The sequence below is a fragment of the Lolium perenne genome, chromosome 4, assembly GCF_019359855.2.
Source record: "Lolium perenne isolate Kyuss_39 chromosome 4, Kyuss_2.0, whole genome shotgun sequence".
NCBI classification, from domain to species: domain Eukaryota; kingdom Viridiplantae; phylum Streptophyta; class Magnoliopsida; order Poales; family Poaceae; genus Lolium; species Lolium perenne.
The window spans coordinates 230113832-230174779 of NC_067247.2; the positions used below are offsets into that span (position 1 = coordinate 230113832).

The window sequence follows — 60948 nt, forward strand, 5'->3', positions numbered from 1 at the left end:
CAGAGCTTATCATGAAATTAACCACAAGATCTCCGAAGATGGATAAGATCCAAATAACAACCAATAAATATGATGCCAATGCCCCATGTGTTTTTTATCCATGGGGCTCCATGCACTTTCAAATGCCATTTTCTCGCATCCGCCTGTTGTTGCGGAAATATGTCCAACGTCTTTGTTCTTTTGGTGTTGCTGCTAGTGGAGGGTCTATTATGGTGCCACGAGGTGCACTGGATAACGAGAAAATATAATTTTCTTTTTAGAGCATTAGAAATTTCACCACATGTGTGCCCCTGAAAAAAGAATTTATATATGTTGTGGCACCTTCTCGCTCCATTACCCCCTTTGCTCCAGCTCTGCTGTTGTTGCTGCACCTACTCTTTTGCGGGGTTGAGGTCTAGGCCACGTAGAATCTCGGGAGCTGATGTGGCGCCAGGATTCCCTAGTGCTCGGGAGGTGTTAGGGAAAGGAATCAATGGAGAGAAAATCTCGCATGGCTGGTTTTGTGAGTGCGGATGTGCAAGGGAAGCGACATCGCAGACGTAATTACGAGATTGGGAAAATTTGGTGCATACATGTGATTCGCGGATGGAAAAGTGTGATGAGCTGTTAAAGACGGAGAAGACCTGAACCTTGGATATATTGGTTAGGCGGTCCGAATCTGTTGGACGAGACATGTGGGTCTTTTCCTGAGCGTGTTCACATGTAAAGGGGGATTTGTCGTTTGAATTCTTTTTCGGGTGCATCAACAAGGAAAAGATCGTGTCCTTTTTTTTCTCCGCGACATGCGGAGAGGATAAATAATGAAAGAACATACGTATAAGCACAACTTAAGATGAGTGCTCTCTCCTCCAACTTCTGTCACCGCATTCCGGCGGCGAGATGGAGATGCATGGAAGCCGGCGACGGTGTCGCCGACGTGGGGGTCCGACCTGAATAAAGGCGGTGGTCCTAGGGTCTCTCTTGCGTGAAGAGGAAGACCTACCGGAGGCCTGGACTCGTGATCTGACCGGAGTGTTGAGTTCCGGAAGGCTCCGCCGGCGAATGTAACAGTGCTTTTTGCCTGGAGTTTGCTGGATCGGTGGTATTCGGTCGTGCGCACCCATGCTTTTATTCCGACCGATTGGTTCTGGAGGGAGCGACGTGAAGTTCTTTTTCTGTGTTGCCATCAAGTGATTATGGATCCGTGATGAAAGTCGGAAGAAGAGAAGTTCATGAAGGCCGGAGGGGAGGACTAGCTAAGGGAGGTTCAAATCTCCACGATGTTGAGGGACTTGCTTGGTGTTCCAGGCTTCACAACAGCGGTATGAAAGTGGGGGTGACAACACAGGTGAAGTTCAGAGTCCTACCTTTCAGGGTGAAAACCCAAGGTCTGGCGTTAACTAGTTGTGTCTAGCAATGACCTTGTTGGAGGCATTGTTTTGAGAGCGGGGACTATCTTCAGGGTGAAAATCTAAGATCGTTGATCGGACGACGACGGTGTTAGAGCACTGTTCCCTTCTTGGAGGCGTCGTTTTTGGAGAGTCTGTATTTCAGGTGTTGTCTTGGCGGTGGATGTATTGTTGTTGTTAGGCCCGAGATACTATAGCGGGACTTTTGTTTCTTAGTTTTTTTTTTCTTTTTTTGGCTGTGTGCATTCGTAGTGCCATTAGGGTGGTGCGTTGTTGCAGAGGCTATGTGTAATTGGTATCTTTGATATTAATATATTACCTTTATCGAAAATGTCTGTTGAGTCCCAGGTATCAGAACTGAGACAACAACGTGTTCTACGCGGATGGAGCGACAGAAGTACATAAATAGCAATGATTCTCCCATGTGGGTGCCTGTAGGGTTATTTGAGGGTAACGATTTCATCGATATTTTTATGTTGAAAATGACATAGTAACCCAACTTCCATTTCGAAGATTATTTTAACTCCATGATGCGGCGCACTGCTACTACTGAGTACTCCCGAGAGAAAGCTCACACATCTTCTGGATTCCCCGTGGTGTGCTAGCCTTGACCAACAAAAGCTGACACTTTGCGATTCAGATCGTGTTCATTACTGATCAGCTCATCATTGACGAAGAGGAAAGGAAGATGGAGTACTACGCTTCTTCCGAGTACACGTTGTCTCGTGGCAACTTCTTCCGAGTACACGTTGTCCCGTGTGATGCCATCGCGCACACATACACGCAAAGCCGCGACAACACAAATAAAAGCAGGCAACCAGCCACGTAAGAAATGACGCCAAGAAGCCGTAGCAGCCAGCTAGCTGAAACGCAAGAATTAAGTAATGGCACCTACCTATGAACCTGGAAGAGGGCAGACGCCTCCAAATAAAGAGCTGTCACTCCGTTTGCGTCAGCTCTGACCGCACCGTTTCTTTCTTGTTGTACTTGCTCGCAGGAAAATCGATCCCCTTGTCATTGCACCTCAGCGGCGTCTCCAAACGGTCCGACGGCATTTCTGAAGTCTAGCCTGTCCGCGCCGTTTGCCATGCGAAAATGTTCGTTTTTATCCGTGTATCTGTTTGAGTTTGGGTTGCCTCCAGCTACTTGACGCATTTTTTTTTCTTGCTTTTTCCTCTTCTCTATTTATAAACACAGTTTCAAACATTACACAAGCTAATACATAATTGGAAACATGATTTTACATAAACTAATACATAGTTTGGAATATAGTTTAAATACATAGTTTGGAACATGGTTTACACAAAACAATACATAGTTAGAACATTGTAAAATGAGGAAATCTAACTAGTGTTGGCTTCGTTGCTTTTGTATGTTTACTGCTAAGAAAGAACACTCTCGGACACACTCAATCACCCAAACTGGAAAATCCAGCTGGTAATAATGATAACCATGTTGTTCCCACCAAGGGAGAACATACGGAAACCGTCACTAGTGGCTTCAATTGGCTTGTGGCCATATTCACTGCAAAGAAAGAACACTCTAATAGTTCTAACTATCGGTGACCGAAACGGACTCATCGGTCTGGTAGTGCCTGCGGCACGATGTGTCGCCGAACACCTTGACGATCATCTCGCTGTCCCCCTCGTAGAGGAAGGTGAGCTGGCAGACGGACTCGAGCGCGAGGTCGCGGGCGAACTTGTCCCACCCGGTGTGCAGGTACATCTTGCACTGCCCGTCGAACAAGACCTCGACAGGCCACCGGCAGAAGTTGCAGCTGGCCTCCCGTAGCAGCAACTGGGCCGGCTCGTCGCCATCAACGAACTCGGCGAACTTGTCCGGGAGCCGCTTGATGCCGAGGGGGTTGTTGTTGATGCGGAGTAGGAACTCGAAGCAGCGCTCCTCCTGTGAAGAGGACAATGGAGGCCGTAGCTGCTCCACCTCGGTGGCCCCGGCCCCAGAGGCGGGCACGCCCGTGGCCTCGACCACCTCGCCGGTCACCTGGACCCGCCATGGACTTCCTCGCTGGGCTGGCTGCGTCGCAAGAAGAGCTAGGCGGCACTACGGTGGAGCTTGTGGCGGCTAGGATTTGTGTGGAGAAGTGGATAAGGAAGAAGAGCGCGCGCCCTCTTTATATAGGCCGGAGGCATGCGACTGGTGCGGCACGCGTGGCATACTATGTTGGCGGAGGTGGGCGCCGGCCGATCAGTAGGTGAGGCATCGCCATTTACGTGGCGCAGACTGCCGAAGCGATGCAGCGGCGCCAATCGCGCGCCTGAGAAGACGCATCGAGCCAGGGTCGCTGCCAAGCGGGCCCGGCGAAACGTCCGCCAGACGCGGACACTTTGCGTGTCCGCGCAGCGTCCGTAGAGACGCATCTGAGGCGCATATTTAGGCCAGGTTTGCATCATCGCGAATGGCCCGGGCACTATGCGTCGCCCCGCTGGAGCAGGGCGCCGACGCATTTTTCGACCACGCGGATGCAAACGGTCGATCATCGTCCGTTTACGTCCCACCGTTGGAGATGCCCTCAACCTTTCTACTGTTATGATAGAGACAAAGATAAGGCAAGCTAATTTCGACTCGGGCATCTCCAACGGGACGACTCAAACGGATGCTGAGCGACCGTTTGCGTCCGTGCGGTCAAAAAATGCGTTTGGGCCCTGTTGTGGGTATACTTCATGGGTGTATCATCGACAATGCAGATCTGGCAAGCCCGGGTGACCCATAGACGATGATGGTGGCATATGACCCATCGGGCAACCCAGTTGTTGTAGATCAAGATGGATGAAGACCAGCCCAAGAGCAAGGAGCCAAATCCACCAACCGACCCTGGAAGTCGGATCCGCCCTGGCCCATCAGGGGCAGCCGGATTTGGTACAGCGTATAAGGGAAGACGGATCCTTGACGTACACGGCAAGATAGCATACCGTAGTTAGGCAACTTGTATTCCGGCTAGGACTCTCCGTGTAAACCCTAGATCTGTGCGCCTTTAAGAGAAAAAGGGTTATCCAGGTTCGGCCCCCAAGAAACATCGTTCAAAAATACCTTACTTCATGTTTGTGGGGTGTGTATTATCTTTGGTATGCACAAGGACGAACCATATGAGGTCTAGATCTCGCATATGGTGGATGTGTGGATGTAGATGATGGATGTGTCTTACTCGGTGAACCCCTAGACCCTTATATACTGGGAGGTCTCGGGTTATAAACACCAAGTCTTTTCTTTCGGCGATGTTGCAATCCTAATAATAGATCGATCTACAATCCGATATGTGGTCGGTTATAAATTATATCAAGTGAAATCCTCTAATTGATATGGCATGTAATCGAAGATGATCGCCGAGTGGTCCCTTTCTGAATACTCACTCTTGGGCTAGGGAACTGTAATATCCAAGGTATTGGGGTTACAAAAATAGAGGAAACAGATGTGTGCATTGCATTCATGCATAGAAAATCTGGGGAATTTTCGCGCTTTAAAGTAAAACAGTCACAGTAACTGAAGTTTCACTTGACCTTGGTGGAATTGAAGTAGCTCATCAAGTCAAGCGCTATAAACCTCAATATGACTTTGCTAAAACCTTGTTTTGGGTAGAGATAATTTGATCTAAGGGGTTAGATCAAATGGAATTAAAATCAACACAAGAACTTATTAATCAAGGATCAACTACTTGATCTTATTAAAGATCACAACATGATATTCTTTGCCATAACATAAGAACATCCATTTAATTGGAAATCAAGTAACAATAATTGGAGAAACTATTCTTCACTTATCTTTTCCATGTCTTAAACTAATCTATGATCCTACCTTGAACCTCATGGTATTCATACTACTCCATTCTTGGAAACATAAAATGATATCAACTCTAGAAATATATATCCTTCTCTATTCCAAATTATTATACATCAAACCTAGAGAGATGAGAATCCTATATTATTTATTAGAGAAGCAATGACAAAACCTTGAGTTAAACCTTGGATATAAATCCATGAATTCAAATCATTATCTTTGAGAGAAATACTAGGATCTTATTCAAGACATTCCCTAGAGAGAGAATCCAATTATGTTAACCATAAATATTGGTGATCACATCATTCTCTATGGAGCCTAACCTTAGGTTAGTATTAAAGTCCTTCCCAAATGAGAGAGACCATTCATACTAATCCTAGCTCTGTCTATTTAAGAATAAAGGACAACCTTTGAACTAAAGTATTAGGTTGTAAATCATTTCCCTTGGAGTGGTGAGATAACCTAATATCACATGGAATAATACCATATCCATGAATTGATAAAGTAAGGAGGAGATTAATTCAACCAAGATAGCCAAGTGGAGTTTTAGACTTGATATCTATTGAGATATTGTGAATACACCCTAAACCCTAGAATAAACCATTCCTTTATAAGAGAGCCCAAGCTATGGTGTTACACTCAAGTAGTTGAGGCAACACTTGAATGTGAGGGAGAGAACTATCCATATACCAGATGATTATATCATCATTGATTAAGTAGAACCCTAACATAATATCTCAGGCATTCTCCTGGGATATAAATTATTGAGGTAACCATAGTAGTCCCATCCTAGAAAGTAAAATATAAGTGATATATCCTAGTTGATCAAGACAACACTTGATCATGGAAGTGAAAACCCATTCCATTAGAAATACTTTAGGAAGCCAAACCTTGATCATTATAAATTGAGTAATGATCATAAACCTTAGAATTTGAGGTAGAAGATATTAAGAATAAGTTGATCATGCTTAAACCATGATCATGCTCTTGAGGTATATGAGGATAAGTTAAAACCTATATGATAAATAGATGTCATTCACCACATGAAGTTATAGGAAGATCATTAGTAAGCAACCCTAGGTTATATCCCAATCATAACTTGTGAATCACTTGGTGATCATAAGTAGAACCCTATCTACATTTCACTTATTCCTCAATTAAAGAAAACAAGAAAACCTTAGAGTTGAACTCTATACTTTATATGGTGAGAAACCATTCATACATATAACCAAAGTTAACTATAAAAAGAACCATAACCACTTTAGTTACTTTAATGATAAATTTAGGATACTAATAGAAATATATTGGGTATAAGATAAAACTAATTCTCAAGTTCTTAGTAACTAAAGGAGAACAACAACTATTAAGCAAGTAACCACCTCATCATGGATAGGGGAGGTTAAACCCTAACCAATGCAATATGGTGTCATCCCATCACTATAACCTAGAATTGCATTCTCATTAATATCTTATGCTTCAATTCTTGAACATAAGAAAACCTTGTGCTACATTTTATAATTAAAACCATATGTGTAGTGATCAACCATTTATCCTTATAACCAAGACCAAACCATGATGAGAGTAGTACCTACTCTAGGTATTTCAAGGTGTTACTAAACTATAATAAAAGTACTAAACTTGGAAGGAGTTCTAGTAGAAGTTCCAATTCATTAGCACATAGTTATGCACATAAGATAATAGGCAAGTGACCACATTCTCGAATAGGAGATCAAGTCCTTAGAAGTATCCAGGTATAGGAAATCATGCCACTAGATCATCTCCTTAACTTATAAAATTTAGGGCACATGAAATCACACTTTTGAAATCCTATTTCAAAATAAGAAACTAAGCCTTAAGATCATAATCCATTAATAAATCCTTGCTAGATAAAGCAAAGTCAATTTATCACCTATTATTAAAAATTGATATAAGTACGATAAAAATATTTGGAATTTTAAAAGAAAGAGAATGGAAGATTATAATTATTAACATACATATTTGAAATATTGTGTATGTTGAACCTATCATTATATTAAAAATCAAAATAGTATGTCTCAAGTAGAAATATTGCTTAAGAGGTAATTGCCAAGTTAAAAGTATTTGCAAATTTTTGCAAACAGAATTGAATTCAAAACTGAATTCAAAATAGAAATTGAAAACAGAAAATAAAACAGAAAAAGAAAAAGAAAAAGAAGGGAAAAACCTTACCTGCCTCACCTGGCCGGACAGCCCACGCTGCAGCCCACCAAGCAGCCCAAAGCCCAGCTCCAAACTGCAGCCCAACTCCAGCCCATACCTCTTCACTCGGATAAGAGCAAGGAGGACGAAGAGGTCTTCGTCTCCTTCAATGGGAGCACGGGAGCTCGCCACCGAGCCAACCATCGCCACGTCCCGCGTCGCCGCCGCAGTTGTTGACCGCCAGCGCACGGCGGAGAAGCTATAAAACGCGCCGACGCCCTCCATTTCCCTCTCCTCTGCTCAATTTTTCCCCAATTCCGAAACCCTAGCGACCCTGCCTCCGACCATCGCCGCCGGTAGAGACCTTCCCAGGCCAAGCCGTGACCACCATCGCAATCACCGTCCTCGACATGCCTAGCATGCAGAAGGAACCGTGCCGCCGTACTCGGAATCGCCGTCGACGACCTCGTCTTCCCCGGTGCCGGCCATCATCGCCGCCGTCGATTCAGACCACCATAGGTCACGCCGTCAAGCCATGCGTACTACTGGTGAGTCGCTGATGCTCATGGCGCTCTCGCTTTGCTTGATTCACCGCCGTAGCTCCACCGCATCGGCTAAACCGTGAGCTCTGCCGCTCGATCCCGCCGCCGGCCAAGCTCCGGCGACCATCTGGTGGCGGCGCGACCACCACTAGAATCCCCTCGTTGTCCTCTCTCCAACGCGCATATGCACATGCTCGCGGAAGCCCTCCAGCGCCGGCGCCGTCCATGACTGGCCGCCGGTGGTGGCCATGGTTGCCACGTCGCAGCCACCGTGGCAGCCAACGTGGCCACAGCCCCACCAGTCAGCCTCTGCGAGTAGGTTAGCCCGGGTGCATTTAGTATTTCGTTTGTTTAATTTCAAATTCATAAATTGCTGCAACTTTAAATAATTATAGAAAATTCATTTGAACTCGAAAAAAATAATATATCAAAATTCTTAGAAAAGCAAACTCTATCCAATAAAAATATAATATGAAATTTTTATTTTTAATAAAAATTCAATTATTTAATACTTGTTAATTAAGCATTTCCCTTTAATTCTTAATACAATTAAAGTTCAGAAATTAGGAAGACTTTTCAAATCAAATAAAAAAAACCAGTAAATAAACAAAGAAAACATTAAAAGTATTTTTTATTATTTTGTTAAATCATTATTAGAGAGAATTAAACCCTAAATAACAATTACCCTAATTATTAATTGTTTAAAAATAATAAAATGCCAAATACAATATTATGTTTAATCTTAAGATATTAATAGGTACAACTTTATAATAAAGTTATTAAACCAAAACCAAGTAGTAATTATGAAACCCTACTGAAAGGATCGTATGCCGCACCTAGAGGGGGGGGGGTGAATAGGTGCTAACCAATTTTTAGTTCTTTTTCAATTTAGGCTTGGCACAAAAGGTAAATTCTCTAGATATGCAACTAAGTGAATTTACCTATATGACAAGGCTAACAACTAAGCAAGATATATCTAAGCAATATAGAGATAGAATAGGATAGAGGTAACCGAGAGTGGAGCACGCGATGACACGGAGATGATTCCCGTAGTTCCCTTCCTTTGCAAGAAGGTACGTCTACGTTTGGAGGAGTGTGGTTGCTACGAAAGCCAAACCAACAGCCACGAAGGCTTCACTCAGATCTCCGGTGAGCAACGCCACGAAGGCCTAGCCCACTTCCACTAAGGGATTTCCTCGAGGCGGAAACCGGGCCTTTACAAGGTTCTTGGGGCACACATCCACAACCAAATTGGAGGCTCCCAAATCTGTTACAACACAACAATCAACAACAATACATCAACACAAATCAACTAGGGAACCAAATAGGAACACTAGCATGAGATCCCTCAAACAAGAGAGGGGGAAATGAAGAACGCTTCGGTGAGGATGTAGATCGGTGTCTTCTCCTTCGAATCTCCAAAGATCAAGAGCTTTGGTTGGGGGAGGAAGGAGATCTTGCAAATCTTGAGTTTCTTGAGGTGGCTCTAATGGAGGTGGCTTGGCAGATTTCTTGTGTAATGATTGAGCAAGCAACCAAGGTAGAAGAAGGGGGGTATTTATACCCCCTCTCAAAAATGAGCCGTTGCAGCTTCCGGGGGGCCGGATATTCCGGCCTAAGTAAGGGCCGGATAATCCGCCCCCCCCCCCCCCGGATAATCCGGCCTACGGGACAAAACAGTGGCTTTATCCGGCCAAATGTCCGGCCCTATGCCAGAGAAGCTTTTCTTCCAGTCCTTAGCCAAAATCGGGGGGGGCGGATATTTCCAAAATATCCGGCCCGGATATTCCGGCCCTGGTACAATACCGGGACAATATCCGGGCAAATGTCCGGCCCCCATACTGCGCAGCTTTTCCCTCGAAGACTTAGCCAAAATCAGGGGGCCGGATATTTCAACAATATCCGGCCCGGATTATCCGGCCTGGCCATCTTTTGCTGTTAACTTTTGACAGACTGACCAAATCCAACACACATAAATATGAATCTATGTAAACCCTGTACCACTTAAACAAACATTAGTGTATCACATATATTGACATCAAACACACAAAACATAATGTGAGAGATGTTCTTTCAATCTCCCCCTTTTTGGTGTTTGATGACAATATACGGATTTGCAAGGGAATCACTATAGAGACAAGCATGATGGAAAAACATAGAGGCACTCCCCCTACATGTGTGAATATAAGTAATTTGCATTTGAATACAAATACACAACACATAGGAGTATGGTGCCTCAACACAAGATATATCCAACATGAGCTCTAACAATAGACATTGACACATATGAAGTTGAGATAGGATGCAAGAAATCATACCCATGTGTAGATATATAATGCGGAGATATAGCATCACACATAATGTAATATCCTTGATCTCAACAAATAGAAATCCGAAAACCATAACAATGTCTCACACCACATAGCACATAGTTTTGAACGGCACACAAACAAACCAAATAGTTCAAATAAGAGGGAACACAAGCAATATAAGAATGATAAACGCATATGCTTGTGCCCAAACCATGCAAATCCCCGAGAATCCTAATAGAACACTTCTCCCCCTTTGGCATCGAGATGCCAAAAAGGGGACAAGCGCGATGCTACACGTCCCATGGGAATCACTCGGAGGTTTCTTCATCATCGTACTGGTATGCCGCTTCCTCTTCTTCCTCATCAGTGTCAGATGCATCCGGAGAGCGGCGAGAGGTGTTGGACCTTTGAAGGCAATCATCAAGATCACTCCATGGAACCTGTGCAGAGTGCCATCCACTGTAACCCTGGTGAGCTGGAGGCTGAGGCGGGGGACCTTGATCACCACTGAGATTGTGTAGAATAACCGCCTGAGTATGCTTAATCTCATAACGCTCTCAGCTAGCTGCATAGTTCTCCTTATGGATCTCAATGTTCATGCAAAGGATGTGACGCTGAAACCAACTAAGCCGGCTCACTTGCTTCCTCATAGCCGGGACATCAGGATGACGAGCAGGAGCAAAACCACTAGAACGAGCATCACCCATGAAAGTGTCAGGTGCAGGTACAGCTGAAGAGACTGGCTTAAGCTTGTAGGCCTTCTTGACATGGTGCTTCACAAAAGGATACCCACTCAAGTCTTCACCACTCACAGCCACAGAGTTGTTGATGAGAAGCTGAATGTAGGGTGCATAGGGTATGGTGGTCCGGGAGACCATGGCATCATGGATCTCATGGAAGATAAAGTCCATGATATCAAGAGAGTAGTCCCGTTCCTCATTAGGCTCACGAGCACACTTATAGCTGAGGTGCATAAGGTCCACAAGGGCTCCCCGGAGAGCATCATTGTTACCACCACTTGGGAAAATGGTTGCCCGAAAGAACCGGAGCAACTGACTGTATATGGGAAGCAGCCCCTTAGTAAAACCAACTTTTCCCGCTGAGGTATAGAGATCCACAAGAGCATTCTTATCTGTCTGTTGTGGTCCATGAAGGTGACGACCCTCATCAACAGGAACTCCAAGAATACCAGCAAATCGGCGCAGAGTGGCACTGCAGTGAGTGGAGCCAGTCATCCATTCCATAGTGCGTTCCTCATCTTTCTTGATTGCCAAAGTGGCAAAGAATTGCTTCACCAAATCTGGGCTATAGTCAGATTGAATCTTCATGATATCATGCAAGCCCAGCCTTCCAGCTACCCAGATTGCATCTTCAAAGTGATTGTTGACCGCCAGAATGTCCACATCGATAGCTTGCATGGGTCTCAGATTCTTCATGGGCTCATAGACATCCTTGTAGATGAACTCCTGCTCCATGCACCAGTATCTCCTGCCCTCTATCTCTTCATCCCTTGGAACATCTTCATACCAGTTCTTCATGCGGATAGCGGGATAAGAGACTGAGTCCATGGCCTTGTAGTTCTCCCTCACTTCCTTGTTCTTCCGCCTTGAAGCGACGGACTTGCGAGGTGCATTGGGTGCATACTCGTCACTGGATCGATCATGCCTTGCGCGTCTCCGACCACCCCGAGAAGCACCACCTGTGAGAAGCAAAGGCGGATAGCAAAGAGAAGGTAATGCTCATAAGTCATGTAAGATACAGTAACATACTCGAGAGACATGCTATAAGTCGGTACAAATCTAGACATGATAGATTGAAGCAAAAACTACAGCGGCGATGAAGCTCCAGGCCGGATAATCCGGGGTCCCCAGGGGGCGGATAATCCGGCCAAGCCGGATAATCCGGCCAGCGCGGGGGCTGGATAATCCGGCCCTGCGAAAGTTGCAGTTTTCCAATCAAAAGCTTATCTAAGACTAGATCGGCCTCATAGCATGCAAGAGGAGTACACTACACGTGATTTGGAACAACTAGACACCAATTCCACCAAGAAAATAGCACATATAAAACACAACATCTAGGGTTAGAGATTGTGAATCATACCCACATCCATTGTGGAAACTGCTTGGAGGAGAAGGTAGCTAGGGAGGAGATGCACCCGATCCACCCAAGAGCTTCGAGAGGGGGCGGACGGAGCGTCTCCGGCGAGGAGGAGGAGGTCCGGCGATCTTGAGAGGAGAAAGAGGAGAGAGAGGCGCGTGGGGGGTGGTGTGAACCATTTGCCCCCCCCCCCCCCGCGGCCTCGACCTCAACCCTTTCAAGATCTGCCCAGGCCGGATAATCCGGCCCTAGCTTAGGGCGGATAATCCGGCCTGGCCGGATTTTCCGGGGTCTCCTGGGGCCGGATTATCCGGGGTTCTGGAAAATTTCAGAATCACCGGGAATCCGTCCCATCTTTCGTTGGTTATTTGCATGACCCATATGTGATGCAATAAAGTATCACGTCACATATAAGGTGCAAATTTACCAATAAGATGGAGCAACCTAGATCATCCGACCGAAAAACCTCAAACTCCAAGTTTTTACCAAACATGACAAATGAGCAAGATGGAAATGGCTTATAGGAGAGAGTAGGCTTAGGTTTTAGAAGATACAAACTGTTAATGGTACATGATCACTCAAGTTTGCAAGATATGAGCAAATAAGGCCAAACTAGAGTGATTTCCTATAAGAACATGGAGTTGTCAAATAAAAGGCGATAAGATCCAAATAACTCCAACTCTTCACAAAGAAGAGTGTGGTGGCCTAGGCCACCATATATGAGTGTTGTGGCATGGCACCGCGAAGATATATCTTGGGTCCAAGCCACTACTCATCATTGAAGCTCACATATCAACATATGATATAAAGAGAATGATTTCTTAATGTTGGCATTATGGGGGGAGGGATAGCTCAATAATTTAAACCGCACTCCCCCTATCTCCATGCCCACATCTAAACCAAATAAAGTTTTGAGACGAAGGTGTGTTTGCAAGATGGTCAAGCTATACTCCTTGAATCAATGATATTTAGCTCATTCCTCAAATAAGTGAACCTTGCTTCATCAAGAGGCTTCGTGAATATATCGGCAAGTTGATCTTTGGTAGGAACATAGATAAGCTCAATATCACCCCGGGCAACATGATCCCTAATGAAATGATTCCGGATCTCAATATGCTTCGTTCTTGAATGTTGCACCGGATTATAGGCAATCTTGATAGCACTTTCATTGTCACATAATAGAGGCACTTTGTCACAAATGACACTGTATTCCTTTAAAGTTTGCCTCATCCATAACAATTGAGTGCATCCACTTGCGGCGGCAACATATTCGGCTTCGGCGGTGGAGAGAGATATACAATTTTGCTTCTTAGATGACCAACACACCAAGGACCTACCAAGAAATTGGCAAGCCCCGGAGGTTGATTTCCTATCATCCTTGTCTCCCGCCCAATCCGCATCGGTGTACCCATTGAGAATAAAACTTGAGCCTTTGGGGTACCAAATACCATATCCTGGGGTATCAACCAAATATCGAAAGATTCTCTTGAGAGCTATCATGTGGCTCTCCTTAGGAGAAGCTTGATACCTTGCACACACACACCAACACTCAACACTATGTCCGGTCTAGATGCACAAAGGTAAAGCAAGGATCCAATCATGGAGCGATATACCTTTTGATCCACCTCTTTACCATTGGGATCAAGTGCAAGATGACATTTGGTAACCATAGGAGTGGCAACACCTTTCATCTCGGTCATCTTGAACCTCTTGAGCATGTCTTGGAGATATTTTGCTTGGTTGATGAAGGTTCCTCCTCTCAATTGCTTGATCTCAAAACCAAGGAAGAACTTCATCTCTCCCATCATAGACATCTCAAACCTATCGGTCATAAGCTTTGAGAATTCATCATTGAAAGCTTTGTTAGTAGAGCCAAAGATAATATCATCAACATATAATTGGCAAACAAAAAGCTCCCCATTGACCCTCTTAGTAAAAAGAGTGGGATCGATTAGCCCAACATCAAACCCACGGTCTACCAATAATTCCTTAAGGTGCTCATACCAAGCTCTAGGAGCTTGTTTGAGACCATAAAGAGCTTTATCGAGCTTGTAGACATGGTTAGGGAAGTTGAGATCCTCGAACCCCGGGGGTTGCTTAACATAAACCTCTTCATGTATAGGACCATTAAGAAATGCACTTTTCACATCCATTTGTTGTAACTTGAAGTTATGATGCTATGCATAAGCAAGAAGGATACGGATGGACTCAAGATGAGCCACGGGAGCATAGGTTTCTCCAAAGTCAATTCCCTCAACTTGAGAGAACCCTTGAGACACCAATCTTGCCTTGTTCCTCACAACATTTCCAAACTCATCTTGCTTGTTCTTGAATATCCATTTAGTGCCAATAACATTGCGGCACCCCTTTGGCTTCTCTACTAATGTCCACACTTTGTTGCGCTTGAAGTTGTTGAGTTCTTCGTGCATAGCTTCCAACCAATCTGAATCTTCAAGGGCTTCAAATACTTTCTTGGGTTCCACTAAGGAGATATAAGCATGATGGTTGCTAAAATTAGCCAATTGCCTTCTTGTGGAAACCTTTGCCCTTATATCACCAAGAACCTTATCATGAGTGTGATCACGAAGCTCAAAGTTCCTTTCTCTTCTTGCTAGACGACGGGCCTCGTTCTCCTCCTTGGTTCTTCTTGGCCTTGGAGGTATCACTTGATCAACTTGATCTTTGGGTCCCCGTCTTGACCTTCAACTTGAGCAACTACAATTTCTTGTGAGTGCTCAACATCATGTGCTTGATCTTGGACATCATTTGGTGCGGAGCAAATATAAAATGGATACTCGTCGGAACAATCATGGATTCTTGGTTGATCTTGACCTTGATCTTGTCCTTGATCTTGCACACTAGAGGGAGGGTTTTGTTCTTGTTCTTGGGTTGGTGCATCATTTGCTTCACTTGATGGGGTTTGTTGATGTTGAGAAGATGAGGGCTCCACCGTGGTAGAGCATAGTTCTTCCCGAGACGCCACACCGTGTCCCTCAATGGGGCGGAAAAATCCCACACCCATTCTTACTATGGCATCTTGAGGTATTTCATCACCTGCACAAACATCAACTTGCCCCACTTGGGAGCCATCATTTTCTTCGAACTTCACACTACAAGATTCAATGATAATCCCGGAGGCTTTATCAAAGATTCTATAAGTGTGAGACTCGGCACCGTAACCAACGAATATACCCTCCAAAGCTTTAGGAGCGAATTTAGATAAACGAACTCCTTTGATTTTGTAGAAACACTTACACCCGAACACCTTGAAGTATGAGATATTAGGCTTGTTCCCGGTGAGTATTTCATATGGAGTCTTGTTCAAGCCCTTGCGGAGATAGAGCCGGTTGGAGGAGTGACAAGCGGTGGAGATGGCTTCGGCCCAAAAGTTATAGCGGGATTTATACTCCGCCATCATAGACCTTGCCATATCCATAAGAGTCCGGTTCTTCCTCTCCGCAACACCATTTTGTTGAGGGGTGTAAGCAGCGGAATATTGATGACGAATCCCCTCATCACTAAGAAAATCATTGAGTGTGTAGTTCTTGAACTCGGAGCCGTTGTCACTTCTTATTGCCATAATGAGGAGGTTGTGTTGGCGTTGCACCTCGGTAGCAAAGTCAATGAATATTTGTTGAGTCTCATCTTTCGTCTTGAGAAAGTAGACCCAAGTGTATCTTGAGTAGTCATCGACAATTACCAAGCAATGTTTCTTCGCACCAAGACTTGCATGAGTAACGGGACCAAAGAGATCCACATGAAGGAGCTCCAAGATCCTCTTGGAAGAGATAATGGTCTTGCTTGGACGCGGAGAGTCATGCATTTTGCCTTCAACACAAGCCCTACAAACACGATCTTTGGCAAAAGACACATTTTCCATTAGTCCCACAATATGGTTCCCCTTGTGAAGACTTTGCAAAGTTCTCATGTTGACATGGGCTAGGCGGCGATGCCACAACCAACCCACGTCCGCCTTTCCGAATAGGCACATCGCACTTGTCGTGGTGGTCCCCGAAAAGTCCACCACATACAAGTTGTGTTCGCGATACCCAACGAATGCGACTTTTAGAGTCTTGCTCCACAAGAGGACCACAATATCTTTATCAATAAAGATGGCGAAACCCATCTTGCCAAGGGCGGAAACGGAAAGCAAATTGTAACCAAGGGTTTTGACAAGCATGACATCCACAAGAGTAATGTTGTGTGCAACCACAACCTTGCCAAAACCCAATACCTCGGATGTAGAATTATCGCCAAAGGAGACGGTGATATTATTTATGTTGGGCCTCAACTCCTTGACGAGGTTCTTGCCGCCGGTCATATGACTTGTACATCCACTATCAAGTACCCATTTTGAACCTCCCATGGCATAGTCCTACATGAGATCAATTCTTGGATTTAGGTACCCATTTTTCAATGGGTCCTCTTTTGTTAGCAACAAGGGTCTTTGGAACCCAAATAGACCAAGCAACATAACCATCATATGGACCAACATATTTAGCACAAAGATCACCATAATAATCTTTAAAGAGAACATAGTGAGGGTTATCTATTCCCGCACCATCATCATTAATGGTGTTGCCCTTTCGGGGTTCACCATTAGCTTTCTCATGTGCGGGCTTGGTCTTTTTCTTGTTTGCCTTTTTATCCTTGGTATTAAAACCAAGTCCCTCCTTCCCATTGTTTGACCTTTGCTTACTCAAAAGATCATCCAAGGAAAGTTTACTTTGGGGAGAGGAGGTCCTAGCAAGTTCATCTTTCAACCTAGCATTTTCCTCAATTATATTTGCATGATCACATGAAGGAGTGGAGGTACTAGGTATGTCATATGAAGCAAGCCTAATTTGAAGTTGCTCATAAGACTCGGAGAGGAGAGAGTATTCACTCTTCAAGGCTTTGTGAGCCTTGTCTAGTTCATCTAGATCCTTCACAAGTTTCTCATGATCAACACCAAATTTGGCCTTTTCCTTTATAAGCACTTTAGTCTTAGCTCTAGCAAGATCTCTAGCTTTAGTGAGCTTGTTAAGTTTATCTTGAGGTTCTTCAAGACTTTCTAGCTTCTCTTCAAGAGATGCTATAGTTTCTTGACATTCCTCAAGAGCATTTTTAAGAGCATGTATTTCTAGAGAGTCCTCTCTCTCTATTTGGCACTTTTTCTCAAGAGTAGCATTTAGTTGAGCCATACGAACCATGAGACTTGAAACATGCTTCTTAGTGTTACCTTGTAGGTTACTAATGAACTCATCAAACTCTAGCATCTCTTGTTTCACTTTTAGACTAGCGGGGTCAACCCCTAGATCATTAGCAATGTTAGGCATAGAGGGGTTAGGAGATGATACCTCGGAAGATTTAGCCATAAGGCAACTTTCTTCCTCCACATGAATGACCTCATTGGGAGATTCGCTTGTTGATGAAGAGTTAGTAGCGAGGGAGGCAATGGCAACCAATCCATTTGAGGTTGCATCTTCTTCATCATCAACATCTTCATCTCCGGTGGTGTACTCTTCTTGAGTTGATAGCACAATTGATGTGTCCAAGGAGGACCTTGCCATGAAGCAATGTGCATTCTTGCATTGAGGGTTCTCATTGGGTGAATCAAAGAGAGAGGAAGAGGGAATGTTGGTGGTGACAATGGCGGCCACTTCTCTTGAGCTTTCCTCTTCATCATCATCACTAGCACTTGCAATCTCATCGGAAGAGTATTCTTCATTAGCCACTAGCACAATTCTTGAGGGCCTCTTGCCCTTCTTGTTCTTGTTGTAGAATTTCTTGTTGAGGGGCTTTGAATATTTGCCCTTTGAGTCTTTGCTCTTGTCCTTGGGAATGAGCCTCCCATTATGAAGCTCTCTATTCTCATAGGGGCATTCGGCAATGAAGTGGCGCTTGTCATCACAATTGTAGCATGATCTTGTCTTTGGACCAAAGCTAGTGAACCCACTTTTGTTGTTCCTCTTGATGTTGTCTTCCTTGGCCTTGGAGGGATCAACCCAAAAGGATTTTGCATGGAAGGCCATGTGATCATGGTAGTGGCATTGCAAATCTTCTGGATAGGACATACTCCAAGATGCCCTATAAGATTCTTGAGGAATCACTTCTTCAACGGAGTTGACCACCAAGGCAAGGTTGGAACCTTTTGCCATCCCAAGAGCACGATTGCGAGAATCATGAGAGGTTTCCTCAAGCACCTTGAGAGCTTGCATCTCGTGCACGACTTGTTGAGAGGTGAGAGAGGAATAGCATTCCCTTCCCACAAGAGTCTTGACATCAATGGGTACAATGGCATCATGCATTCAATGTACTTCTCCTTGATCCAAGAGTCATTGATGTGGGTGGCACCAATAAGCCGGAAGGCATCGGCAACGGTGAGAAGTCTTCCATACATGTCTTCATGATCTTCATCTGGTAGCCTCATTGTCCCTTCGGCTTTATTCTTAAGAGCATTATACTTGTTCCTCCTTGTGCTCTCACTTCCAATGCAACTAGCGGTCAAACCATCCCAAGCTTCCTTGGCGATGGTGTAGTTCCGGACACGATGCAATTCCTTTGTCCCCACACTAGTTTGAATCATGTGCAAGGCGGTGTTGTTGAGTTGACTATCAACTGCTTCTCTTCTAGTCAACTTGTCGGGGTTGTATGGCTTGAAGCCCTCCAAGATGATTCTCCATAATTCATTGGAGGGACTACAAACATGAGAGCGGAACTCAAATTGCCAAGTATCGAAATTATCAATAGAAAACTTAGGTGGGTCGCCCCGAATGTTCAAATGGGGATGGGGAACCGGTATATCGGGAGATAGGAAAGGAGGAGGTACTCGATTGTAGCTCTCACTTCCACTAGTTCCCTTGGGAGATGCAATGGGGGGTTTGTCAGTGTTTGAGTTATCACCATCCATGGGTGTGGTAGCGGAGGGTAATACCGAAGTATCACCCTCTACAACCGCATCTGTGATATTAACCTCTACGGTGGGAGCCATGGGGCGGGGAGGCGTCAAAAGCTCGGAAATCATTTTTCTCATGCTTTTCGTTTGAGCATCCATGTATGACTTCAACGAGTTGATATCATCCATGGTGACCGGCCTAGTCTCCCCTTCCGATGGTCCATCGTCCGGCATACTCTTAGGCGGTTAAGCCCGAAATAAGAGCCGAGGCTCTGATACCAATTGAAAGGATCGTATGCCGCACCTAGAGGGGGGGTGAATAGGTGCTAACCAATTTTTAGTTCTTTTTCAATTTAGGCTTGGCACAAAAGGTAAATTCTCTAGATATGCAACTAAGTGAATTTACCTATATGACAAGGCTAACAACTAAGCAAGATATATCTAAGCAATATAGAGATAGAATAGGATAGAGGTAACCGAGAGTAGAGCACGCGATGACACGGAGATGATTCCCGTAGTTCCCTTCCTTTGCAAGAAGGTACGTCTACATTTGGAGGAGTGTGGTTGCTACGAAAGCCAAACCAACAGCCACGAAGGCTTCACTCAGATATCCGGTGAGCAACGCCACGAAGGCCTAGCCCACTTCCACTAAGGGATTTCCTCGAGGCGGAAACCGGGCCTTTACAAGGTTCTTGGGGCACACATCCACAACCAAATTGGAGGCTCCCAAATCTGTTACAACACAACAATCAACAACAATACATCAACACAAATCAACTAGGGAACCAAATAGGAACACTAGCATGAGATCCCTCAAACAAGAGAGGGGGAAATGAAGAACGCTTCGGTGAGGATGTAGATCGGTGTCTTCTCCTTCGAATCTCCAAAGATCAAGAGCTTTGGTTGGGGGAGGAAGGAGATCTTGCAAATCTTGAGTTTCTTGAGGTGGCTCTAATGGAGGTGGCTTGGCAGATTTCTTGTGTAATGATTGAGCAAGCAACCAAGGTAGAAGAAGGGGGTATTTATACCCCCTCTCAAAAATGAGCCGTTGCAGCTTCCGGGGGGGCGGATATTCCGGCCTAAGTAAGGGCCGGATAATCCGCCCCCCCCCCCCCCGGATAATCCGGCCTACGGGACAAAACAGTGACTTTATCCGGCCAAATGTCCGGCCCTATGCCAGAGAAGCTTTTCTTCCAGTCCTTAGCCAAAATCGGGGGGGGGCCGGATATTTCCAAAATATTCGGCCCGGATATTCCGGCCCTGGTACAATACCGGGACAATATCCGGGCAAATGTCCGGCCCCCATACTGTGCAGCTTTTCCCTCGAAGACTTAGCGAAAATCAGGGGGCCGGATATTTCAACAATATCCGGCCCGGATTATCCGGCCTGGCCATCTTTTGCTGTTAACTTTTGACAGACCGACCAAATCCAACACACATAAATATGAATCTATGTAAACCCTGTACCACTTAAACAAACATTAGTGTATCACATATATTGACATCAAACACACAAAACATAATGTGAGAGATGTTCTTTCACCTACTTCCAATAAAAGTAACATTGTGGTTTCATAATTTCATGTGAAACCCTAAAACCCTAACTCCATTAGGAACCCTAGTTCCATTATTACATTTGAACCCTAAATTGCTTCTAACGTGATCATGGTACCTTCTTTCAAAGCATAGAACCATAGTAGCAATTAAATACTTGTCCTGGCCACATAAAATGTAGAAGTCCTATCACTAATTTATGGGTATCCCATGTGTTCATCTTCATAAGACCTAGATAATCAAGTAGGGTTAACCAAGTGTAAACCCTAGATCCTATTACCAAAAAAATCATCCTTAATTATCCATGCTTAGCATCACACCATCGTGATGAATCCTAATAGCAATCATATCTAATGTTTAGCATTACATACCATACTCCACTAAACCCTACTAGTGTGAGATACTTAGGAACCATCCCAATTAAGAACCAACCATTCTTTACTCAGTGGATCCATGTCAACACCCGGATTTTTAAGTCCAGGTGCCTGTTATGCCATACATCGCAATCCCAGGAATATTGTTGTTGCGAGACATAACAGTTGAATATCATAAGTCATCATCCATTACATACCATAGTCGTCTTACAAATAGAGATCACATGATCCAATATTACACAAATAGTTGATCTATTGATCAACAGACACAAGGTTCATAGTTTCATAGCGGAAGCGTAAGATACAAGGACTCTCTAGTCCACAGGCCAACGTCTGACGTCAGAAGATTCCCTAGTTGTCGTAGGCGTCCTGCTAGTCGTCATCTTGATAGTTCTGCTCCTCTTCATAGTCTGGCCATTTGAATAGCCAGGGACACAGCCGTGAGTACTTTAAAGTACTCGCAAACTAATACTAATGTAAGTGCTAACAATTCGAGTAAGGGGGTGCTCAGCTCTAGTTTATTTTGCATAAAGCTAATTTTAGTTCACAAACTTTTTAGTAAACAACTCTTCATGTACTAACTAACTCAAGAGGGAACATTAATGTCATTCCCACAACTCTGTTGTGATTCGAAGTCAAAGTCACCTTTCCAATTCAAATTCTCAAGTCACCATTCACCATTCATAGTTTTTAGAAAAGTTCTGATGACGGAACAGTATGGCCTTTCCAACTGTCCATGACCGCGGACGCGGCTATTCGAATAGGTTTAACTCTGCAGAGGTTGTACACTTGTGCCACAACAATTGCAATAGTTCGTCAGGGGTAACTGGCCCTGATTTATCGTACGCAGTACGCGAACTACCAATCCTAACCTTTCATTTACATACCCTAGTATAGGCACCTCTCCCCATGAGTTTGGCCTCCCGGTGAAAGCAAACCGCCAACCCGGGAACTGCACAGGGCTTGGCCGTACAATTCACCTCAATTCACGTCATTTCACTTTCAACGGAGGCAGCCTCGGCATAACCCCTATGACGCTTGTTCAGAGGGAACCCATACTATGACACATAAATTTCCAGCTAAGCCTTACCCAGATTCAGGTATTGTGGGGGTACTTGTAAAATTGGAATGGTATCGCATCCGAACCCAACCATCAGTTTTGGTAAAATTCACCAAGTCATTCACAGATCATATTCACCTTCAAAATCTTTCAATAGAATGACTCATCATTCCAAGGTTTTCAAAGTCATTTCATTTCACTAGTTCCCAACTAAGGTAGTCACTTTTAATTTAGCACTAGCATCTAAGTATGAGGGGTGCTAAGTACTTTGCTTTGCTTCTAGGCTAACCTTAATACTCTTGTACTAATCCAATACTAACCAAGTGAATCATGAATCAAAAAGTACTTTGATAAAACAAGGTAAATAAAGCTTGTAAGGTAAAACTGGGAAATAGGATCCTAAGCATAAAGTAAATGGGGTAATGCCTTGCTCATGGTGAGCTTTGCACTTTGCAAGAGTATTATCTTGCTTTGCTTGAGGGAGACTAACTTTACTACTCTAGTAAATTTCTCTACTTTGACCCAAGTTAACTATAAAAGTAACTTCTTGAGAACACAGGTAAAAACTTGTAAGATATAAACTTGGGATAGGCTTATGTAAGAAAAGATAAGATTCATGGTGCCTTGCCCCAAGGGGCTTTGCACTTTGCAAGAATATTAGCTTGCAACATTATAACTTGCAATAGTCTAGCTTGCCTTGGTTGAGGTGGTGGTCAAAGTTCTCTTCTCCTTCCTCTTTGTAGAAGACCTCCTCCTCCTGATAGTCTCCGGTACTAGCGTCTAAAATACGAATACGGGGTACACAATCATCATACCAAACTTACATACTAAACTAAGCACACACAAGATTTACACAACTTAAACTAACATCATACACTACTATCAAGTGGGTGGATGTGTTCCTTTCTTATTTTAAGAAAAATAATTTTCTCTCATACTAACTTAGGTGTTACTTTCAATTACTTAGAGAAATAATTTCCTCTCATTAACTTATTAAGATTTAATTTCTCTCATGAACAATATATGACCTGAGTCTCTACCTCATTTTGAATTGTTCATGAAAAGATTTAAGTGAGAGAAAAACTCCCCTATGATTTATTAATAGTTTTGGACAATATTTTTTACTAGAACTAGCCATATAGTCCTTTAATTAATCTAGGCCATGATCATTCAAAGTAAGCATGGTATATTTTTGCATAAACAATTAGTACAAGTGTAATGTGATTTATAGGAGTTGGAATTAACTTAAAATCATTTGTGGTTGATTTTTAATAATTATTCTAAGGCAGAAAAGTCCCTGTCTTGTTTATTTTGCTACATTAATTCTACAACAGATATGTGTTTGAATCCAATGGCATTGTGTAGAGAAAACTCTAAGCTTTCCAAATATATAAAATTTGTAAAATTTGGCCAAGTAGATTTGGAGTTACTCAATTTCTAACACAGCATCAGTTTGCAATTTATCTAAAAAGAATTAAACGAATTTGAATTCAAACAGGGGGCGGGAAAGAAGTGGGCCGGCCCAGCTGCGGCCTGGGCCACGCATGCATGGTGCATGCATGTCGGGCGCGGGCGACGCACGCAGATCGTCGGATGACGATCCGACGGCGCTGGGCCGTCGTCTTCCTCCCGAACCAGGGATCTTGCGGGGGCCATAACTTTCACCTCGGAGCTCAGATTAAGGCGGGGTTGGTTGCGTTGGAAAGCTCTCTTCAAGGGCTACAAGATGGGGTAGGAGTTGGAGGCTATGGTGACAAAAATCTGGGCAGTTTTGAGGGTGGCCGCCGGGTGCATTCCGGTGATGTTTGGGCCTTGGAGAGGCAAGGAGGGAGGAGGAGAGGCTCAAGGAGGGAGAGGAGGATGCTGCTAGGTGAGGTGGTGTGTCCAAGAGCAGGGGGAAGTGCTCTATTTATAGGTTCAAGGATGGAGAGGAGAGGGGATATGGTGGCATGGGGTGGACATGATGTTGGGGGGGACAAGGTGTTGGAGGGGACAAGGTGTTGGAGGGGACAAGGTGTTGGAGGGGACAAGGTGTTGGAGGGGACCAGATGTTGGAGGGGACAAGGGAACATGGTAGAGTAGTTAGGGGCATTAGGGTTGAGGGTAGAGTCACTATTCCAAATAGTGGCAAATAGTTACATATTGGTAATTTACCATTTTGCCCAAATTTGGTTGAGTTCATATGGTTATAAAATTTGTAAGTGATGAATTGAGTTGAGTGGTAAATGATCAGAGACAACTAGGTGTGGTGGTGGAATTTTAAAATTCAAAGAATAGCAAAATTTGAGAAGGTGAGATTGTTGTTCATATTAAAAAGTCTCGACTTTGCATGAGCATAGTTTTTGATCCAAGATGAATTTGGCACAATGTCTTTACCAAAGTTGTTCACCTTGATGTGCTCTTGGATGACATGCAAAGAATTGGGAAAGTTTAGTTTGAAAAACTTGAAATAGAGAGGCTCAAAGTAGTGACCAGAATATAAAGGGCAGATTTGACCATTATTGTATGTGAGCCAATTTTGAGTTTGGATTTGATTTGAATTGTGTTTCTTTGATTCCACAAGTTGTAATAAGTGTTTAGTAACATTATTCAACTAATGGTGAAGATCAAAATGGTCTAGGGTCAAAATTTATAAAAATGGCATAAGCCATATGTGAGGGTTTTGTGATTTTCTAACTTTTATTCTTTTATTTCTCTTTGCTTCATTTTGACAAGAGTGAGGTTTATTTGGTGTTAGATTGAGTTAGGTGAAAGGTGCAACCCATTTTGAGGTAATGGAGGTGACTAGGTCAAGATTTGATAAATTGGCCCTATGTGTATGTGAGTGAAAATGGAATTATCTCACTATTTGATTTCTCTCCATTTGATTTGACTTTTCTTGACTCTAATGTGATTCTTATTAGTTTAGAAACATTTTCAAACCATTGAAACCATTTCAAATGGTCTTGCTCAAAGATTTGTAAAATTGGCCATAATACATGAGAGGTGATGTGTCAATTTTCATTATTCTTTGTAAATTGTTCATCTTGCTTTACTTGGGCATGGGTTAGGGTCAATTTAGTATTAGATTAGGTTTAGAGATGGTTTCACACCATTTGGTCAAAGTAGAAGTGCATAGGATAAGAATTGGTGAAAATGGCTATGTGTCACATATGCCTCTATGCATATGTGGCATTTGATTTTTAATTTGACTAGGCTTGACCCAATTGATGTTGTTGAGAGCAGAAATGGTATATAGGAGTGATCCCACCATTCACTACAAGTCTTAGGGTCAAGATCCTCAATTTCACAAATTTGATATTTTGCTCTCATATGCCTCTATGGCATTATTACTTTCTTTTCAAAAATATTTTGTTTCACTTTGGATTATGTTTGAGGAGTACTAGATAAGGTTTATGAAGGTTTTCCAATCTTCTAAATAAAGTAGAAAGGCCTAGGGTAAAGTTTTACAGAAATAGCCATAGGCACATATGCCTCTATGCATATGTTTGATTTTATTTTGTTTCACACTTGAATTGGTTGGTAAGTGCTTTGTTGAGTGTGTTGAGGTATTTCAATTCATCTACTCAATGTAGACAAGGCAAAGCTCATCATTTTCAACAAGTATCCATAGGCTTGCATATGCCTTTTTCTTAAATAAGATCTTTCCTTTTTATTTTATTTCTCAAAGATTGGTGACAAGATGGATGAGGTTTAGGGTTTTAGTAAGTTTTGCAAGGGTTCACCACCATTTTAGCAAAGTAAGAAAAGTAGAGTTCAAAACCTCCATATTAGGGCTATAGGCCCACATATGTATTTTTCTTCTATTTTGGTTTCTCAAAATAGATCCAAATGATTTTTGAGGAGGTTAGGGTTTTTCTTATTTGATTTCTTTCTCTTTTAATTTTATTTGGTTTGTGATCTTCACTTGATCACTTTAGGGTTTTAGGGTTTATCACATAAGCATAATAACACTCACCATGGCAAAAACACAAGTAATAGGTAGGAGCACTAAGCATAGCACCCTATATAAGAAAAGTTTTTGTTGGTTCTCATTTTTGGAAAAAGGAAATTTATTTTCTCTTTGTTTTGAAATTTGGGGTGTTACAATCCAATAGCAAACCCTAGTCAACCTCAACTCTAATTGAGATACTTCTTATTACTTAAGAAGTATGTTCTTCAAAAGTTATTCTTTTGAAGTAAATAAAGAATCATCATCAAACCTGCTTATAAGAACCTATAAACCCTAGCTAGCAATCACCAGCAAGATGAAACAACCTTGATAGCAACCATGTATAATTAATTGCTTAGGATGCCTAGGCTTAACTGTCAACACCCGGATTCTTAAGTCCGAATGCCTATTATGTCATACATCGCAATCCCAGGAATATTGTTGTTGCGAGGCATAATAGTTAAGTATCACAGTCATCATTCATTACAAACCATAAGTCTTACAAATTTGGAATCACATGATCCATATTACACGAATAGTTGATCTATTGATCAACGAACAAACACAAGTTCATAGTTCAACATAGCGGAAGCGTAAGATACAAGGACTCTCTAGTCCACAGGCCAACGCTTGACGTCGGAAGGCGCTTAGTTGTTGTAGGCGTCCTGCTGGTCGTCTCCTTGTTCATCTTCATACTCTGGCCATTTGAATAGCCAGGGACAAAGCCGTGAGTACTTTAAGTACTCGCAAACTAATACTAATGTAAGTGCTAGACATTCTAGTATGGTTTGCTAAGCTCTAGTTTATTTGCATAAAGCTAGTTTTAGTTCACAAAGTTTGAGAAAAGCTTGTTCAAGTGCTAACTAACTCAAGTGGGAACATTAGTGTCATTCCCATCATTCAAGTGGTGATTTCAATTCAATTCACCACAAGTCATTTCACCATCACTCTTGCAACATCATTTTCAAAGATATGACATCGGAAACTGTATGGCCTTTCCAACCGTCCGTAACCGTGGACGCGGCTATTCGAATAGGTTTACACTCTGCAGAGGTTGCACACTTGTGCCACAACATTTGATTTCATCCGTCGAGATTACCCCGAATCATCGTAACACAGTACGCGGATCATCAACCATAACCTTTCACTTACAAATCCTAGTATGAGCACCTCTCCCCATGAGCTTGGCCTCCCAGTGAAGACCAACTGTCAACCTGGGAACTGCACAGGGCTTGGCCGTACAATTCACCTCAATTTCACATCATTTCTCGACAACGGAGGCAGCCTCAAGCGTAACCCCTATGACGTGTGTTCAGAGGGAACCCATACTAAGATGCATAAACTTCCAGGTAAGCCCTACCCATAATCAGGTATTGTGGGGGTACTTAATAATTGGAAAGGTATCGCATTCAAACCAACATCATTGTTTATCAAAAATCACCATCTTCTCTTGTTCACATTCACCTTCAAAAATCATTCAATGGAATGCATCTTCATTCCAAGGTTTCAAAACCATTTCAAATTCACATTGTTCCCATCTAGAGTAGTCAAGTTTTATTTCATTAGCACTAGCTCTAAATCATGAGGGGTGCTATCTTGCTTTGCTTGGAAGAGACTAACTCACTACTCTAGTATCCAACTTGTACTTTGACCAAAGTTAACTATAAAAGTAACTCATTTAGAAAACAAGTAAAACTTGTAATGTAAAAACTTGGGATAGGTTCATGTAAGAAAAGATAAGAATCATGGTGCCTTGCCCCAAGGGGCTTTGCACTTTGCAAGAATATTAGCTTGCCTTGGTAGTTCTCAAACTGTTCCTCCTCTTCCTCTTGGTAGCAACCTTCTTCTTCGGCGTACCCTCCGGTGCTACCGTCTAAATTTGAATACGAGTATAATTACTCACTAATTCAATGGCTATTCCATACATCACATATAAACACACAAACTATTCTATGCACACAAAATAATCTACTTAGGTGCATGGGTTGTGTTGTTTGAAAAGAATTCACTTCTTTGTATTTCATATGTAAATGATCGTTTCCATAGGGTTCTTGAGAAATAATTTCCTCTCATTGAAATCTTCTTAAGATTTAATTTCTCCAACAATCATGAATGAACTCATATTGACCTAAGCAAAATGTTCATCATCCTTATTTGGAAAAATGATTTAAATGAGGTAGATCACCTCATACACTTTAATATCACTACATATGATTTAAATCTCAAGTAATTCATATAAGAGATTTTGGAACCAGGGGTCCAAACATCCCATGAATTCATGTGAGATAAGTTTAAATGAAGTGTAAGACTCCACATAATTTACTTTAATAGTTTTGGACAATATCAACTAGTTAAACTAGTCAAATGATCCATTAATTAAACTAGGGCATGATCATGCAAAGTGACCACACCATTTTATTGCATAAACAATTAGTGTAAGTCAAATGTGAGCCATTAGAGTTAGAATTAACTTAATATCTATTTTGGTTGATTTTTAAGAATTATTTGAATAGAGAAAAGTCTCTGTCTTGTTATTTTTCTCACATTAATTCTACAAAGAATCTGGCCATGGGACCAGTGGCATTGGCTAGATAATTCCTCTAGCTTTCCAACCATATAAAGTTCATCAAATTTGGTTTAGCCAATTTGATTCTATTGAAATTCAAAGTGGCAGCAGTATTGAAATTCATTTGTATTAATTAAATCGAGTTTGAAATAAAAGGGCCGGCGGGAAAAGCTAGTTGGGCTCAAAGGTTTAAAAATGGCCCAAGGCCAGCCCAGCCATGGTCCAGTGCCGCGCGGGCTGCCTGACAGAGGGTCCCGCCTGTCAGCGAGTGTTAAACGCCGAAGCGGTATGGGCGAGTCTGAGGCGTTGGATTAGAACGCGATCAAACGGCTGTGGTTCATCGTCCCGCCGGCGAGAGGGGAGTTCACCGGCGGCTCAGGTAGGGGGTCGGAGAGCTCACCGTGGCTCCAGCTAGGGTTGGCAAGGTGCGCGATGACGTTGTGGACGACGGCGAGTCGACTGGTAGCAGTGGCTCGTCCTGGGGTGGCTCCAATCGACGGCGGCGTCCACCAGGTACTGGCGGCTCCGATCTCCAAATTGGAGCAGCTCCGACGACGATCGAGTGAGTGGAGTGGTGGTGGCGAAGCAGTGAGAGGTGGGGAGTGAGCTGGTGTGGTTGGTTTGGTCCAGGGAACCTCCTATTTATAGAATCGCATGAGGGTTGCGGGGTAGTGAGGTGGTCGACATGGGCGCGGCGTCTCCGGCGGCTGGTCGAGCTAGGCGAGGCTATGGCGATGCTCTACGGGTCCAGGCGGTGCTACTGGCAGCGACAGCGTGGTCGGGGAGCGTCGGAATCGCTCGCATTGCTTCCGTGTCTGGCGGTGTCCGCGGCGGAGCAGGGTCTCCTTCTCCGGCGGCGGTGGGCACGGGTCGCGGTCTGGCGGTTGTCTGGCAGCGTCCAGGTGTCGAGTGCGTGCTCAAGGAGTTGAGAGCTGGTCCAGGGCGAGTGCAGGTTGGCGGCGCGGCGCGTGTACTGGGCGTGTCCGCGTCGTGCATGCGCGCGACGTGAGCGGCGTCCAGGGCGTGTGCTGGCGCGCGTCGTCCGGCGTGTGGTCGCCGTTCCTTCGACCATGGCGGTGCTAGGGCGTGCTAGGGGACGCGGTGGCGCACGGTGGCGAGGTGGTCCTGGCAGAGGAGCAAGGGGAGAGAGGGGAGGTCGACGAGCTCGGGGACATGGCCGGCATGGCCATGCCCTAGCTTGCTCTCTCTCTCTCTTAGCCTCACTATGCTCCACTTAAGGTTTAAGGGGACCAGGGAGCACAATGTGATAGGTTAGGGTAGTTTAGGTTAGGTAGTTTCACTATTTGCAACTATTGCAAATAGTGCCCGAATTTGGAAAATTCAAAAATAACCAAATTTGAAATAATTCAAATGGTGAAAGTTTTGGAAATGTGAGTGTTGACATAAGTTGTAAATGACCAGAGAGGTTTTGAGGTGGTGGTGGAAAAATTAGAATTCAAGAATTGGCCAAAATGGCTAAGTGTAGAATGTTGCATATGTGAGAAAGTTGGAACTTTGGATGAGCCTTGCTCATGATCCAAGATGAATTTGGCATGGTGCTCTTCACCAAATTTGTTCACCTTGATGTTGACTTTGAAATGGTGCAAAGATTTAGCAAGAGTTGGTTTGGGAAATTTGAATGGCAAGGGCTCAAAGTGGTGATCAGACTAGAATTGTCAAAATTGACCATTATCATATGTGAGTTGGATTTGTGTTTGAATTCCATTTGAATTGTGAATCTTTGATTCCAAAAGTTGTAGTAAGTGTTTAATAACAATACTCAACTAATGGTGAAGACCAAATAGGTCTAGGATCAAAATTCATAAAAATGCCATAGGCCATATGTGAGGGTTTTTAGGGTTTTGCATTTTATGGAATTTCTTCCTCTTTGATTTATTTGGTTGGTGATCTTCATAAGATCACACTAGGGTTTTAGAGCATTTCAAAAACAAGTAATAACAATCATCATGGCATATCACTCAAATGCACAAGTCCTATGCATGGTACTATATGCAAAAAGAAAAGTTTTTGTTGGTTTGAAATTTTGCTTTCTGGAATTCTCTAACTTTCTTTTTATTGAAATTTGGGTTGTTACAAACCCTTCCCCCTTACAAAAGATCTCGTCCCGAGATCGAAAAGAAAGTTAGGTACTAAAGAGATCTGGGTACTCCTTCTTCATGAAGTCTTCGCGTTCCCATGTGGCTTCATCCTCGGTATGATTGCTCCATTGTATCTTCGGAAACTTGATGCTTCGGGTGCGGGTGGTTCGGTAAGCTTCTTCCAGGATACGAATCGGCACTTCGCGGTAAGTCATATCCTTGTTGATATCCACCGATCGGTGATCGATGTTCTTGAACACTTCGGTCTTCTCCGGGACTTCCAGGCATTTCCGGAGAAGTGAGATGTGAAATACGTCGTGCACCGCCGACATTTCTTCAGGCAACTCCAGTTGATAAGATACTTCACCTCGGCGGCTGAGGACTTTGAAAGGTCCGACATAGCGGGGTGCAAGCTTTCCTTTCAGCTGAAACCTTTGCATTCCTTTCAAGGGGGATACCTTGAGATAGACGAAGTCTCCGATCTCGAAGGTCATCTCCCAACGTCTCTTGTCGGCGTAGCTCTTCTATCTCGATTGCGCCGTCTTGAGGTACTCTCGGATCTTGTGGACTTTCTCTTCGGCCTCACAAAGAACATCTGGGCCAAAAACTTGGCTCTCTCCGACTTCCGACCAGTTCAGGGGGGTACGGCACTTCCTTCCGTACAAGGCTTCAAAGGGGGCCATCTGTAGGCTGGCTTGATAGCTATTGTTGTAAGAGAATTCTGCGTAAGGTAGGCAGTCTTCCCACTTGGATCCGTATTCCAGTACGCATGGTCTAAGCATGTCTTCCAGTATCTGGTTTACTCTCTCAGTCTGTCCGTCGGTCTGAGGGTGATAGGCGGTGCTGAAATTTAGGCGAGTGCCTAGTCCTTCATGCACTTTCTGCCAGAACCTGGAGGTGAACTGTGATCCTCTATCTGATACTATCGATTTGGGGGTTCCGTGCAGAGCGACTATTCTGGAGATGTAAAGTTCAGCTAACTTTGGGCCCTGATAGGTGGTTTTGACGGCGATGAAATGGGCGACTTTGGTCAATCTATCTACCACTACCCATATGGAATCATTGCCTTTGCTGGATTTGGGCAGTCCGGTGATAAAGTCCATTCCTACGGAGTCCCATTTCCATTCCGGGATCTGGAGGGGTTGTAACAGTCCGGCTGGTCGTTGGTGTTCTGCCTTGACTCTCTGACAGATGTCACACTTGGCGATATAGCTATCGATCTCTCTCTTCATTCCGTGCCACCAAAATTGTTCTTTCAGGTCTTGGTACATCTTGGTACCTCCGGGGTGGATTGAATAAAGAGTGTCATGGGCTTCTTGCAGGATGACTTGTTTCAAGTCAGAGTCCGATGGTACGCAGAGACGTTCTTTGTACCAAAGAACTCCGGCTTCGTCTACGGTGAATCCGGGGGCTTTTCATGCGGCTATCTGTTTCTTGATTCCGTCAATGCTAGCGTTGTCCTTCTGGGCTTCCTTGATCTGACCAACCAAGGTGGGTTGCAGTTCTATGCTGGCTAGGAATCCTTCACTAACAAGTTCAAGTCTGAACTGTTCAAACTCTTGATGCAAGCTGGGCTGTTCGGTTGCGAGCATGGAATTCAACTGGCACGGCAGTCGACTCAAAGCATCCGCTACCACATTGGCCTTGCCGGGGTGGTAGTGAATTTCCATGTCGTAATGCTTGATCAATTCGATCCATCGGCGTTGTCTCATGTTTAGCTCCTTCTGGGTGAATATGTATTTGAGGCTTTTGTGGTCGGAGTAGATCTCGCATCGATTACCCATGAGGTAATGACGCCAAACTTTCAAGGCTAAGACCACGGCTACAAGCTCGAGGTCGTGGGTTGGGTAGTTCTGTTCATGTTGCTTGAGTTGTCTTGAAAGGTAGGATACAACCTTGCCTTCTTGCATAAGCACGCATCCAAGTCCAGTCTTGGAGGCGTCGCAATATACGTCAAAGGGCTTTGCGATATCTGGCATGATCAGGATTGGGGCTGTTGTCAGTCTACTCTTGAGCTGTTGAAAGCTCTCTTCGCATTTGTCGGTCCACTCAAACTTTCTGTCCTTTTTCAGCAGTTGGGTCATTGGTCGAGCGATGCTCGAAAAACCTTCTACAAATCTGCGGTAGTATCCGGCTAATCCAAGAAAAGCGCGGACCTCGGTTTGTGTGGTTGGGGCTTGCCATTCCATAACAGTTTTGATTTTGGCGGGATCTACGGCAATTCCTCCTGCAGACAAGATGTGTCCCAGGAATCCAACTTCTTCCAGCCAAAACTCACATTTGCTAAACTTGGCATACAACTTTTGTTGTCTAAGGGTTTCTAGGACAATCTCCAAATGCTGTTCATGTTCCTCTTCGGACTTGGAGTAGACGAGGATGTCGTCGATGAAGACAACGACAAACTTGTCCAAAAAGTTCATGAAGATCTTATTCATGAGATTCATGAAGTAAGCGGGGGCATTGGTCAGTCCAAATGACATGACGTTGTACTCGTACAACCCATATCTGGTGGTAAAGGCAGTTTTTGGAATGTCGGTGGCTCGGATCTTCAGTTGGTGGTATCCAGTTCTAAGATCTATCTTGGAGAAAACTCTGGATCCGGTGAGTTGATCGAACAAGTCTTCTATCTTGGGTAGGGGGTATTTGTTTTTGATGGTGACATCGTTAAGCTTACGATAGTCCGTGCATAAGCGATTTGCACCATCTTTCTTGTCTACAAACAAGACGGGGGATCTCCAGGGGGATGCACTCGGTCTAATCAAACCTTTGGCCAACATGTCGTCTATTTGCTTCTTCAGTTCCACAAGCTCCGTTGCGTTCATGCTGTAGGCTCTCTGAGCTATGGGTCCAGTTCCGGGAATTAACTCGATGATAAACTCGATATCCCGATCCGGGGGCATACCGGGTAGATCATCCGGAAACACATCAGGGTAGCGACAAACGACCCTGATTTGATCCAGAGTTGGCTTGGATACGCTTTGGTTGCAGGTGAATTTTCTGGGTAGTTTTTCAGAGACGTGCTCAACTACGATACCGGTGCTGCTAGTCATGGTTATGGCTTTCTTGGCGCAGTCTATCAATCCATTATGCTTGGACATCCAGTCCATTCCTAGGACAACTTCCAAACCTTTGGTTCCAAGTATGATGAGATTGGCATAGAAGTCTACATCATGGATTTTGATTGGCACATTTTTGCAAAATTTTCTGGCTTTGGTGGTTGATCCGGGGATTTGAACTATCATAACATGCTTCAAACTGAGGGGTTGAATTTTACTTGTTGATGCAAAGTCTTCGGTGACAAAAGAATGAGACGCTCCGGAATCAAACAACACTCTGGCAGGGATGTGGTTGACAGAAAACATACCCAGTACAACATCTGGTGCTTCCTGGGCTTCTTCGGCGTTCATGTGGTAGAGGCGGCCGTTGCGGTTGTTGGGGTTGTTGGGGGCGAACTTATTGCCGGTGGAGACACGGCGTTGCTGCTGAGCAGGTGCAGCGGTGTTGCCGGCGAGCTTGGCAAGACGCTTGGGACACTCGTTGGAGTAGTGCCCCACTACACCACACTCATAACAAGTGATAGTGGTCTTGTCCTGCTTGTTCGCAACGGGAACGGCATTGCTTCCGGTTCTGGGAGCGGTGTTGGTGTTGTTGTTGTTAGGGGCTCGGGGTGGAGCGCGGTTGTAGTTGTTGTTGTTGTTGTTGTTGGTGTAGCCTCCTGGCTTGGAGTTTCCTCCACTCCGGTTCTGATAACCGGGGCGAGAGTTCTGCATCGGGGGTTTGTTGTTTCTCGGAGTGAAACCTCCGCTTGAGCTAGGGCGAAACTTCTAGGGGTGGCTTGATCCACTCTGATTTGCCATGCGGCGCTTGCGGTTCTCATTGGCTTGGTTTAACTTGCCTTCCATCTGGATGGCGGAGTCAACAAGGGCTTCGAGGTCGGCGAAGGGAATGTTGACGAGGACAGTCTGCATCTCATCATGCAGTCCGTTCAGGAATCTCTCCTTCCTCTTCTCAACGGTGTCGGTCTCATCAGGGGCATACCTCGACAGTGTGAGAAACTTGTCGCGGTATTCAACCACCGTCATGCGAGCTTGTTTCAGCTCCCGAAATTCATCCCTCATCTTCTTGATAAGACCCGGGGGTACATGGTACTTGCTGAACTTGAGTTTGAAATCCTCCCAAGTCATGAATTGACCTCCGTTCATGGCACGGGTGCTTGTCCACCAAGCGCGGGCTGGTCCAGCGAGATAGTGAGTGGCGAACAAGACTTTTTCGTTGGCCTCCACTCCGGCTACCTCCAGATTGTTCTCCATAGTCTGGAGCCAATCGTCGGCGTCGAGGGGCTCCTCGGTCTTGCTAAACACCGGAGGGTTGGTGTTTTGGAAGTTCTTGAGCTTGGATCCGGGGTGGTCATGATTTCCATGGCCTTGGTTGGCGATGTTCTGCAAGGCGATGAGGTTGGCTTGGCGTTCGGCTCTTTCGGTTTCCCGGTCTGCAAGCATGGTTTGCATCAGTTGCAGCATCGCGTCGTTGGTGCGATTTGGAGGGGCCATCTGAAGATGTAGAAGGTTATGAGATAAGAGGGAACATTCTAGGGTTCATTTTGGTTAAGTTTGAAAAACATTCGAAAACTTGTAATCTTTTCATGACAAACATAACATTCATTCATTCATGCAACACATAGTACAAACTACACACATACTCCAATGGTTTTAAGAACCATTCTCATGCTACGATACAAGGGACGGGATACAACTCACACCTACTATAAGTGGAACTAGTGCAACTACTCCTCATCATCGACATCGATCGGGACGTAGTCGTCGGGTCCTGCCTCCAGGAACTCGTAGTCCTCCTCCTCGGTGTTCTCGTCCTCCTCAAAGTTGTTGTCGTCGCTCAGGAAGGCGTCTCCTCCCTGAATGTCGATGCCTCCATCGTCATCCTCCAGCTGACGAATCTGATCCTCCTGGGCCTTGACAGTGGCCTCAAGTGACGCGATCCGGGCGCGAAGGCGACGAATCGTAGCGTCCTTCTTGGCACGCTGCTGGCGAAGGCTCTTGCGGTCGTTGTTGAGTAACTTGATCGCCTCACCCTGCTCGGTGATGTGAGCATGGGTCTGGTTCGCGTAAGCGCGAGTGGCGTCGAGGTCCCTCTGAGTCTGGTAGAGCATGAAGTCCAGGTGCTCAGCATGGTGCCTCAACTCCGGGTGCGGCTGCAGCTCCATGGGCACTCCCGCGGCATCACGCCTCACAAGGTGGGCGTAGCGAGAGGTGAGGATGCGCACCACGTTCTGTCCACAGAGGCGCGCAAGTGCCTCCTGAAGGCCACGTGCGAGTCCGTCGAGCCAGTTGCTCTCGCGGAAGGAGAAGAGGATCCTCTCCGAGGTGGGAGGCTCCATCTTGCCCCTCAAGTCGGCAGTGATCACCCACTGCAACTCTCCTCCGGGCGTGTCGTCCAGCTGAACCCCGTGAAACTCGGGGTGCGGGCGCCCAAGGAAGTCAGAGACGGCGTTGAGGTCGTGCTCGAAGATCAAGCTTCCTCCGTTCCCAAGCTGATAAAACTTGGTGTTGATGGGTTCATTCGGCTCCATCTGAAAGAGAATTGGATGAGTAAGTTAGAGAGTGCAAAGTGTGGCAAAATTTTAAGTTGATTCAAATAAGATAGAACATGATTCATCAAATTTTGGCAAAGTCTCAAAGACAAGAGTGTAGGAACTTTTCACAAATATTTTCTTTCATTTGATTTCAAAGTTAAGTTTTTCAGAACGCCCATTCTAACTAAGGTCTTCTAAGGTCAAACAATGGCTCTGATACCAACTTGTCAACACCCGGATTCTTAAGTCCGAATGCCTATTATGTCATACATCGCAATCCCAGGAATATTGTTGTTGCGAGGCATAATAGTTAAGTATCACAGTCATCATTCATTACAAACCATAAGTCTTACAAATTTGGAATCACATGATCCATATTACACGAATAGTTGATCTATTGATCAACGAACAAACACAAGTTCATAGTTCAACATAGCGGAAGCGTAAGATACAAGGACTCTCTAGTCCACAGGCCAACGCTTGACGTCGGAAGGCGCTTAGTTGTTGTAGGCGTCCTGCTGGTCGTCTCCTTGTTCATCTTCATACTCTGGCCATTTGAATAGCCAGGGACAAAGCCGTGAGTACTTTAAGTACTCGCAAACTAATACTAATGTAAGTGCTAGACATTCTAGTATGGTTTGCTAAGCTCTAGTTTATTTGCATAAAGCTAGTTTTAGTTCACAAAGTTTGAGAAAAGCTTGTTCAAGTGCTAACTAACTCAAGTGGGAACATTAGTGTCATTCCCATCATTCAAGTGGTGATTTCAATTCAATTCACCACAAGTCATTTCACCATCACTCTTGCAACATCATTTTCAAAGATATGACATCGGAAACTGTATGGCCTTTCCAACCGTCCGTAACCGTGGACGCGGCTATTCGAATAGGTTTACACTCTGCAGAGGTTGCACACTTGTGCCACAACATTTGATTTCATCCGTCGAGATTACCCCGAATCATCGTAACACAGTACGCGGATCATCAACCATAACCTTTCACTTACAAATCCTAGTATGAGCACCTCTCCCCATGAGCTTGGCCTCCCAGTGAAGACCAACTGTCAACCTGGGAACTGCACAGGGCTTGGCCGTACAATTCACCTCAATTTCACATCATTTCTCGACAACGGAGGCAGCCTCAAGCGTAACCCCTATGACGTGTGTTCAGAGGGAACCCATACTAAGATGCATAAACTTCCAGGTAAGCCCTACCCATAATCAGGTATTGTGGGGGTACTTAATAATTGGAAAGGTATCGCATTCAAACCAACATCATTGTTTATCAAAAATCACCATCTTCTCTTGTTCACATTCACCTTCAAAAATCATTCAATGGAATGCATCTTCATTCCAAGGTTTCAAAACCATTTCAAATTCACATTGTTCCCATCTAGAGTAGTCAAGTTTTATTTCATTAGCACTAGCTCTAAATCATGAGGGGTGCTATCTTGCTTTGCTTGGAAGAGACTAACTCACTACTCTAGTATCCAACTTGTACTTTGGCCAAAGTTAACTATAAAAGTAACTCATTTAGAAAACAAGTAAAACTTGTAATGTAAAAACTTGGGATAGGTTCATGTAAGAAAAGATAAGAATCATGGTGCCTTGCCCCAAGGGGCTTTGCACTTTGCAAGAATATTAGCTTGCCTTGGTAGTTCTCAAACTGTTCCTCCTCTTCCTCTTGGTAGCAACCTTCTTCTTTGGCGTACCCTCCGGTGCTACCGTCTAAATTTGAATATGAGTATAATTACTCACTAATTCAATGGCTATTCCATACATCACATATAAACACACAAACTATTCTATGCACACAAAATAATCTACTTAGGTGCATGGGTTGTGTTGTTTGAAAAGAATTCACTTCTTTGTATTTCATATGTAAATGATCGTTTCCATAGGGTTCTTGAGAAATAATTTCCTCTCATTGAAATCTTCTTAAGATTTAATTTCTCCAACAATCATGAATGAACTCATATTGACCTAAGCCAAATGTTCATCATCCTTATTTGGAAAAATGATTTAAATGAGGTAGATCACCTCATACACTTTAATATCACTACATATGATTTAAATCTCAAGTAATTCATATAAGAGATTTTGGAACCAGGGGTCCAAACATCCCATGAATTCATGTGAGATAAGTTTAAATGAAGTGTAAGACTCCACATAATTTACTTTAATAGTTTTGGACAATATCAACTAGTTAAACTAGTCAAATGATCCATTAATTAAACTAGGGCATGATCATGCAAAGTGACCACACCATTTTATTGCATAAAAAATTAGCGTAAGTCAAATGTGAGCTATTAGAGTTGGAATTAACTTAATATCTATTTTGGTTGATTTTTAAGAATTATTTGAATAGAGAAAAGTCCATGTCTTGTTATTTTTCTCACATTAATTCTACAAAGAATCTGGCCATGGGACCAGTGGCATTGGCTAGATAATTCCTCTAGCTTTCCAACCATATAAAGTTCATCAAATTTGGTTTAGCCAATTTGATTCTATTGAAATTCAAAGTGGCAACAGTATTGAAATTCATTTGTATTAATTAAATCGAGTTTGAAATAAAAGGGCCGGCGGGAAAAGCTAGTTGGGCTCAAAGGTTTAAAAACAGCCCAAGGCCAGCCCAGCCACGGTCCAGTGCCGCGCGGGCTGCCTGACAGAGGGTCCCGCCTGTCAGCGAGTGTTAAACGCCGAAGCGGTATGGGCGAGTCTGAGGCGTTGGATTAGAACGCGATCAAACGGCTGTGGTTCATCGTCCCGCCGGCGAGAGGGGAGTTCACCGGCGGCTCAGGTAGGGGGTCGGAGAGCTCACCGTGGCTCCAGCTAGGGTTGGCAAGGTGCGCGATGACGTTGTGGACGACGGCGAGTCGACTGGTAGCAGTGGCTCGTCCTGGGGTGGCTCCAATCGACGGCGGCGTCCACTGTGCACCGGCGGCTCCGATCTCCAAATTGGAGCAGCTCCGACGACGATCGAGTGAGTGGAGTGGTGGTGGCGAAGCAGTGAGAGGTGGGGAGTGAGCTGGTGTGGTTGGTTTGGTCCAGGGAACCTCCTATTTATAGAATCGCATGAGGGTTGCGGGGTAGTGAGGTGGTCGACATGGGCGCGGCGTCTCCGGCGGCTGGTCGAGCTAGGCGAGGCTATGGCGATGCTCTACGGGTCCAGGCGGTGCTACTGGCAGCGACAGCGTGGTCGGGGAGCGTCGGAATCGCTCGCATTGCTTCCGTGTCTGGCGGTGTCCGCGGCGGAGCAGGGTCTCCTTCTCCGGCGGCGGTGGGCACAGGTCGCGGTCTGGCGGTTGTCTAGCGGCGTCCAGGTGTCGAGTGCGTGCTCAAGGAGTTGAGAGCTGGCCCAGGGCGAGTGCAGGTTGGCGGCGCGGCGCGTGTACTGGGCGTGTCCGCGTCGTGCATGCGCGCGATGTGAGCGGCGTCCAGGGCGTGTGCTGGCGCGCGTCGTCCGGCGTGTGGTCGCCGTTCCTTCGACCATGGCGGTGCTAGGGCGTGCTAGGGGACGCGGTGGCGCACGGTGGCGAGGTGGTCCTGGCAGAGGAGCAAGGGGAGAGAGGGGAGGTCGACGAGCTCGGGGACATGGCCGGCATGGCCATGCCCTAGCTTGCTCTCTCTCTCTCTTAGCCTCACTATGCTCCACTTAAGGTTTAAGGGGACCAGGGAGCACAATGTGATAGGTTAGGGTAGTTTAGGTTAGGTAGTTTCACTATTTGCAACTATTGCAAATAGTGCCCGAATTTGGAAAATTCAAAAATAACCAAATTTGAAATAATTCAAATGGTGAAAGTTTTGGAAATGTGAGTGTTGACATAAGTTGTAAATGACCAGAGAGGTTTTGAGGTGGTGGTGGAAAAATTAGAATTCAAGAATTGGCCAAAATGGCTAAGTGTAGAATGTTGCATATGTGAGAAAGTTGGAACTTTGGATGAGCCTTGCTCATGATCCAAGATGAATTTGGCATGGTGCTCTTCACCAAATTTGTTCACCTTGATGTTGACTTTGAAATGGTGCAAAGAGTTAGCAAGAGTTGGTTTGGGAAATTTGAATGGCAAGGGCTCAAAGTGGTGATCAGACTAGAATTGTCAAAATTGACCATTATCATATGTGAGTTGGATTTGTGTTTGAATTCCATTTGAATTGTGAATCTTTGATTCCAAAAGTTGTAGTAAGTGTTTAATAACAATACTCAACTAATGGTGAAGACCAAATAGGTCTAGGATCAAAATTCATAAAAATGCCATAGGGCATATGTGAGGGTTTTTAGGGTTTTGCATTTTATGGAATTTCTTCCTCTTTGATTTATTTGGTTGGTGATCTTCATAAGATCACACTAGGGTTTTAGAGCATTTCAAAAACAAGTAATAACAATCATCATGGCATATCACTCAAATGCACAAGTCCTATGCATGGTACTATATGCAAAAAGAAAAGTTTTTGTTGGTTTGAAATTTTGCTTTCTGGAATTCTCTAACTTTCTTTTTATTGAAATTTGGGGTGTTACATTAACTCAATCTTACCAAAACCTAGGTGTCGATGAATCCAACATTGTTGTGATCCATATAATACTTACTCCAGAAACTAGATGAAACCATAGTCAACCATAGAACCCCACAACCTTAATTATCATACTTGTTCTTTATTAAAGAACCCGTTCTTCAAAAGTTATTCTTTTAAAGTATATGACCAGCAATCATTAACCATGCCATATAGTGCTGAAACCAACCACTATTCATTACATGTTAGGATTATACCAAATGTTATTGTTATGTGCTATTAGTGTTATTATTATTTATTACAGCACCTGTTTATGATAACAAGCAACCAAACCCTTAATAAGAACCTTGTTTGTGAATCACTCTAAAAGTGTAACACACCCTAAAACCAATCATATCAACTCACTAATCTTAAATCATCGGGGTTAGGTTACGCTTAGAGCGAATGCATCTCATACTTATGCATTATTGCATCCTTGCCAATCTTTTAAACATCGTCCTTACCGGACGATGATGCTATTTTAGAATTTGGAGTTATTGCGTATCGAAGACCTTGCCTGCATAATCTTGCAGTCAAGAAAGGCAAGTTCATCACTTGCTCATGTCATTTGAGTATTTTTACCAAATTACTTGCAAAGTACTATGTTTATCACTATTGCATAAAAAACAAAACCACTATTTTCATAACTATGAATATGACTATGTGGTGGGCAATGGAACCATGGATTGTGTTGATATGGTGGAGGTTCCATTGCAAGGGTTTATATCCATCTAGGATTAAACAACCAGTGATTCTTGTGCCGTAATACCCGTGTTAACCATAAGATCTGGAGTGGGACGGAATAGTCGATCGTATTTCCACCTCTTGTACATCAACGGATGCGCTTACTGTAGCGGTTGTATCTTGCGGAGCAATTGGAGGGTGGGGAGCCTCTTCTAATTCCCCACGGTATTGCAATGCTTACCGTAGCGGTTGCTGCTTGCGGAACAACTGGAGGGTGGGGATCCCCTTCTAATTCCCCACGGTAATGTGGTCTATGATGGGTTGCAGCTACCGGCGAAGGAGTTTGGTTAACGAGTCCCAGACTATCGTCGTGGTCGGGGTCCATCCTTAATTGGTGTAAGAGGACCGGCGAGGACCCAGGGTCGGGGTATGCAACAAAGGGTGGGTGTGCGAGGTAGCGGAGGAATATGATTGGCTATGACCTTATACCGGGCCTCACACCAAAGGAAGTGTGGACGGGTAACGTGCTCGGTTGGCACCAAGGTTAAGATCTCTTATGGGTAAAGCAACTCACCTCTGCAGAGTGTAATGAATCGTGACCTGTCACTCCCTGTTCCGGGATTTGGAACTGCGAACGCTGCCGGAAAGGAGCTCCATGAAGTTCTAGTAAACCGGTGAAGGCTGACGGACATAGTTCTTCTGAATAAAAGCAACCTTTTGAAGAAATGGTTATGAAAACTTGCAATGGTATTAGACTTTCTGGTCTAATGCTGTAGCTAGTGCATTAAACACCTCTTTCCTATAATGAACTTGTTGAGTACGCTCGTACTCATCCCACTCTTAAATCCCCTGCTTAGATATGGAGGCATCGAAGGAGGATCTACAGTGCAACTCGAAGGCCGAGGAGTCAACAACTACTTCAAGAGACAGGACCCTGTCAGAAGAGTCAAATACCACATCCAACAAGGAGAAAACCTAGATTAGCCATAGAAGGGAACTAACTTCCTAAACCTAGCTCCTATTTAGCTAGAATCTATTCATAGCCTCTATAGCTAGTTGAATACTCTACAAATAGAGTTCGTGATAAGACTAGACTACGAGTCGTTCTTCTGGAGTTATTTGCAGTTTTACCTCATTGTAAAGTAGGAGGCTGTGATGATCTTATGTAACGGAGTCAATGCTGAATTCTATAGACATACCTTGGACCCGCATATGTTTCTGTTGTACCACTCTGAGCGATATAATACTAGTGGAACGGTGTTTCATTGGTGTTATATCAGACTTGCATACTACACCATGCAGTGGTATGCCGAGTCACCAAAGGAACCTGAGCTGGCCTCCTTTTCGCCTAGTGGGCCCACCCATGGCCCATGATGTAGTCACTTCTATTTATAAATCTCAGTTTGGTAACAACCCACTTGGCCCTCCTTCGATGTATTGACCGGCCTAACTGTTTTGCTCAAGCCGCTATTGCCATACAACAAAGTGTGCTATGACGAAAGATGGTCAAATGATGTATAATACGGCTGGACTCATCACTTAAGTCTTCGTACATATCATCAAGAATAATGGTTTGAACTTTGGGACGTGCAACCCTTAACTAAATTGGAATCCATATGCACCTTGCTTGTATGTGTAAAGAGTTAATGAGCTGAAAAATCAAATCCAAGTAGCCATTCCACATTTGTGTGTTATCTAAGATCACGTGACATGAAGCACAATGGTGAATATACAAAAATTGTCAAATACACCATAGTTTGCAAGATGAGGAGGTGGTTGTTAAATATTTAGGTGGGTGCGGGTGTCAAATCCGAGGACCGATGACCTCATTGTTGAACATGGTACCAAATACGCAGCATAACAGTGCAGCGAGTAACCACTTTAACATTGTTGATTCGACGGGAGGAGGTATGGATATTGATTAGTAGTGCAAGAGGTTTCATAATAGGAGAAGGCAGAGGATGATTAGGTGGAGTGACTAGGGAGAGGATGTTACCAAGAGGAATGTTTGACCTGGTAGCTGCTGAAGTGGGCGTTAAGTTGGTGGAGAGAAAGGCAATATGGAAGTAGAGTGATTGTAGCGGTGCGCATCACGAGTTGTGATGGTCGAGATGATAGGAGCAAGACGACAAGGAAGATAACTCGGTGGATGATATAGACAACTATGAATTGAATGCTGAGCTCCATCAAGATTAATTAGTATTTTTACATAAAAGGCATTTTATGCATGGCTTTAAATTAATAAATCCCTGAGAGGTTTATGGGTAGGCACAAAGAGTATGTTTGGGTACCATCTTAAGAGTATAGTCCAGAGTTTTGGCTAAAAGTTTGAGACAACAATGAAAACTAAACATGAACCAGAGGGGCGAATCAATAGTTCTTAGAAACGGGCATCGCCGTTAAAAATGGGCATAGTTTTGAAGATGCAACAATGGGTTGCATGGGAAATATTGCTTCCATAGTAAAAATTATGTCTATTATTCCAAAGATCCCAACACATGGTTGCAATAGGAATCCACACTAGTTTTCTAGGTCTCCATAATATATATAGTTGAATTTAGCAAGTGCACAAGAAAAACATATGCGGTCAATTTCTTCACGTTGATGACGCGGATAGCTCGAACCATTGATGAGCCGTGTCTTTGATAAATTTGATTCTTAGAGGGCAGGCAGCGTCCGACGAGTTGCTAGGTGAAATTCTTGATCATCAGAGGGTTCTTTCCTTACGAAAATGTCCTTGGCATAGGAATGATTATCGCCGTAAAGACAGATCATGGTAAAGGGAAGATATCGAGAAGATGCAAGAGGGTTCTAAATCCATGAGAGACTAGACACCATGATGCACCTCACCAGGGCTGATGGCTTCAATCTCCTTCCAAAGGAGATTAGTTACTAACTAGGAATTTATTTAATGAATAATATTTAACAAGATTGGAGTATATCATGGTACTTCCAAAATACAGGTTTGGGGCTATATGGTATCTAAGAGCTAAATTTGGAAACTAACAACTAGAAAACTTGCCAACCACGTAATTTTTGAATTAAGTAGTCCTTAGTTTCTGTCTGCAAAAGAGATCTGGAATAAATGTTGCGATGTTGCGCCATGTAAGAAGGGATGTGCAAAGCCTTTTGGAACTCGGGTGCTAGGTAGCCCTTTATTTGAAAATTTGGAGTCTATATTGTGGAAATTTAAAATTCAAAAACGAATATTAAGAAGTACATATGTGTTCCTACTATTTATGTACTAAGTCGTTTATATACTAAGATACACAAATGCGAGAAGCTGAAATGAGTTTTTTTCCTTTTATAGGGGTGATTTAATGTTTTCTTGTAGACAAAGCGTTAACGTTCTCTTCAACCAGACTTTGCAGATGTGTTAAGTTCACATGTATGTTTGTGCAAGATTTTTTGCAAAAAAATTAAACATAAATATGGTACAAACTTTTAAAAAACAAATATGTAGCTGACGCCCGCATGGCCGCGCTCAAACATTCATCTCTTTCACAGGAGAAACTCTATATATGGTGATGACAGAAGTCAGAAACACTTTAATTTTGATCATGAGCACATGTTTACGGGATCTAGTCCGCGCCTGTCTTTCAAGAAAAACTGAAAACTGAAGATTATTTTACAGTTTTTACGAGGTTACGCCTAGCATTGCTCTTATAATTGATGACACAAAACCAAAAACACTTTAGTCTTTTTTTTGAAAGCAAAAACACTTTAGTCTTGATCATTAGCGTGCCGCCAGAAACAAGCGACAAGCCTAGCGTTTCGGCCGCTAGCCAATAGTCAGAGCAATAACCAAACTGCACACGTCTGGACCCAAACAAAACCTGCAGGAAAGATCATATACATGTCACAAAAGCTAGCAGCCACAACTCAATCCTAATTTTCCCCGGTGGCCGTCGCAAGTTTATATAGCCCACACACGCCGCTGAGCAACTCCTCTGTATCTCCGCTGCCACTGCCACAGGGGTTGGGATCGAGAGAGGAACACGTACACACAGCGCCATGGGTAGCCCGCTGGAGAGCAACGGCAAGCAGCTGGAGAGCCCGCTGCTGACCTCGCTGCAGCCGGCGTCGGCCGGCAGCGGCAGCGACGACGGGCACGGGCACGGGGCGGCCAAGCAGCTGGAGAGCATCCTGAACGACGAGTCGGTGCCCTGGGGCCGGAGGATGAGCGCGGCCACGGTGGTGGAGATGCGGATGCTGCTGCGCCTCGCGGCGCCCGCCGTGCTGGTGTACATGATCAACTACCTCATGTCCATGTCCACGCAGATCTTCTCCGGCCACCTCGGCACGCTCGAGCTCGCCGCCGCCTCCCTCGGCAACACCGGCATCCAGGTCTTCGCATACGGCCTCATGGTAAGCTCTTAATAATAATCACACCCAAATTAGTGATGCTAACCTTGATCAGTTCTTGCTTGTACCTCGCTGAATATGTAGTATCCTAGCTACTCCTCCGTTTCATAATTCTTATTTTGTTTGTTTAAGTTCAATAAGTAGAGAGACTTAGTTTACACCTTAGCAGGATGATTAGCCCCCAACATGTGGCGTTTGCTCGTTTGGTGCACAATTCACAAATGTCGCATTGTGAGCTACTGATAGTAGATTAGATTCGACTTGTGCGAGCTATTGTTAAGCTATCGCTTAAGATTCGTCCACTTGCGCTGCCTTCCAAACCCAACCGAATAGACGTGGTCGTAGCTAGTGCACAAGATCAAGATGGCTTTTGGCACTCGGGTAGCATGAAGTAGGTAACAGGATAATTCCCATTTCGTCCATTCAATCCCGTGTAAGGCTGCGTTCGTTTAATCCTGCGAAGGCAGGGATCGGTCTGGATTAGGGGCCCCAATCCCGGCCACCCACCCCGGCGATGAAAATTTTCCAGCCTAATGAATTTGTAGTCTTCGGTTAGGCCTTGGGGGGATTTTCGTCCAACCAATCCCGTATGGTTTCTTCTATCTTGGTCTGGAAAAACTTTCTCTTCACTTGACGTCTGGAAGGATTTCCACCACCTGAGAACAAGGATTGCGATCTTGACGGCGCCCTGTGTGGCTTAACAGAATGAACATGTATTTGAGGATTTGACAGGGATTAATCTGAACTTGGATTGGGTGAAGCGACGGGATCAACCCAATCCCTTGCTGGATCAGTTCCATACTTGGATTCCATCCCTACAAAACGAACAAGGCCTAAAGGCTAAAGGTGATTCGCCAAAAACATCTCCGTACAAAGGTGATTAGTTGTGCATGTCGCCGCCTATTTATTTCGTCGTGTCCTCTGGCCATCCCTCGTAATGATGGATACAGGGGCCTCCTGTGTCTGAGTGATACGTAGTACTTATTGAACTTAAACGTGATACGTAAGTATGTATCTTGACTGTTGACATGTGCGACTTCGTTCATTTCTTGAAACAAAAACGTGCAATTGACGCTTGACGGGACACCAATCGCTCATGTACAGTACCACTACAGTCGAGATTGCTGTCAAAACAACTACTCACTCCGTCCATAAATAGGTGGCATATACAAAATATTTTAAAATTTGGCTTAAAAAATAAATATGAAGATCTGTATTATCAAATTAATATGCATAGTTGTTGATATTTTCTTCAATATATTTAGTCAAAGTTTGAAAACATTTATTTTTTAATTAAATTTATTTATATGCCACCTCTTATGGGACAGAGGGAGTACTACGGTCAAGATGTAAGCACATTTCTTAAAGATCCGTAAAAGTCGTTATTGTGAAAAGATACACCGCAAAACGTTATCGGTATGATCATGGTGTGCCAAAATAGATTCTGAAAAAGTTTTAAGCATACACAAAAACTCGGGGACCAACATATCAACAAGTTTTTTTTCCTACATGTCCCTTCTTCCTCCTCTTGTCTACCCGTGATCACACGCCCCATCCGAAATTCAGGCGGCGCTGCCCCGGCCATTGGCGCATCTAGGAGTGATGCCATGGAAAATTTGCAAAATAGTTTATGTCATTTAGATGACGCTAGTTATCAAGCTGTGTGCATTGATTGATGCAGAGGATGGGAACTCCCCATTTCGAAAAAATTCTAATAGAATAGTTTAAAGCATACTTGAACACTATTTGTTTTAATTGGTGTGGTACTTGGATCAAAATAAACTATTTGTAGTGCAATTTCACAAAATTTGAACACATATATAAAGTCGTGTTGTTCATGCAAACTCTGGCGCCCAATAGTATGAACCTAGTTCCGCGACCCAACAGACACTGAAATTTCTAGTAGTAACGTAATCTCTGTATTACAACCCAATTCGTGAGCTTTCACTGAAATCATCCCTGTATTACAACACAATTATATTGATCGGATTAATCCGCATTCAGCAGCGAGTAGTAATGAGTTAACGAACTCTGCAATGCGATGCAGCTTGGCATGGGAAGCGCGGTGGAGACCCTGTGCGGGCAGGCGTACGGCGCCAACAAGTTCGACATGCTGGGCGTCTACATGCAGCGCTCCACCGTCCTGCTCATGGCCACCGGCGTCCCGCTGGCCGTCCTCTACGTCTTCTCTCGGCCCCTCCTCATCCTCCTCGGCGAATCGCCGGAGATCGCCCGAGCCGCGGCCATCTTCGTCTACGGCCTCATCCCGCAGATCTTCGCCTACGCGGCCAACTTCCCCATCCAGAAGTTCCTGCAGTCGCAGAGCATCATGGCGCCCAGCGCCTACATCTCCGCCGCCACGCTCGCCGTCCACCTCGTCCTCAGCTATCTCGTCGTCTACAAGTTCGGGCTGGGACTCTTGGGTGCCTCGCTCATGCTCAGCGTCAGCTGGTGGATCATCGTCATCGCGCAGTTCATCTACATCGTCACCAGCAGCCGGTGCCGCCTCACGTGGACCGGCTTCTCCCTGCAGGCCTTCTCCGGCCTGCCAGAGTTCTTCAAGCTCTCCCTTGCCTCCGCGGTCATGCTCTGCCTCGAGACCTGGTACTTTCAGATACTAGTGCTCATTGCTGGCCTCCTCAAGGACCCCGAAATGGCCCTCGCCTCCCTCTCAGTCTGGTAACTAATTCTACTGAAAGCTTGTCTTTAACTACAATTATTGATTGCATGGTCTGTTGATATTATGACTCAATCAATCAATCAACCTGATGGGTTTGTGTGTCTGCAGCATGACCATTTCAGGGTGGGTGTTCATGATTTCGGTTGGATTCAACGCAGCTGCCAGGTAACTAAAGATGATCGTTGCTAATTCCAAATATTGCAACACTGCAACAGATGAAACTAACTGAACTTCGTATTGGTAATACAGCGTGCGGGTGAGCAATGAGCTTGGCGCCGGAAACCCCAAGTCCGCGGCCTTCTCCGTGGTGGTAGTGACGTTGCTGTCCTTCGCCCTGTCGGTGGTGATCTCGGTGGTCATTCTGCTCTGCCGTGACTACATCAGCTACATCTACACCGGCGGCGAGGACGTGGCGGCGGCGGTGTCCAAGCTCACGCCGCTGCTGGCGCTCACACTCATCCTCAACGGCATCCAGCCGGTTCTGTCAGGTACTAAACATCGTCAGACACACAGCACAGAGAAAACAAACTGAAGCAAGCACGCGCTGATTCGGATGCTATAACCAGGGGTGGCCGTGGGCTGTGGATGGCAAGCGTTCGTCGCCTACGTCAACGTCGGCTGCTACTACGTCGTTGGCATCCCGCTTGGCTGCCTCCTCGGCTTCTACTTCGACCTTGGCGCCGCCGTAAGGCCTCCCCGTACATGACTACTTGTAAGTTGTAACTTTACCCTGATCAATGTATAACAGTGGATGACACATAATGCAGGGCATATGGAGCGGGATGATTGGAGGTACCTTGATGCAGACTCTGATCCTGCTGTGGGTTACCTTCAGAACAGACTGGAACAAAGAGGTAAATATGGGATTCAGCTCGATCGTTAAGTGTTGAAAGAACAGTACCACTATGACTCGATAGCCTGCAATGACTTTCTGTGAAGCTGAAACTTATACAGTGGCTTGAATACCATGAATGGAATAAGAGTATTGAACCAACATTAAGAAAATAATATTAATAAGGGTATTAATAATTGAAGTTACATGTTGCAGGAGTAGATTATTTCTTAATGGGCACTGTATTACTATAGAAAGTCGCCTCGTTGAGAAACACACTGAAATTTACTTTCTCATTTTATTGCAGGTGGCCCAATCTATGAAACGATTGAACAAGTGGGAAGGCAAGAAACCTCTGTTGGCAGGCCAGGAATGAAACAAGGATAAGAATGGTAGCAGGTCGATCTTCCTAAAATGTGTAAAATGCGATGTTGATCGCAATTCAATATTGAAATCCCGTATTCTGTATTATTGAGAAACATTTTTTTCTCGACAACAGTGGCTCACGGCCTATTATTCAGTTGGATTCAGTAGTAGGCAGTAGTGGGCTGCAAGACCAACCCAACATGCCGCCGTCTGTATGCCGTTTTTGTCCTTGCTCGCATAGCATGATGCAGAGATTAATTTTTGTACTATACTGAAAGACGATGCAGAGTCTCACTTGTCCGAAAATAGATTAATGCAGAGTCTTCACTTATCTCAAAATTGTTTGATTTGTTTCCATGAACGCCCATCTTTCAAGTTACTTTGTTCACCAACGGATTTTGACAAAATCAAAGCAGTATACATGTCAACACATGCTTGTGTATCTTCCGATAGAAAATACATATGATCATGCCTCATAATTATGCATGTTGTTTCAATCACTGAAATTTATTTTAAAAGCACGGATATTTTTGAGCGGATTTTAAAAACACGAATAATCCACCTACGCAGTACGCAGAGATTTCTGGTAACACACTCGACGTACTTTTAGGGCTTTCCCGTAGGCCGCAGCCTCGCCTCCCACCTGGGCTGGTTTGCTCACCCGGGCTTAGTACTCCCTCCTTCAGGCCCTTTGGTCACCCAATGTCTCAAGTGTCTTCCTGTTTCCTCTAGGGGATCTCCAAGGGGGCGCGACGAAGATCGGACACTTCGGTCGTGAGGATTCGTTTGCGTCGATCCTCGATCCGCAATGAAAGTGATCATTTTTTACGGTGCATCCATTTGCGTCTGGGAGGTGCCCCAAGCGGCCCGATGCATAATATATTTTCCTAATTTTTTTCTTTCTTCATTTAACCACAGATAGAAATCCCCGCAGTTAGAAACATTACACAAAACTACTACATAATTTGAAACATGGTTCAAAAATTATAAAATTAGGAAATCTAACGAGTGTTGGCCTAGCGGGTTTCGTGTTTTCGTTGCCACGAAAGAACACTCTCATACACCTAGTCGCTCGAACTAGAAAATCCAGCTAGATTCTATGTGCCTTATATTATTAGATGCGCAAAAAGAACATACAGAAACCTACACTAGTGGCTTCAATTGGCCAGTGGTCATCTTCGCTGCAAAGAAAGAACACTCTAATAGTACTAGATGTCCGTGTCCATGTCGGACTCGTCCGTGTGGTAGTGCCTACGGGGTCTTGTTGAACATCTTGACGATCATCTCGCCATCGCTTTCGTAGAGGAAGGTGAGCAGACATCCGGCCTCGAGGTTGTGGGCCCGGGCGAACTTGTCCCATCCGATGTGCATGTACATCTTGCGCTGTCCGTCGAACAAGACCTTGACAGACCACCGACAAAAGCCGCATCTAGCCACCCGCAGTTGCAACTTGGCCGGCTCGGCGCCGTCGACGATCTCGGTAAACTTGTCCCACCAGGTGTGCAAGTACATATTGCGCTGCCCGTCGAACAAGACCTCGGCAGGCCACCGACAAAAGCCGCATTTGGCCTCCCGCAGCTGCAACTTGGCTGGCTCGGCACCATCGACAAACTCGGTGAACTTGTCTGGTAGCCGCTTGATGGCAATGGGTTCCTCGTCAGTGCGAAGGATGATCTCGAAGGAGCTCGCCTCCTGTGAATGTAAGGGTATTTTACCTTAACCATTATTTTGGCTAACAATGACACCGGAGCTATTGTGTGGACTAATGGTTTCTCTAAGTGTATACACATGTTTAGTCCACATGTGAGATTGCAAGGTGGTGTGAGACCCCCCCATTTGATGCCCACAAGAAGCGACGGTATTTTTGCTTTTTTCTGTATTGCTTTATTCTTGAGTCAATAGGAAACACCGCACTAATAAGAGGAGTGGTCTCGATGAGCTCATTGTGGATGTTGCCTCAACCATACATACACATCCTACCACCATATTGATGAAGGAGATATGCCCTAGAGGCAATAATAAAGTGGTTATTATTTATATCTCTATGTTTATGATAAATGTTTATATGTCATGCTATAATTGTATTAACCGAAACATTAGTACATGTGTGATATGTAAACAACAAAGAGTCCCTAGTATGTCTCTTAACTAGCTTGTTGATTAATGGATGATTAGTTTCATAATCATGAACATTGGATGTTATTAATAACAAGGTTATATCATTATATGAATGATGTAATGGACACACCCAATTAAGCGTAGCATAAGATCTCGTCATTAAGTTATTTGCTATAAGCTTTCGATACATAGTTACCTAGTCCTTATGACCATGAGATCATGTAAATCACTTATACCGGAAAGGTACTTTGATTACACCAAACGCCACTGCGTAAATGGGTGGTTATAAAGGTGGGATTAAGTATCCGGAAAGTATGAGTTGAGGCATATGGATCAACAGTGGGATTCGTCCATCCCGATGACGGATAGATATACTCTGGGCCCTCTCGGTGGAATGTCGTCTAATGTCTTGCAAGCATATGAATAAGTTCATAAGAGACCACATACCACGGTACGAGTAAAGAATACTTGTCAGGAGACGAGGTTGAACAAGGTATAGAGTGATACCGAAGATCAAACCTCGGACAAGTAAAATATCGCATGACAAAGGGAATTGGTATCGTATGTGAATGGTTCATTCGATCACTAAAGTCATTGTTGAATATGTGGGAGCCATTATGGATCTCCAGATCCCGCTATTGGTTATTGGTCGGAGTGAGTACTCAACCATGTCCGCATAGTTCACGAACCGTAGGGTGACACACTTAAAGTTGGATGTTGAAATGGTAGAACTTGAATATGGAATGGAGTTCGAATATTTGTTCGGGGTCCCGGATGAGATCCCGGACATCACGAGGAGTTCCGGAATGGTCCGGAGAATAAGATTCATATATAGGATGTCATTTTATGTGATTTAAAATGATGCGGAAGGTTCTATGGAAGGTTCTAGAAGGTTCTAGAAAAGTCCGGAAGAAACCACCAAGGAAGGCGGAGTCCCGGTGGGACTCCACCTCCCATGGCCGGCCAACCCTAAGGGGGAGGAGTCCCAAGTGGACTCCCCAAGGGGGGCCGGCCACCCCCTCCCAAGGAAGGTGGAACTCCCACCTCTAGTGGGAGTCCTAGCTTGGGTAGGTTTCATGAGTTATGGAAGGTTTTGGTTTGGGGTCTTATTCGAAGACTTGTAGACCAACTCTTGGGTGTTCCACCTATATAATGAGGGCCAAGGGGAGGGGGCCGGCCACCCCAAGACCACAACCTGGCCGCCCCCTTGAGTGGCCGGCCACCCCCTCCCAAACCCTAGCCGCCCCCCTCTCCTCCATAAGCTCCCGCACGCTTAGCGAAGCTCCGCCGGAGTTCTCCACCGCCACCGACACCACGCCGTCGTGCTGTCGGATTCAAGAGGAGCTACTACTTCCGCTGCCCGCTGGAACGGGAGGTGGACGTCGTCTTCATCAACAACCGAACGTGTGACCGAGTACGGAGGTGCTGTCCGTTCGTGGCGCCGGTGATCAAGATCTTCTACGCGCTTTTGCAAGCGGCAAGTGAACTTCTACCGCAGCAACAAGAGCCTCATCTTGTAGGCTTTGGAATCTCTTCAAGGGTGAGACTCGATAAACCCCTCGTTGCTACCGTCTTCTAGATTGCATCTTGGCTTGGATTGCGTGTTCGCGGTAGGAAATTTTTTGTTTTCTATGCAACGTTATCCTTCAATTGATCCATCACACTTCTCGGAGAAGTTCAGTTTTTAGTGAAATCACCGTTTGAAAAGAATCCGGCGAGGTCTGGCGCAGGTTCCGGCGGCACCGGCTCTACCGCCGGAAATATTTCGGTCTGCCGGAAACGTTCTGGTTTCGTCGGAACACAGTACTGTAAGCGTTCCCGGCTAACTAGGAAACGTTCTGGCGGGCCGGTCTGGAACTGGCGCACGGTCCGGCACGATCGGAACCATTTCGGTCCAGGCAGCCGTTTCGGCAGGGAAACGAGGTGTGTCGATTTTGCTGCCGGTTTGGTTTGCAAGACTTTTTCTTCTTGGACTATTTATACCTCTTCTTCCAGCTTGAGAGGGCCAGGTCAACCATTCATTTCACATCCTTGTGCTCTCTCTCTCACACACCATTGTTGAAACACCAAAAAGCTTGGATCTCTCTTTCGATCCACCCAAAGCCAAATCCCTTTGGTAAAAAGCAATAGGACGTCCTGATCTACGTTTACACCAAGGAAAATCTCATTCCCCCTTGAGTTCATCGAGCAAACTTGTTACTCTTGGGTTTGTGGAAACCCTAGGTGGCCAGGGTCACTCGGAAGCATCCGGGTTGTGGATTTGCTCCAAGAAGAAGTTTGTGAGGGTTTGGAGACTAACTTAAAGTCTACCACGAGTGAGCGAGCTATTCCTTCGTGGGATAGGCTCCGGAGAAGAAGGTGAGCCTTTGTGGCGTGATGACCCACAAGTATAGGGGATCGCAACAGTCTTCGCGGGAAGTAAAACCCAATTTATTGATTCGACACAAGGGGAGACAAAGAATACTTGAAAGCCTTAACAGCGGAGTTGTCAATTCAGCTGCACCTGGAAATAGACTTGCTTGCAAGAGTTTATCGATAATGTGATTTATAAGCGATAGCAGTAGTGAAATAACAAAGACGAGTAACAAAGACAGCTGTAGTGATTATAGTAAACAGCAGGATTAAAATACTGTAGGCACAGGGATGGATGACGGGCGTTGCATGGATGAGAGAAACTCATGTAACAATCAAAGCAGGGCATTTGCAGATAATAATAAAACGGTGTCCAAGTACTAAGCAATCCATAGGCATGTGTTCCGTATATATTCGTACGTGCTCGCAATGAGAAACTTGCACAACATCTTTTGTCCTACCAGCCGGTGGCAGCCGGGCCTCTAGGGAATCTACTAGAAATTAAGGTACTCCTTTTAATAGAGTACCGGAGCAAAGCATTAACACTCCGTGAAAACATGTGATCCTCACATCACCGCCTTCCCCTCCGGTTGTCCCAATTTCTGTCACTTTGGGGCCTCGGGTTTCGGACAGCGACATGTGTATACAATTTGTAGGTAAGATCATAAAACAATGCATATCATCATGAAACAATAACATGTTCAGATCTGAGATCATGGCACTCGGGCCCTAGTGACAAGCATTAAGCATAACAAGTTGCAACAATATCATCAAAGTACCAATTACGGACACTAGGCACTATGCCATAACAATCTTATGCTATTACATGACCAATCTCATCCGATCCCTACCATCCCCTTCAGCCTACAGCTGGGGAATTTAATAGCATCAGTCAAAGGGATTTGCAAGAATAAAGGTTTCATCCAATCACAAAATTTGTTATAGTGTTCTTCTTCCTTTGATTTTAGTTTCTTAGCAGGAAAAGGCATTTTCTTTTGAACCCACGGTTCTCTTTCATTACCATGTTTCTTAGCAATAAAATCTTCTTTAGTATACTTTTTATTTGTAGCATGCTTTTCAGGTTCATCTTCAACCTCTTCTTTATCGGAAGCATCATTCTTATCATTATCATTATCATGTTCATTACCATTTTCAGTTTCAGCATCAGAAATAGAAATACTATTAGGATCATTAACAGGTTCGGAGGATTCTACAACATTTTTATGTTTCTTCTTATTTTTCTTAGAAGGAGCACTAGGTTCAATTCGTTGAGAATCTTGTTCAACTCTTTTGGGATGCCCCTCGGGATATAGAGGATCCTGGGTAGAAACACCGCCTCTAGTTGTTACTTCATAAGCATGTTTCTCTTTAGAATTATTTTTTAACAAGTCATTTTGCACTTTAGTGAGTTGATCGATTTGAGTTTGAACCATATGAAAATGTTTAACAAGCATCTTAACATCATTGGAGGTTCTCTCCACAATATCATGCAAATTACTAATAGCTTGAGAATTTTCCATTAAATGATTCTCTACTCTCATATTAAAATTTTCTTGTTTAACAATATAATTATCAAACTCATCTAAGCATTGAGCAGGAGATTTTGAATACGGAATATCTTCCCTAGTAAAGCGTTGAAGAGAGTTTACCTCAATCATGGATGAAGGGGGAATTATCTTACATAAATCTTCTATGGGAGGTAAGTTCTTCACATCTTCAGATTTAATACCCTTCTCCTTAAGAGATTTCTTGGCATCCCTCATATCTTCATCATTTAATTTAATTAAACCCCTCTTCTTCAATATCGGCGTCGGAGTTGGTTCAGGTGTAGCCCAATCATCATGATTCTGGCCTATTTTAGCCAATAATTCTTCAGCTTCGTCTGGAGTTCTTTTCCTGAAAACACAACCAGCATAACTATCCAAATATGCTCTAGACTCAGCGGTTAGTCCACTATAGAATATATCAAGTAAATCATGCTTTTCCAAATCATGTCCAGGTCGAGCTCTGATAAGAGAGCAAAATCTTGCCCAAGCTTCAGGCAATTTCTCTCCATCTTCCTGGTCAAAGCTATAAATTTTCTGCAAAGCGGCATGTTGAGCACTAGCAGGAAAGTATTTCCGAAAGAAAACATCAAGCAAATCACTTGGACTATTAATAGAACCAGGAGGTAAACTATTATACCAAGTTTTAGCATCATCCTTTAATGAGAAAGGAAAAAAAATTAGAAACAAAATAAGTACACATCTTGACATCATCAGAAAACAAGCTACTCATAGAAGAAAGTTCATTCATGTGTTCTACATCACTTTCTTTTTCAGTACCACAAAAGAGTGTTTTCTCAACAATAGCTATATGAGATAAATCAAGAGAAAAATCATAATCTTTATCCTTAATGCTTATAGGAGATGTGGCAAATTTAGGATCAGGAGATAGCTTATATCTAACAGTATGTTGTGCGAGAAACTTTTTAATTTTTCTTGCATCAGCAGTAGCATTGCATCTATCAATAAAATCATCATCAAGTTCCACATAATCCTCATCAGGATCATCACTGGAATAATCAACAGACTCAGGTGAATTAACAGGTGTAGCAGCATTTTCATTAGGAGTTTCAGTATTTTCAATTTGTCTAGACCTAGCAATTGTAGCATCTAGAAAAGATCCCAATGAACCACTATCATCAAGCACAGCAGAAACATTATCAATATTATAAGAATTTTCAGATTCAGCAGAAGTACCAGCAAGTGAAGCTTGTGGTGGTGAAACAAGTTGACTTATCACAGATGGTGAATCAAGAGTAGCAGAGGTACTCAGAGTTGTACCTTTTCTTGTAGTGGATGGTAATATGGCGACTTTAGGATCGCGAGATTTACCCATGATGGAGAATTTGCAGCGAACAATATCAATCCAAGTGAACTTCCAAATAAAGCTATGCTCCCCGGCAACGGCGCCAGAAAATAGTCTTGATGACCCACAAGTATAGGGGATCACAACAGTCTTCGCGGGAAGTAAAACCCAATTTATTGATTCGACACAAGGGGAGACAAAGAATACTTGAAAGCCTTAACGGCGGAGTTGTCAATTCAGCTGCACCTGAAAACAGACTTGCTCGCAAGAGTTTATCAAGAGTAACGTTTATAGCGATGCGATAGTGAAATAACAGCAGCAGAGTAACAAAGACAGCAGTAGTGATTATAGTAAACAGCAGGATTAAAATACTGTAGGCACAGGGATGGATGACGGGCGTTGCATGGATGAGAGAAACTCATGTAACAATCAAAGCAGGGCATTTGCAGATAATAATAAAACGGTGTCCAAGTACTAAGCAATCCATAGGCATGTATTCCGTATATAGTCGTACGTGCTCGCAATGAGAAACTTGCACAACATCTTTTGTCCTACCAGCCGGTGGCAGTCGGGCCTCTAGGGAATCTACTGGAAATTAAGGTACTCCTTTTAATAGAGTACCGGAGCAAAGCATTAACACTCCGTGAACACATGTGATCCTCACATCACCGCCTTCCCCTCCGGTTGTCCCAATTTCTGTCACTTTGGGGCCTCGGATTCAGGACAGCGACATGTGTATACAACTTGCAGGTAAGATCATAAAACAATGCATATCATCATGAAACAATAACATGTTCAGATCTGAGATCATGGCACTCGGGCCCTAGTGACAAGCATTAAGCATAACAAGTTGCAACAATATCATCAAAGTACCAATTACGGACACTAGGCACTATGCCCTAACAATCTTATGCTATTACATGACCAATCTCATCCAATCCCTACCATCCCGTTCAGCCTACAGCGTGGGAATTACTCACACATGGATGGGGGAAACATTGCTGGTCGATGGAGAGGCGTCGGTGGTGATGATGGCGATGATCTCCTCCAATTCCCCATCCCGGCGGAGTGCCAGAACGGAGTTTCTGGTCCCGAGACGGAGTTTCACGACGGTGGCGGCGTACTGGATGGTTTCTGGCGACTTCGACTTCCCGTCTCGCGTTTTTAGATCGAAACCCTTAAGTAGTCCAGAGGGGGCGTCAGAGGCCAGCCGAGGGGGCCACACGCTAGGGTGGCGCGCCCCCCTCCAGGCCGCGCCGGCCTAGTGTCTGGGGGGCCTGGGCCTCCCCCAGGCCTGCCCTTCTGGCTCCGTGATTCTTCTGGAAAAATAAGCCCTTCGACATAAATTCCGAGGATTTTCCTGAAAGTTGAATTTCTGCACAAAAACGAGACACCAGAGCAATCCTGCTGAAAAGAGCGTTAGTCCGTGTTAGTTGTATCCAAAATACACAAATTAGAGGCAAAACAATAGCAAAAGTGTTCGGGAAAGTAGATACGTTTTGGACGTATCATGGTGTTGGAAAATCTTTCGTGGGATCCCACACCTCTCCAAACATGATGTACCTTCCTCTCAAGGAAGGGAACACGGGAATACATCTTCGTCTTCGCGTGCTTCGGTTATTTCTAACCGATCTCTTTACTTGTGTGATAGCCTTCATGCTTGAAGTATCGTGTATCATCATATAGGTTGCCTCACCTAGTTTGCATTGGGCTCTCTTTCTATTCCGCAAAGCCTAAACTTGTAAAAGATATCAAAGAAAATTTGTAGAACCTATTCACCCTCCCCCTCTAGGTTACCATCTCTATCCTTTCAGTGAAGACGACGACGTAGGCGACAACGAGCGGCGGGGTGATGCTAATCTAGCACGGCGGCCCCTGCCACAGCGACCGCGCCCACGGCTTCGACCGCATCACCAGACAGTTGGACCGGACATGGATTCCCTCGAGGGTTTCTATGGAGCGACGCTACAGTGGAGGTTGTGCGGCGGCTAGGGTTTGTGTGGAGGAGATGATGAGGTGGCTCAGTGCGCGCCCCTCTTTATATGCGCCGGAGGAAGGCGAGGGGTGCGACACGCTTGGCAACGGGATAAAATTTCATTGGCATAGGTGGCTGATGGCGTGTAACTCACACGTTCGTTGGGAACCCCAAGAGGAAGGTATGATGCGCACAGCAGCAAGTTTTCCCTCGGAAAGAAACCAAGGTTTATCGAACCAGGAGGAGCCAAGAAGCACGTTGAAGGTTGATGGCGGCGGGATGTAGTGCGGCGCAACACCAGGGATTCCGGCGCCAACGTGGAACCTGCACAACACAACCAAAGTACTTTGCCCCAACGAAACAGTGAGGTTGTCAATCTCACCGGCTTGCTGTAACAAAGGATTAACCGTATTGTGTGGAAGATGATTGTTTGCAGAAAACAGTAGAACAGTATTGCAGTAGATTGTATTTCAGTATAGAGAATTGGACCGGGGTCCACAGTTCACTAGAGGTGTCTCTCCCATAAGATAAACAGCATGTTGGGTGAACAAATTACAGTTGGGCAATTGACAAATAAAGAGGGCATGACCATGCACATACATATTATGATGAGTATTGTGAGATTTAATTGGGCATTACGACAAAGTACATAGACCGCTATCCAGCATGCATCTATGCCTAAAAAGTCCACCTTCAGGTTATCATCCGAACCCCCTCCAGTATTAAGTTGCTAACAACAGACAATTGCATTAAGTATTGCGCGTAATGTAATTAGTGACTACATCCTTGAACATAGCACCAATGTTTTATCCCTAGTGGCAACAGCACATCCATAACCTTAGAGGTTCTTGTCACCCCTCCAGATTCACGGAGACATGAACCCACTATCGAGCATAAATACTCCCTCTTGGAGTTACTAGCATCAACTTGGCCAGAGCATCTACTAATAACGGAGAGCATGCAAGATCATAAACAACACATAGACATAACTTTGATAATCAACATAACAAGTATTCTCTATTCATCGGATCCCAACAAACGCAACATATAGAATTACAGATAGATGATCTTGATCATGTTAGGCAGCTCACAAGATCCGACAATGAAGCACAATGGGGAGAAGACAACCATCTAGCTACTGTTATGGACCCATAGTCCAGGGGTAGACTACTCACTCATCACTCCGGAGGCGACCATGGCGGCGTAGAGTCCTCCGGGAGATGAATCCCCTCTCCGGCAGGGTGCCGGAGGCGATCTCCTGGATCCCCCGAGATGGGATCGGCGATGGCGGCGTCTCTGGAAGGTTTTCCGTATCGTGGCTCTCGGTACTGGGGGTTTCGCGACGGAGACTTTAAGTAGGCGGAAGGGCAGGTCAGGGGGCCACACGAGGGCCCCACACCATAGGGCCGCGCGGCCAAGGGGGGGGGGCCGCGCCGCCCTAGGGTTTGGGCGCCTCGTGGCCCCACTTCGTCTCCTCTTCGGACTTCTGGAAGCTTCGTGGCAAAATAGGACCCTGGGCGTTGATTTCGTCCAATTCCGAGAATATTTCCTTACTAGGATTTCTGAAACCAAAAACAGCAGAAAAAGAAGCGGCACTTCGGCATCTTGTTAATAGGTTAGTTCCAGAAAATGCACGAATATGACATAAAGTGTGCATAAAACATGTAGATAACATCAATAATGTGGCATGGAACATAAGAAATTATCGATACGTTGGAGACGTATCAGCATCCCCAAGCTTAGTTCTGCTCGTCCCGAGCAGGTAAAACGATAACAAAGATAATTTCTGGAGTGACATGCCATCATAACCTTGATCATACTAT

At 44.5% G+C, this 60948-nt stretch overlaps 1 protein-coding gene across 1 annotated transcript; it reads left to right on the forward strand.

The window, feature by feature from the left end:
- The first annotated feature begins 45484 nt into the window (after nt 1–45484).
- Nucleotides 45485–50107, forward strand: LOC127326138 (protein DETOXIFICATION 40). The gene is made up of 7 exons (XM_051353009.2): nt 45485–45955; nt 48000–48631; nt 48741–48797; nt 48882–49120; nt 49199–49317; nt 49400–49486; nt 49772–50107. Exons 1-7 carry the CDS (start codon nt 45602–45604, stop codon nt 49838–49840), a joined length of 1557 nt encoding a protein of 518 aa, XP_051208969.1. The 5' UTR covers nt 45485–45601; the 3' UTR covers nt 49841–50107.
- The last annotated feature ends 10841 nt before the right edge of the window (nt 50108–60948 follow it).

Excerpts from the sequence above, each read along its gene's own strand:
- LOC127326138 (XM_051353009.2), top strand. The coding sequence starts at position 45,602 with ATGGGTAGCCCGCTGGAGAGCAACGGCAAGCAGCTGGAGAGCCCGCTG. Across the intron at positions 48,632-48,740 it reads CTCGCCTCCCTCTCAGTCTG|CATGACCATTTCAGGGTGGG; the intron begins GTAACTAATTCT and ends GTGTGTCTGCAG. Across the intron at positions 49,318-49,399 it reads ACTTCGACCTTGGCGCCGCC|GGCATATGGAGCGGGATGAT; the intron begins GTAAGGCCTCCC and ends CACATAATGCAG.